Here is a 72,089-nt window from a genome sequence, read left to right as displayed (position 1 = left end):
TGAATTTGTAAGTATTTCGCCTGTATGATTTATTTTGCATATAAAATGTGGTAGTTATGTCATGATTATCTGTCTCAAGGATGTCAATTATTGTTGGGAGTATCATCTCTTCCAGGGGACGTTTTCTGGCTGCGATTTAGCTAACCTCAGTCAAATTCTTCTCTGACTATGATATCTCCAATCTCACTTCATTTGTTTTCTCTTGTGTCTCTATAGCATCATCTAGATGTGTGTCTCCTCTATATATTTCCAGAGTATTCTTTCCATCTGTCAGCCTCGCATTATTTGCTTAGTACAGATGTTACTGTTCGAAAAAGTAAGATAATACAAGTCAATGATCCCATGACCTGGATTTATTCTTTCATCTGTCAGCCCTTTCACCTCGTACCAAGTATTTGTTAATGAGAGAAATGTAAACAGCTGAGTAAGTAAGACACTTCAAAGACCGAAGGGATGCCATGGGAGAGCGCTTGTGAAGGACGCACCTAATAAAGCACTACGGGGCTCAAGTTGACTATGACGATGATCACAATTGTAATTTACTTAACTCACATATATTGTAATGGTCCGGACTATTCTGGGTGGCTGTGCGTCAGGATGGGTGAGGGAGCAGACAGAATCACATCAGGAAATGCAGTGGTAATACTGACAAATGTTAACTGAAGCAGCACTCTGGCCTACCTCAGGGCAGCACAGTGTGTGTGCCAACACAGCTGGTTGTGGAATGTGCTGACGCTCCGATATCGCTGGGTGGCACATGCTGTCCCAGGTTCCGGTGCCTGCTGTCACGGCGCCCATGGGCTGCCAGCCGCAAAGAGGAGCGCGGACCGTCCAGGCCCTTTGGAGTCGTGTTGGCTGAGCATCCTCAGGCGTACTCGTCCAAGATGCTACTCCAAGCAGGCGTACAAATGCATCCGCCCAACGGAAAATATTGAACGCTAGAATGATGATTTGGCCCTGTCTACTACCCCCTCAGACAGATCTTAGGATCTCTTAATGCTCTGTAACATATAAATTACAATCTGAACATAAATGAATGATTAAGGCAACTTATACTACTAAATGATAAACATTGTTTCTCACTATGCGTTTATTATAGATTAAAAAAACAGCCCTTTATATTACAATTGTCTATATTTCCTGACTAAAAAATTGCTGATCAAATGCCCAACTCTGTGCCTATTTAAGGCCACGCGATCTAACATAAGTGACATGAAATGACTGACACAATCTACATACCAAACACTAGAAGACACTACTTTCAAAGATGATCTACGGTGGTGTGGAACCTCAGTGGAAATAAACTAGCGTGATCACAGCTGTTTAGCTTTACAGCCCTAATAAGCCGAAGCAGTTAGCAATATCACCATATGTACTGCATCCGGTTCATTGGAGTGATGGTTCTCGTACACGCCTGCAAAGATGGAAAAACTCCAGACACAAAATAAATCTCTTTCAAACACTAGGACAGCAGAAGGCGGTCCTCTGACTAATATACTGTCTTTTCCCCCTGTGTTCTACACAAGAGCAAACGCGAACTACTAGCCACAAGGACGAAGTTCAAATAACGTCTCAACGTATGTATAGGCAGAAGAAATACTCTCCGTCACTGTACGCTGCGTACTCAATGACGGCTTCCAACCCGGAGACGAAGTCCAGAATCGTATAAGTTCGCAACAGTACAGTGCCTAAACGTTCTAACTATAAACTCTCCTAAGAGCAAAGAGAGCTAGTCCGCCTGTACCAACAAAGCTGATACTGAGCGACCGTCACACACGGGCTCTCAAAAACATAAGACCTCTTCCTTTCCAATGCTGGCTTCCCAGTAAGACTCGGCTCCCTCCCTCGTAACTGAAGAAGGCGAACCATATTATCGAAACCACGGTATATTCTCCCTCTATACAGATTCTTCTAAACGCTGACTAACCATATTTCAGTCTTTTGTCGTCCAGCGCTTGAAGTTTGCGAGGGAATACCTATACTCATATAATGGTACGCTTGTGAGTAAAAATCCTTGGAAATAACCCAACCTGCATGGTTTCCGAGGTGACACTTCCACGATCCTCCCAACTGCATTCAAGATTTGCAGAGTTCCCGGTTATCCTTCCAGTCCCGCTACAAACCGGACAGCCGCGACTGCATTGTGCTCCAGCGCTCAGGTGCCCCAACGTCTGCCTTGCTGCTTCCTCTGTTTAAGCAAGACCAACACACCTGTGCAGGCCTTCCAACCAGGGCTTGAGTTCCGCCTGCCATTTCATTTCCACTGGCCATCCAACCTCTACTAGAATAGGCAATCATTCATTACGCCGTTTTGATAATAAAGACACTCTGTCACCTTTCATGCAAAAAATGTCAACAGTTATTTACATGGCGCACGTGGAAATGTCAGTCTTCTTTAAATATTGATATATACGACGTACAACCTATCAAATGATACCTAATTGTGGTTGTAGATCACAGCAAAGTATGTACATGAGTGTTTGTAAGGTGCGAAATTATAGCCCGCTTACACTCGTAGCCCCTCGTCCACCCGACTGGGTGCATTAACCGCTGCGACACCTGGACACCGTGAAACGATGCCCCAATCTCCCCTCAGGGGTAGACAAGAACGTGGTTGAAGTCGTCCAGGTACATAGGAGGCCGCAAAGACGGGCCTTCCCCAGATGTATTTTAGATTGCTGTCCGTTGGCCGGTAGCTTAGAGCGCGGAGGCTGGCGGTCCCCCAGGTCCACGAATTGGCGAAACTTCCTGCTAGTCTCGTAGCCGCCACGCCATTGGAATGGCGCGCCTCGTCCTGGAAGTGGATGATGTAATAGGTGCCAGGTTACAAACCAATTTCCATCACAAAGGGCTGGTCGTAGTTTCTCCGAAACTCAAAAGCTCGCATTCTCTCCGATTCAAGACGCAGTCGGAACGGCGCCACGACTGAATGCTTTGATTTACTAAGCTCCATTAATTACATCCTTCTGCTGGAGAGACGGCTATGATTGCATCGTTGTACTTGTCCTATGAACCTTTCCTAGCTCGATCTTTTCCAAGCACTGGTTGATAATCCCGGTTAAATCTGCTACGTGTGAGTTTCTCTGCTGCATGCAAGTGCCCCAGTGAAAAAATATTACTTAAAATTTCGTCACACTATGTTAGTTGCTCCCTGCGCTCGATGACTGATCGGTGTCACAAACTTCTGTCTACCCAGAGGGTTTTCTCTAGATGTCAACAATACCATCCAGAGGTTTATTATATTAGCATATCGGCCAGTCTAGGTTCCTGCTGGCGTGCAGGACTGGAATAAAACGTCAAAAAAAATTAAAAATCCACGTGCTCATATTTTTCTGTGTGCAGCAGTATGTTACCCAGTGATTTGAATTTGCAAGCCCTTCCCACTTTGTATTAATCATCACCGCTTCACTCAACCTTATTTTTTTATTAGGTAGGTATTTCTTTATGAATTTTTCACTACAAGCACTTACTATTGTGTGTAGCGGCTCGGAAATCATCGATTTATTTTGTAACAGCTTTAAACTTATCCTTATGAGGCTTGAGTTCGTAGAGGTTAGTCACTGCCATGGTGTTCTCTTATGTATACAAATTATGCAAACATCTGGACGATTTTAGTTTGATTATATCATCTGTTTCTGAGAAGAGACCACGTAACCACATCTAATGTAACTAGCACATCCTCCGAGAGCACCGCACTTGTAAGTATTGATTACTACGGAAAATAATGTAGTTATAGCTCATGGAAACCTGAAAATATCTATGTGCAGTATATTTGCGTCGTGTCAAATTAATATAGTAATAGAAATGTGATGACTGTGGACACTATACGAAACCTTGAAAATATTTCGTTATTTTTCACAATGACACAACTTGGTCCGAAAGCCCCATTACCTAACGAAATCATTAATTCATTGTGAATTGTAAATATCTTCAAGAATATTTTTGGAATGACTGAATACGTAACCAAAGCGAATCATTAACTTACACAGCAGTAAGTAAGTATTCATTGCTGTGAAACTACTATAGAACACATGTGTACTGAAACTATATTTCGCAAAGAAAAACTTAGTAGTATGACATTACTTTGACAGTCGAAATGTAAATCATTAAATACTATTCCGGATAAATTTAGGAGGATTATAGTATATGTTAAAAATAACGTTCTTTCGAAATTTTATAGATAATTCAATACATCTAGTAACGAAAAGGCTGCTGCCCCATTCAGAACCATATTCTAAACTGGCCTCTCTCGTACAGTTATCGGTATCACAGGTGCACGCAAATCGCCCAAGTCCATAAGGGCCATGGTTTGGGAGGGTGAACATAAATTGGAATTTAAAAAGTAAATTGGGTCTAAATCGATTCCCAAAGAGTGTATGATTTCAGATTTAGTTCCGTGTTTTAACGCAGGTAACAAAATAATTCGTTATAATGAAACAAAGCGTTATGCAACATTACCGAGGTTGTTAATAGTTATGCACCTTTCCATTTTGAGATTCGATAGCAGCAAATCTTCAATGAAAACTCTGAAATATATGATACACATTTGGAAGTCTAAAGTGAATCAGATTTGCTTTTAATTAGAAAATGGAACTAGGAATCTGACTCGTATGCAGTAGACTTTCAAAAAATTGGGTCTTATGTTATCCACAATAGCTGCGCACCATTCGGATTACTGTTCAGGAACTTGCAAAGTAGAGTCAAATATACAAAATCAACTACATCGTTGAAAACGTTGATAATGGCATTTCTGCAGCTGTACTCCATACGAGAGAGGGAACCCTTCTCGTACCTTTTTATTTTTGTAGTATCTGTTGTTCTTCTGGTTTCATGCCCTATCTCAATCACTACCAATATTTCTGTTTATGTTTAATCTCTTCGAATCTACATATCGTATACGACAAACATTGTCTATAGCTGATTTTGGATTGTAGTCGGGTGTCTTTTACGACTACGTACTATGTTTCGTCCCTACCTCTGCCAGACGTCCTTCTGTGTACACACTAAATATCGTCGCGGTAGTACTTCAGGTGCAACGTATCCTGAGTTCTTCATCAAGTGCCCAGCGTACCTTACAATCAGGTAAAGATGTCCAAAGACTATTTTATGTCACAGCCTGATAAAGTACACAGGTCACTGTAACCACGCAGCATGGGGAAACCGAAGTCGACTGTAGTCGAAGGGCGCAAAACACATCTGAAAGTGAACTTGATGAATGCACGTAACAAGAAATCAAATCACTATCACGAACAGAGCCAGGATAAATCTAAACAGCAACAAACAATCACGCAGGATTCAAAGTCCAGACCAAGAATGCGAAGTAACATCTGTATTCCGTAACCATCGTGTGGGGATTCAGAAACGATATGCAAAATAGAGGATCAGATGTTTATCTGCTATAGACGACCAGCAGCCATCCCGACCTTTGGAATCGTGGGATTCAAGAGCGGAACTATGTCCTACAGAAATTCATCGGTGCCTCTCTCCGTGTCTATGTTGGTACAGTGGCGAGATGCTGTAGATTTAATTCCTCTTGCTTGATTTCCAGTTCATCCAAATTTTCTGTTCCTTCCTGTACATCACTACAGTTTTATGCCTTCGGTTTTTTCTCATTTCCAGTTCACCCATTTCGAGATAGGGTCGTATCTATAACGTACGCTTTCACCTTCCTTATTTTCGTATAAGGTTTTAATACAATGGATATAAGGCTCCTTCATCCAAGACTGCTATTCTCACCACGGAAATATATTGGCGATATCATTTGACATGTATGGTATCTTATCACATAAAGCCACATTAATACTAAGAATAAGTGGAGAAATTGTTCTCACTAAGCTAGATTATATAAGATTTGTAAGACAGGAAGATATGGCAAAATTATAAACTTAATTTCAGCTACACTTACCTTACTGCCATTAGAGTCATGCCGTCAAAGCGAGTAACTAAGGCAGAGTGATTTTAGAATTGCTAACCCACGTCAGAGAGATAGCGCTCAGAAAAAAGAAGCAGCAAGAAAGCTTTAAATGAAGATACAGGGGTTCTAGATATTCTGAAAAAATTTTTGTATCCCATGACAGGTTATTATTATACTTTCTGTGAAAACGTTCCTATGTACTTATTGTTTTCACAGTCCTTCAGAGAGTTGACTATCACTATACCCTATGGAGTAACATGTGGTTTAACCTCTTCCTCGTAATCAGACGAAACGTTTCCGTGTGAAAATTTTGTGGAGGTAGTTAGCGTGTAAAGAGTTTTCCACTGTGCGCGCACTGGTTAGTTAGAAGTGCAGATTGGAACGAGGTTTGTGAGCGCAGAACACCGCCTAGGCAGGGCGGAGATTGGTCGTCTGCACCTACTATAAAGTTGTCGCTTATGCTTTGTCGTTACGGCTTGGCGGTGTTTCGCAAGGCAGAGGAGCAGAGGCACTGCCTAGAATGACAACAACAGAAATAGTTGAAAGAAGCCAAATACAAATATAATTTTTCTAAGAGTCTCTACGGAGAGTGGTTATCCTGATGTAATGATTACTCAGATATCTGTTCACTAAACATTGTATTTGTTATTTAGGAGTTACGTCGGGCAACAAATTACAGAAGATTTACTGAAAGACGTTTACGCCATTCTGTAGCTTAAATACTTCAAAGCTCTCTACCAGTCTTCGAATGTCACCAACACAGAATAGCTCACATGGCGAGAGTTGGTGGCACTGCATAACGAAGATTCGAGGGTAGAAGAAAATAACTGAGGCAAAATGTGTCATCTATAGCAAGAGGGTGACACATCGTTTCCAACGTAACATGGCTTCAGGGCTCAGTCCAGATACAGGACCTAGCATCGTTACATTCCAACGCTTATACATTAAGACTGCATTGTAGTCCAGATAGAAGAAATTATTAGTGTGGTAGCCTTTTGTATCCAAGCTACTTAGTGGATGACGTAGGCTAAACTTTCCATAAACCACATTTAGCAAACGCAGGGTCTGTTTCTTCAAACTGCCAATATTTCCGTTCTTGTTCAACCAAGCAACTATCCTATTCCCATTGTCTTCTGTAGACCTTCTTGCACACGCACGCACGCACACACACACACACACACACACACACACACACACACACAAACTCCAGGAAAACTTTATCTAATTTATGGATTATGTAATCGAATGGTTAAATGTTTCTGCTGTAGCCTAGGCTGGCACCTGCAGCCCAGCTGCCGTCCATACAGGAGTGTAACGGAAGTTGCCGACAGTCCAAGGCGTTTGCAATATAACCACGGGACTTCAGTACTTCGCGGAACTACATTCGTCGGATATGGCACTGGCGTCTACTGCACAAACTCACGTCCGCGAATAACGTTCTATCACTATACTACCACGATTCTCGAGTATTATTCCGACAGACGGCTATACTTAACGCAGTGCGGCCACATTCCAGCAAGTCAAAGCGAAAGTTTACAGTTACAGTTCTATAGGCTCAACGCCGAGCGTGCTGCACTCATCGGTTTGAGCCTATGGTCTCGCATTGTGTGAAACACGACGAAGCATCACGAGTGCATTATCACGCCGGCCATTGTGGCCGAGCGGTTCTAGGCGCTTAAGTCCGGAACCGGGCTGCTGCTACGGTCTCAGGATCGAATCCTGCCTCGGGCATGGATGTATGTGATGTCCATAGGTTCGTTAGGTTATAGTAGTTCTGAGTCTAGGGGACTGAGGACTTCAGATGTTAAGCCTCATGGTGCTCAGAGCCATTTGAACCATTTTGAACCATTAACACGAATGCATGCACGCACAAGCATACGCGCGCATGCTCAAGTGCACCTAAGGTCACACAGAAACACAAACACACATTAGACTATTATTTTTTGTGAGGTGCGTTGTGCAAAAATTAAGTAGATATACCTTAAATGCTTCAGTTTTGAACGAGGTTTCATAGTTGTAAGGGAAATCTTTGTACCACTACCACTTTATCTGCTATTAGGCTGAAAAGAGCTGCCGATCTCCACAATGAGCCGGATCTCGAACAGCCAGCTTTACCCTCCGATGTACATGAAACACGCACAGTAATTTAAATCGAGTTCCGTTAGGGTGACACATGAAACATTGAATTATTTATACTGTACTGTAAAGCACTAACTGTTGGGTTTCAAGCTGAATGTACACTCCAGGAAAGACCCACCATACTTGCTCCGGACACTGCGAGAGGGCTGTACAAGCAATGATCACACGCACGGCACAGCGGACACACCAGCAACCGCGGTGTTGGCCGTCGAATGGCGCTAGCTGCGCAGCATTTGTGCACCGCCGCCGTCAGTGTCAGCCAGTTTGCCGTGGCATACGGATCTCCATCGCAGTCTTTAACACTGGTAGCATGCCCCGACAGCGTGGACGTGAACCGTATGTGCAGCTGACGGACTTTGAGCGAGGGCGTATAGTGGGCATGCGGGAGGCCGGGTGGACGTACCGCCGAATTGCTCAACACGTGAGGCGTGAGGTCTCCACAGTACATCGATGTTGTCGCCAGTGGTCGGCGGAAGGTGCACGTGCCCGTCGACCTGGGACCGGACCGCAGCGACGCACGGATGCACGCCAAGACCGTAGGATCCTACGCAGTGCCGTAGGGGACCGCACCGCCACTTCCCAGCAAATTAGGGACACTGTTGCTCCTGGGGTATCGGCGAGGACCATTCGCAACCGTCTCCATGAAGCTGGGCTACGGTCCCGCACACCGTTAGGCCGTCTTCCGCTCACGCCCCAACATCGTGCAGCCCGCCTCCGGTGGTGTCGCGACAGGCGTGAATGGAGGGACGAATGGAGACGTGTCGTCTTCAGCGATGAGAGTCGCTTCTGCCTTGGTGCCAATGATGGTCGTATGCGTGTTTGGCGCCGTGCAGGTGAGCGCCACAATCAGGACTGCATACGACCGAGGCACACAGGGCCAACACCCGGCATCATGGTGTGGGGAGCGATCTCCTACACTGGCCGTACACCACTGGTGATCGTCGAGGGGACACTGAATAGTGCACGGTACATCCAAACCGTCATCGAACCCATCGTTCTACCATTCCTAGACCGGCAAGGGAACTTGCTGTTCCAACAGGACAATGCACGTCCGCATGTATCCCGTGCCACCCAACGTGCTCTAGAAGGTGTAAGTCAACTACCCTGGCCAGCAAGATCTCCGGATCTGTCCCCCATTGAGCATGTTTGGGACTGGATGAAGCGTCGTCTCACGCGGTCTGCACGTCCAGCACGAACGCTGGTCCAACTGAGGCGCCAGGTGGAAATGGCATGGCAAGCCGTTCCACAGGACTACATCCAGCATCTCTACGATCGTTTCCATGGGAGAATAGCAGCCTGCATTGCTGCGAAAGGTGGATATACACTGTACTAGTGCCGACATTGTGCATGCTCTGTTGCCTGTGTCTCTGTGCCTGTGGTTCTGTCAGTGTGATCATGTGATGTATCTGACCCCAGGAATGTGTCAATAAAGTTTCCCCTTCCTGGGACAATGAATTCACGGTGTTCTTATTTCAATTTCCAGGAGTGTATGTCTTGGGTTACTGGTAGGTAATTGCCCACAGACCAATTATCTTGTAAGCCATGCCGTTAGAACGAATGCTTTGACATGTGTGCTGCCAGTTCCTTCAGTAGTTGACGATTGGTTTGTTGGAACAACCTTCAAATAGCTTGAGAGTCTCTGGAGATAATGAGAACTATTTCCCCCTGTATATTCTGTACTTTGTTACAGAGTACTAAACAATTATCACAGCAGTACAACAACTAACTGACCCTTGATGTCATGGTTCAACAGAAATTGCAAACTGTTAATGCATATAATGGTATCAAGGGAGCAGGATTCGTTAAGAATAAGGAGATAGGACAGAAAGTGTGCTTCTGCGAACACACCCGTGATAGTGTTGTTCTTATTAGAATCGACAGCAAACGAACCTCGACAACGATAGTTCAGGTAAACAAGTCGGCATCGCAAGCCGAAGATGAGGAGACAAAGAAAGTGTATGAGGAGCCTGTATATCGGAGAAGCAATGACGGAAATAAATGAAAGGCTCAACGGTGGAATTAAAATTCTAGGTGAAAGTATATCAATGGTACGATTCACTGATATCATAGCTAGCCTGAATTAAAGTGAAGAAGAATTGCATGCTGTCCTGAATGGAACGAACAGATTTATACATGCAGAGTATCGATTACTAGTAAATCGCAGAAAGACGAAAGGAATGAGAAGTATCAGGAGTGAGAATAGTGAGTAACTTAAAACATTCAGATTGATGGTCATGAAGTAGATGAACGCTAAGGAATTCTACTACCTAGGCAGCAAAATAACCAATGATGGACGGAGAAAGGAGGACATCAAAAGCAGACCAGCACTGGGAAAAGGGACATTCGTGGCCCAGAGAAGTCTACCAGTAACAAACATAGACATTAATTTGAGGAAGGAATTTCGGAAAACGTGTGTTTGGAACACAGCATTGTATGGTATGGAAACACGGGCTCTTGGAAAACCTAAACAGAAGGGAATTGAAGAATTGGAGCTGTGGTGCTACAGACCAATGTTAAAATCAGGTTGACTGATAAGGTAGGGAATGAGGAGGTTCTGTGCAGAATGGGAGAAGACAGGAATATTTGGAGATCACTGACAAGGAGAAGGGAGAGGATGATATGAAATCTATTGAGACACCAGGGAATGACTTCCACGGTCCTATCGAGTGCTGCAGAGGGCAAAAACAGTGGAGGAAGACAGTGATTGGAATACATCCAGCATATAATGGATGGCGTAGGTTGCAAGTGCTACTCTGAGATGTGAGATGAAGTAAATATATCTAAATATAAGTTTTGCCCTGTTCTTTATCGAAATTAAATCAGTTGGATATTTTGACATCTACTGCGTGTAAATGCAAAAAATCGTCATTCCCGTCACTGCTAACAGTACTTGTTATAAGCTGAATGTTAACATGTCCATTCCCAAGATGGAGCATATGAAACAGACAAGGTGCAACTGACAGAATAGGACAGTGAAACGTTCTCGAGAGGCAAAGATCCCACTTTCGAACTCATACTGATTAAGTTTGGGGAAAAAATAGCATACGACGGAACCGGTATTTAAAAGCACAAAGCTAGACGAAAATAGTTATGCCTCAGTCAGAAGAGGAGTGATACTTCACGGGGCTTCGAGCTACGGCATAATTCAATTTGTTACATATTTAATTACTGTGTTGCTCACATTCGCTTCATTTTCCTCATTCGTTTGATATGTGTTTATGTGACGTGGTTAACATTTTCAGATATTAAAAGCAGAAAGAAACATATCTCGTTATGTAAACTACCCTCATGACGAACTTTAAGACATATCCCTCTCCTTAAGATGGTTCAGTACCATTTTAGTCTATATATTTCAGTATTGCTGGTTTGCATAAATGAGCGTTTACATATTGCAACTCTTAATGGTTGTTCGATACATGAATAAAATACTTTCCTTGGGTCAGGGAACTTGTCTCTGTTAATGGTCAGTTTTTAAGGGAGCACCTTCTTCATGGAGTTCTCCATTGTTAACTCCATGTAAATGGTCTCCCGGGAAAACGCTAAGATGGATGGTATCGAACCAGACAAATGAAAAATTTTAAAATAACGCTACTCCTTTGAGATGAAAGGTCGGCCTCAGTAGGGTTGATAAAAAGCCACAGTTGTATAATTTCATGCACATCTGCTTCCTGGAAGTGTAAAGCTCCTATTAATACGTATTTTAGCACATACAAATTCCTCGTGAACACTTATCAAAGAGAAAATACTCTTTAGCTTCAGTTCACCATTATCTCACACAAATTTGCACAGCTTGGATACCTGATGTAGCACATAAATTATTTCTTCTTGGAAAAACGTAGAACACCATATTTCGAGTATAAAACACCGCATATAAGGGAAGATATTCAAATACATACTATTCCGTGATACAAATATTTCACTGATCTCAAAATCTCAAAGACTCTCTGAAGAAGGTAACTACACACATAGTTTCTACGCTGTGTGTTGCCGCTCGGATGGCCAGTTCGCCCCTTCGACCCCTCCTCTCCCTGCCCCCACCCCACCCCCCGTCCCACGCCCCCCGCCCGCTCCTCCCCTACTCGCAATTTCCAAGCAGTCAGCTAGCTACCCGGAAACCACAGAGGTTCAGACTACATGCCGTGAAACATGCGAATCGTCTAGAATTTACACAGCTGAAATTGATTCCCTCAGCCTTTGCTCCAAGACGTAACCCATTCACAGGATATGTAGGTGACAAACACTTTAATTTGCTAACCATTACGTCTAACGCTCTATAGAAATGCGCTATAGACGACTGTCGCTACTAACCCCATTCTTAACAAACGGTCTTGAACACTTTACTGCTCAGTTCGTAACTTCCACTCGTAGTGCACACTGCGTTCAGCGTTATTCAGCACAAGATATCATCATTTATTACGAGTGAACGTCCCGCCGATCGTAGGATTACGCTATAGTACATCGATAGACAGATGATGGTCAGTTTGGCCTAATGGAAGGTAAAGGCACCGGAGAAGCCGTTTGATAATGGAAGCTAGACTAAAGAAATACCAAGATACGTTACTTTTTGTCGACCTGGAAAAAGCTTTCAACAATATAAAATGGTGCACGATTTTCTAAATTCTGAGGAAAATGTAGGTAAGCTATATGGCCAGATGGGTAATATACAACATGTACAAGGGTGAAGGTTAAATAATAAGACTGGAAGACCAAGAATGAAGTGCTCGGATTAAACAGGGTGTAAGACAGGGATTTAACATTCGCCCCTACTGTTCGGTATATATATCGCAGAAGCAATGACAGATATAAAAGGACGGTTCAACAGCTGGTTAAAATTCAAGGTGACATGATATCACTGGTAAGATTTGCTGATAGTATTGCTACCCATAGTAGAAGGGAAGAAGAATTACGTGATCTGCTGAATGCAATGAACAGTGTAATGAGTATAAAATACGGACTGAGAGCAAAACGAAGAAGGACATAAGTAATAAGTAACAGTAATGCGAAGTGTGAGAAATGAAACATCAGGATTGTTCAATACGAAGTAGAAGAAGTTTAGTAATTCTGATTACTGGGAAGCAAAATAACCCATAACGGATGGAGCAAGGAGGAGAAAAGGGCATACCTGGGCAAGAGAAGTCTACTAGTATCAAACATAGGACTCAATTTGAGGAAGAAATTTTTCAGTTGGTAGGTCGTCCCCGCTGGTACTGTCCGTGCGGTCCTCACTGCGGCTCCGTCCCCGACCGCCCTCCTGGTCCTTCTCCAGCTGACTGCCAGACACACGACGACCCGGAAAGACTATCGGTCGCTCCAGAGATGGCAAGACAGTGCACGCATCGATACGCGCACCTGCTGCCGCTCACGGCAAACAAGGCAGGAAGTTAGTGATGCCAGTAAATGGAATAAGAAAACGAGGCGGCAGCACCGTATTAGAAGATGACAAGCAATAAATGGCATGAACACGAGCCGCGCACGGATCACTATGTTTTGGGCAAACGTCCGTTTTTCGAAATGGAATAATAGCTATTGGAATTAACAGAGTAAAGGTAGGGAACATTAGAACGTCAGTGACGTTTGTTCCAGGATTATAATGCTAGTAGTTTACGAGACTTTGTTTGTGCCATTCAACCTCTCTAGATGTTAGGCACAATTTTCATATGTTCGCTTATAGATTGCTTCTGTGTTCCTTCAGTGTACTGCGACTTTATAGTCAGTCAGAGTGTGACAGTCCAGGAATAAGGTCGTCAATGGACGGTGGGATTTACGAATGTAGGTAAAACTGACGTGCTCATAATATATTTAGTGTTTAGGATGCAGTTTGTTCATGTACAGTATATGCGGCAAAATATCCCAAAAGACGTCAACCATCTCCGCAGTTGTCAATCTCTTCAACCAGTTACGTGAAAGTAGATGTGCAACACATAGACGATGTAACAGAAGTAAACAAATGAAGACAGATAAGCGGGAAATTAAAGTACATGGTGCTGTTGGAATTAATCAGCACGCTAGCTCCACTGCAGTCGCAAGAGAAAGTGGCATGTGTCAGGCATGTGTCTAACACATTCTGCATAGTCATAGGCTTTATCCCCAGAACATCTGCCTCCATCAGTGACGCATAGAAACAAATATGTGAATGTTGTTAACATCTGTACATGGGCATTAAGACAGGTTACTCCAGATATATAACGTATCTTGTTTAGTGACGAAGCCACATTCACCAATCATCTCCAGGTAAACCGTAGAAAAATGCAGTGTTCCTCTATTGACAGTCCCTGTTTGCTTCATCAGGTGGAAAGTCAATGTCCATGCAGTGTAAACGTGTCGTGTAGGATAGGGAGCCATCAGCTCATAGAGCCATTTTTGATAAACGCAACACTGAAAGTGCACAAGTATTGCAGGCCTCTAACACACCATCTTCCAAGGATGTTTAAAGACGTGCGTCTGCAGACGAGGAGGAAACTGTTGTTCCAATATGATAATTGTCCATCCCATAGTCTACGAAGTCCTGCAGCATGTGTTCACGAATTGTTTCCAAATCGTTTGGGTGGATACATAGGACCTGTACCTTGGCTGGCACGTCACCCGGAGTTATGCCTGTAGACATTTATTCTGTGGGGAAAGCTGAAAGACGCTGCCTAGATGGACATACTAATTGGACAAATCAGATGAAAATATCACATTGACACCACCTTCACCCGGTGATATGCAACGACGTATTATTGCTGCCTGCACGGACATCTCCTGTGAAATGCTAGCAGTCGTTCTAAATCAGACTGGAAGCGTGTATCTGCGCTGCTGGTCCTCATTTCCAACGCAACCTGTGACGGACAATTGTCCCGTTCCTGGTCAGAGTTCACAAGCTGATATATGTATTTTCTTAAGTGTTGTTCCTTACTGTGTGCTACCACAGGTATTGCGCAACAGTGGTGTCGGAAATTTTAAAATACGATATCTTGTAAAGGACTCGCCCGAGAATGCTGCAACAGACACCACTGGCAACTTATCCAGTTTTCAGTTCTTAATGTAGCAGGAATTGTTCCGTTTGAAAAATGTATGTCTGCGCAAAAATATTCTTTATACTTATTGTTAAAATCTGTTGATTGACTAACAAGAAGAGCCCCAGACTACCAATACGTTCTGTGAAAAGCGATCGTCATGAGCACTTTCCATTTCCGCAGTATTTGCGGTGGAGATTTAGGTGATTTACCCTGTATTTGAAAACAAACATCAATAACATATAATCCAGAGCATAAAAAGTCCAGTGCATACTACTATATTTTAAAACACTGATTTTAAGTCTCTTCATATTATTAATAACATTACTCTTCACTTATAAACAGAAAGCTCAGCTAAAATTTCCTTCAACGTATTGGGGCGTGGCGGGTTAAAAGTCGCGTTGCGTTGCTTAATTGTTTGGCCACTGTCTTTCGTCGTGCTGTGCACTACAAAAAGTTCCACCTATCTCAGAGGGCGTCTGGTCACCAACCCGAATCTCTGCATACGTAGATACATTCAGAAATTGTTAAAAGCAGCGTTGAAGGAAAACATCGTCAATATTTACGTTTTTGCTAAGTCCGCCTAAACTCTGGTAGCAAATGGTTCAAGTGGCTCTGAGCACCATGGGACTTAACATCTCAGGTCATCTGTCCCCTAGAACTTAGAAATACTTAATACTAAATAAGCTAAGGACATCACACACATCCATGCCCGAGGCAGGATTCGAACCTGCGACCGCAGCAGTCGCGCGGTTCCGGGCTGAAGAGCCTAGGACCGCTCGGCCACGGCGGCCGGCTCTGGTAGCAAGCTGTCCTGTAATATTTGATAACGATTTTCGGGTGGAGGGCGATTGCTTCACTCGTTTAGAAAAAAATGTCAAAATTCCGCAAATTCCACAACAAGTTCTTTATTTCTTTAGGTTCAAAATTAAAGAATTGGCCATCAGCCCGTACTTATTTGAAAGACTAATATCAATGTCCCCATCTCACAGATCACACAACCCAGTACACCCCCAAGACAGCCAGAAATGTATTTAAGACCGACCCGAATTATTACGTGCTCTACAGTCGATGCTCATCTACAGCACATGAGTTTCACCTTTAGCCTTCTTTTTCAGTGGATTTCTAATAAAGAAACTGTCCGCCAACTGTTCCATAGATGAATTTGAAACATGCCACGCGGAATTCTACAAAGGCCAAAAGTTCACACGCGTTTATCTTTGCAACTTAACACTTCACACAGCTCAAATTCCCACAATCTGTCCGTAATCGCTACTGCTTACAAGGCAATACATCCGGACGCGAAATACCAGTAACTTCTTCACTTTACTCATAACTTAGACGGACATGTCCAACATGACCTGTACGTCCGATAGCTAGCCAACGACTGCCTCCCTGCCTTTTCTTCCAGGACCTATAACTGTTTGACAGAGTGCCGGAAATGCTTAACTCTCATTGCTTGTTCAAAATGACCAGCCAATCAAAACAATCGTTTGAGTTATTTCTCGCCCCAAAACTGTCCTACGCCAATCAATACTCACAGATGAATATACGTCACTTCATCATGCAAATCGTACTAGAATGTTTAACAAAACCAGACGTAAAGAAAACTAATCCTGAAATGACTTTAGAAAATCATTACTCTGCAAATTGCTATTCTGGCAGCTTTAATAGAAAAGCAAGTATCCTTGGACGTACGTCATCAGCAATGTAGGAAAATAAAAGCTTTCATTGCAACTGCTTGCTTCACACTTTCCCATGACATATTTACGCAATGTTTAACATCAGCTAATATGGAATCTTTACATATATCCCGCATATATACTCTCACTCACTCTCGTTTATTTAAACAACAAAACAAATAATTATTAATCCTTTCTGAATTCTGTGTTACGAAAATGAAAAATTGTGAACGTTTCTAGTTGTAAAAAATCTAAATAAAATTTTCTGCTTTTAGTGAACTTCAGTAATGATTCCAAATGATACTAAAAGACAAACTGCTATGAATCCTAACTGACTTTAATCGTATAAGTGTCGGTTCTTGGTGTTTTAGGTAATTGTCTCTAAATCTGAAAGTATCTCAGCTAGATCGCTGAGATTTTAAAACAACCTCCCTTTTAATAACAAAGGGCTGTATATTGACTTTTAACAAAATTGAACAATATTTAGTACTGTTTATTTAGATTCTTAGGGGCTAGAATTTTCCGTCGCTCGAACTAACACACTTCGCGTTTCCCACAGGTAGGCCAGCGACAAGTGCGAGTGAGTCACACTAACTTTCCAGCGGCTGTATATTGCCTCCGCCATCGGCTCCAAAGCTACAAGCCCACACAGCAAAGTAGCTTCCTGCAATAAAATGCTATTGCGTATTGACTCGCGAAGTTACAGTATTACCTAAGTATATACACTCCTGGAAATTGAAATAAGAACACCGTGAATTCATTGTCCCAGGAAGGGGAAACTTTATTGACACATTCCTGTGGTCAGATACATCACATGATCACACTGACAGAACCACAGGCACAGAGACACAGGCAACAGAGCATGCACAATGTCGGCACTAGTACAGTGTATATCCACCTTTCGCAGCAATGCAGGCTGCTATTCTCCCATGGAGACGATCGTAGAGATGCTGGATGAAGTCCTGTGGAACGGCTCGCCATGCCATTTCCACCTGGCGCCTCAGTTGGACCAGCGTTCGTGCTGGACGTGCAGACCGCGTGAGACGACGCTTCATCCAGTCCCAAACATGCTCAATGGGGGACAGATCCGGAGATCTTGCTGGCCAGGGTAGTTGACTTACACCTTCTAGAGCACGTTGGGTGGCACGGGATACATGCGGACGTGCATTGTCCTGTTGGAACAGCAAGTTCCCTTTCCGGTCTAGGAATGGTAGAACGATGGGTTCGATGACGGTTTGGATGTACCGTGCACTATTCAGTGTCCCCTCGACTATCACCAGTGGTGTACGGCCAGTGCAGGAGATCGCTCCCCACACCATGATGCCGGGTGTTGGCCCTGTGTGCCTCGGTTGTATGCAGTCCTGATTGTGGCGCTCACCTGCACGGCGCCAAACACGCATACGACCATCATTGGCACCAAGGCAGAAGCGACTCTCATCGCTGAAGACGACACGTCTCCATTCGTCCCTCCATTTACGCCTGTCGCGACACCACTGGAGGCGGGCTGCACGATGTTGGGGCGTGAGCGGAAGACGGCCTAACGGTGTGCGGGACCGTAGCCCAGCTTCATGGAGACGGTTGCGAATAATCCTCGCCGATACCCCAGGAGCAACAGTGTCCCTAATTTGCTGGGAAGTGGCGGTGCGGTCCCCTACGGCACTGCGTAGGATCCTACGGTCTTGGCGTGCATCCGTGCGTCGCTGCGGTCCGGTCCCAGGTCGACGGGCACGTGCACCTTCCGCCGACCACTGGCGACAACATCGATGTACTGTGGAGACCTCACGCCCCACGTGTTGAGCCATTCGGCGGTACGTCCACCCGGCCTCCCGCATGCCCACTATACGCCCTCGCTCAAAGTCCGTCAACCGCACATATGGTTCACATCCACGCTGTCGCGGCATGCTACCAGTGTTAAAGACTGCGATGGAGCTCCGTATGCCACGGCAAACTGGCTGACACTGACGGCGGCGGTGCACAAATGCTGCGCAGCTAGCGCCATTCGACGGCCAACACCGCGGTTCCTGGTGTGTCCGCTGTGCCGTGCGTGTGATCATTGCTTGTACAGCCCTCTCGCAGTGTCCGGAGCAAGTATGGTGGGTCTGACACACCGGTGTCAATGTGTTCTTTTTTCCATTTCCAGGAGTGTAGATAATCACAGGAATATTTCGCTTTTACGCTCATTGATATTTCCTTGCATAAATACACTTTATGTAACTTACGTTAGGACTTCGTAGTGCATACAACACAAATATAACATATATTCATACTTTCTCAACTACCTAATAAGCAAAAATACAAATAAATCTCACATGTATATCTATCACATTATTTCTTGCGACTGTTCTTCGTTCTAGTTCTGTCTCTGTCTACCCGTAAATGGTATTTAACTTTTAATAAGCATATAACTCATTCATCTGTCCTGTGGTTTGGTAATGTATCAGATATGCTCAATTTAAGTTCTACGAACAATTACATATGGTCAACTACATAACAGTTTCTATTTATTTGTATCTTTAGATACCAGGAGTAGATCTCCAACGTAGAAGTCTCGTTTGTGAGTTAGTTATCTGTCAAGATACTTCATTTAATGTTTTTCTCAGTGTGATAGTGCTATAACCAATTTTCTCCAATTATTTTCTGGTGGAATTTTAGTGTTGTCATGATGGGGTATTTGTTGTGACGACTAATTTCGTTCTGTGTTCCAAAACGTTAGTCCACGTAGCATAAAATCTACAGATGATTGTCACAGATTGTTCGTAATCTTTGAAACTGATTTAGATAGTCAAATGGTATTTTCCGTATTTTTGAACAATACAGTGTCATACGTCGATCAACTTCAAGAAAAACTCGTTGCTCTAGTTTGGTTTGTGGATGCAATTTTTGTATGAATATTTACCTGAAGCCAGAATCTGCTAAAAAGTGCGTCTTCTATCACAAGTAAACGGTCTTCCGTTAACCAGTAATAATGTGAACGATTTTCTGGCCATCACAAAATAATCACTTTGAACTGTTTAATAATAACAGTGCTAACTGCATTTTTAAACACATACAGTTTCAGATACCTTGTAACACATCACAGAAGCGAAGCATCTGTTTCTAATGGCTGAATGGTTAAATGAAGTGAAGCTCTCCTTTTCTGTTTTTATTACTTGCTTTCTGCTTTTGACACAATAAACAACAGCTTAAAATATCCTGTATTTTCTTATTATTTCGTTGAAGTAACAGACTCAATTCACTTTTTAACACTTTTCTGAGACTATGTGCCTTCACAAATCGTGGTTCTGTAAAATCAAGTTGTTTTCAGTTTCCAAAGGAATATACACTAATCAATGATCGACGCCAGGCCTGCTCCAATAAAATAAAATTTCTGGCTTCAGAATTCAGTGAATTATGAGCTTGTTGTTTCGGTTTGCCTTCAGAATTTCTGTCACTTCCGACCAAGTAGAATCTACGTCTTGCTCTGACTCATTTTTTACGTAACTAGGGGCATTTACAGGATGTTACAGGTTTCGTCAACACAACTGTTAAACTTTCACTCTCTTCTTCCACTAAGATGATACTTCTCATACGGTAGTATTAGTCTTAGTTGTAGAAAAGTGGAAATTTTTTTTAAATTTAGTAAAGACGCTGTTGGGCTATGAAGTCTGGAGCAGCTGGCAGTTTGTGGTAATAGTCGGCAGCCACTAGGCCAGCCAGAGTAAACATCGTGTGGAGCTGCAGCGGCGTATTGCATGTACGAGTTCAAAGGGTTCAAATGGCTCTGAGCACTATGGGACTTAACTTCTACGGTTATCAGTCCCCTAGAACTTAGAAATACTTAATACTAACTAAGCTAAGGACATCACACACATCCATGCCCGAGGCAGGATTCGAACCTGCGACCGTAGCGGTCGGGCGGCTCCGTACTGTAACGCCTAGAACCGCTCGGTCACCCCAGCTGGCCATGTACGAGTTGTTTGGAGTGGAGCAACAGCGAGGCAGGGAACTACAGTATTGCTGTTAAGTTATTGCGATGTATAAGGCGAGGCAGTAGGCCACAGCCGGAACTGGCGATGGGTAAGCGGCTGACTTATGGGAATTTAATCCTGTAATAGTTTCTGTCTCTCACTGACACTACTCAGAAGCAAGGGGAAAAGTAGTACAAATTGTCAGTCACTTTAAACTTGAGAGGATGTGCCAGGTCACTTATAGGGGCCAGTCTGGCAGCGATGTTGTAAATATTCTGTGTAAACAAGTACTTTGTTTCTATGTACTTGTTCGGGCTGTATTACGCCTTTGGGTACACAACACTGGTGTGGGATGGAGCGGCAGCCGGATACTTGGAGATTGCACCGTCTGCCTGAAGGAGGGCAGTGACAGCAGTCTGCAGTGGGTCCAGGACGGGCCACGTTCACTTCCCACCTGGCGTACCAGTGTCTGGGCGAAGCGTACCTTACGGGAGGCGAAGCAGCAATGGAGCAGCATCAGGGACAGTGACGGGTGTTGTCATCTGACAAGCACCGCTAGCAGCTAGTTTCGGCACCGCATCCAGAAGGGCGTGGTTCCGAGTCCAGTGCTATCCTGGGAGCAGTAGCGGCCGAGGACCATGGGTGATCAGTACATCCACCTTCGTCCCATGGTCGGAAAGAACAGGCCAAATGGGGTGAAGGGTGGCAGGGACCAGGGCCTTTAAGTCTCCGGAATCGCTGGGAGCTACCTCGTCGGACGGCGACTGGGGAGAGCACGACCGGCTTCCAGCTGAGCGGCCTTTATGACGGAGCAGCGGCGTCGGCATACCAGAAGTTGCTGAGCTGGCTGCACTCATGGAACAGCGCTGCAGGGGGCACACCGACACTACCCTGCACCCATCGTAGTACTGTAAATTATGTGAATAAAGGAATACTTCCGAATACCACGTTATCACTCTGCACTGCCCGTTGACGCTAATGAACTTGCTCGGCCTCCTGATGAGAAACAGCGCAGTGGGCCCCAGCTTCAGCTCTGCTGTCAGGAGTCCCGTAGTCGACCATCGACAGCCTGCAACAGTGGCGTCAGAAGTGGTGCCGGTTACAACGCTGGCACCCGATTTCCACTCCCACGTCTTATGTCCAGCAACTAGCGTTGAAGTGTGCCTGTGTAGAGGGGCAGCTGTGGCTTTTGGTTGTGTTTGTGATGGGTGGTCGTACACTTCTTGTTACGTCTTGTCGTTCGGGAAGTGTTCGTCCATACCAGTATAGAGAGGAAAGCAGGACTGTCACCAGTGCATGAGCACGGTGGGGATGGGTGAGGGACGTTTGATTTATTGTTTATGTGCTTTTTTGTGTTTTAAGGGGTTAATTGTCAGTTAGGATGCACATTTTGAAGATGTCCTTTGTAAGGCCAGAGGAGTCTGAAGATTTATCTGAATTCGGGGGAAATTGGGGACATGACGACGTAGCGTCTAAGCGATGTAGTTTTTGTAACGTGTCACTTCACGGCTTACCTAGTACAAAGTGGCTGCCAGAGACTTCTTTTATTTGTAACAGATTTGGACGTTTTGCACGCAATATTTTAGAATGTAGATGAGCCAAGATTCGCCACAAGAACTACGTTTTTGGAATAGCAGAGTGGAATTAATATTAACACTAGAGCTATAAACAAGAATGTTGGAAACATGGCAAGCAGCAGAGGCTGTGGCAGTGACTACAGCGGAAGCCGTAGCCGCTCTAACTGAGGAAATTCGGGTATTGCCGGAGGCAGGGTTAAGGGACAAAGAAAAGTATGAAGAATTAGCAGGGAGATTTGAGGCACTGCAAGTAGGGGGAAGGACGTCGGGCGGAAGTAAATTGCAGGTCGTGGAGTGTCATAGACCATTTGATCCGGCAAACACGGCATTGATTAACCAATTTTCGGGTAAAAGAACAGAGAACGTGTCCGTATTCCTTAATTACATTATCACAATGGCTGAGGCCAATGGGTGGTCGGATGTTGTGATGTTGAGAGTGACGAAGTTACGCTTGATAGGGGATGCCAAGTCGTACGTACTTTATGATGAAACGTTGAACAAGGTGGGGACGTTTACAGAGCTAGAGGTTGGGTTACGCCAGAGGCACCAAACACAGAATAATACAAAGATTTTTTAGAAACATTAATTGCGCTAGTTACGAGAGAAATGAGACTGTGGAGGTTTTCCCAGACAGGATTCGAAAGCTGAATGCACAAGCGTTCGAACTGTCACCGAATGGGGAGACGAATAGAGTGATATTACAGGAGGCTGAGAACAGGCCGTTAGATGTGTTTTGGCAGGGAGTACCGCCGGAGATGTCACTTCGGATGAGAATCCCAGTGATCTTGCGGCGACTGCCACATTCTTAGAGGAGGTAGATTATGCAACGAAGCGAAGGGTGAAGCACAAAGTTCTGGCCAGGTAGGGCGTATTAGGAGGCAGTGACAGCGTCAGTTGCAGTGTTACTCATGTGGCAAAATGGGTCACCGGACAGTGAACTGCAGGAGTAAAAGTAGGGGTAAGCCTCGGCGACAGCAGCCGTTAAACGAGAACGGGACTGCTTCAGCCATCGGAGGACGGTCCCAGTGAAATTAGGTAATGCACTTGTAGGAGCACAGATGGAATGCTGCTTATTAGACTTGGTGAACGGAAGGGAATAGAAGTTTCTGGTTGACACGGGGGCACACGTGTCTGTTATTAGTCTCGACCTAGTTAGCAGGAGAAGGCTTGACTCTCCACGTTATAGGTTAAGTGGGGTGGGGTATAATAAAGTGGAGTCATTGGGCACCACCAGTTTAGTGAGGAGGTATAGGCGCTACCATGTGTGGGTGAGTGATATTTAGTGATTCAGGGACTGGGCTTCCGTGACAAACATCGTGCGAAGATAGATCTTTGGCCACTGTGGAACTCAGTGGAACAATGTTTTGCATTGGGGAAACGGTTGCAAATGGACGGATGTTGCAAGGCGCACTGAACGTGAAGGTGACGCCAGCTAAACTGCGAACAGATTCATTAAAGATCGATCACCAGGATAACATACCGGCAGGTAGTGGGAAGGTAGTCTGGGTTTCGATATATATGGACGTTGTACATGGTGGAGCCACTCTCGAGTAATGAGGAGTTGGATAATGCGCACTGTTTTGTGCAAGGAGTTTAGCTAACGCAACTTTTGTGGAAGGAGATTATAGGGTTCCTGTAAGTATAGATAACTTGATCAGAGCGGATTTTAGCTTGTCAAAAGGGTTGTTATTTGCCACATCGGGTTTTTTTTTAAAATGAAGATGTCCTCGATAGGCAGGATTTAGAGGTGGGCCATAAGCAAAACGTCGATGCAGCGCAGTTCACGGGAAAATTGCAGCATTTGCATGGAGACGACAGGGTCGGGTTGGAGAAATTGTTATTGAAATTTAACGATTTATTCTGAACGGAGGGTAGGTTACCGGAAACACCGATTATGAAGCATCACATACCAACGGAGGATAACACACCAGTGTTTAGGTAACCATATAGGGTAGCACGTCATATGGAATCGCTACTAGAGGAGTTTATAGAACAACAACTACAGGATGCAGTGACCTAAGAAGTCGGTGGATGGTACAAGGAAATAGAGGTTTTGTTTTGATTATAGGTTTCTGAATGCGAAAACCATTTCGGACGCATACGCGATTCCGAATATCACGGACACATTGGGTAACCAGGGACAGTGTAAGTATTTTACGATGATGGATTTACGAAGTGGATACCACCAGTAGGAAGTAGCGCCAGAGGATAGGGCAAAGACAGCTTTTACTGTTTCTGGGGGACACTGTCAGTATATACGTATGATGTTCGGTTTGAAGAATGGACCGGCAGCTTTTCTTCGAATATTAAATGAGGTTTTAAGGGGATTAAAACCAAACACATGTATGCTTCACCTAGATGACGCAGTATTTTATAAGGATATACCAGAACATGTATCGCATTTAAGAGAAGTCCTTAGAAGATTGCGGTCGGCACGGTTAACATTAACTTTAGAAAAATGTAATTTTGCGCAGACCCAAGTCAAATATTTAGGTCATATAACCAGTGAACAAGGGGTTCAAACCGATCCTCGGTTAACAGAGGCAGTTCAAAGTTTTCCGACACCACGTACAACGAAGCAATTACAATCGTGATTGGGTTATGTTCATATTATCGTAAATTTGTAAAGGATTTTGCTAAAATAGACTGGCTGTTAACAAAGCTTTTGAAGATATGGGTTAAATTTCAGTGGATGGAGCAATGGCAGCAAGCTTTTGATGAATTAAAGATGAGGTTAGTTTCTAGTCCGGTGTTCGTGTTTCTGAATTTGGAAGAAGACTTCATCTTATCATGTGACACTTCAAATGATGCAGTAGGATGTGTTCTGGGGCAAATCGTAAAGGGACAGGAACATCCATTGGCATATGATACCTGACAATTAAACAGGGCAGAGAGGAATCATTCCACAACGGAAAAGGGGATGTTGGCTGTAATATATGGAGTAACGTATCTTCGTTGTTACCTTTATGGTAGGAAGTTTAAGGTCGTGACAGATCATGCAGCGTTGAGATGGTTAGTGGGACTCAAGGATCCTTCTAGTTGGTTAACATAGTGGGTTCAAAAATTAAGTGAGTTTGACTTTGAAGTAATTCATAAGCCAGGAAGAAACACAGGAATGCAGACGCATTAAGTCGCAAGTTAGACGTATTAGAAGTAAGAGTCGTGGAATGACAAAGGGCACAAGCAGTAGATGAGGAGTGCCAGAGTTATAGAACTCAACCACATTTCATTGTGGAGGGAACTTTGTTGTGTAGAGTTACCAGGTGTGGACAACAGGTTGTGGTACCAAAGAGTTTGTGAGGGGAAGTCTTAAAGTATGCACATGATAGTGTGGTTTCAGGGCATGGGGATCGTCGAGCAGCGGGAAGACGAGCAGCAGAACGATTTAGGTGGCGCACTCAGAGGAGGGATGTGGAACAATATGTAGCAAATTGTGTAGCGCGTGCGCAGCGAGCAGATGTGATGGGTGAATGAATTCCATTGCAGTGGTTACCAGAGGTATCGAAACCTTTCAAGTTTAGCGGGCTAGATATCTGCGGGCCATATAACAAAACCCAGGCCGAGAATAGTTACGTTTCAATTATAACTGATTACTTTCCGTAGTATCTAGCCATGGTCGTAATACCAGACCAACAGGCAAGTACAGTAGCACAAGCTTTGGTCAGTAACTGGTTATTGAAGTTTGGGGTGCCTGATAACATAATTACGGTTCAGGGAACAAACTTCATGCCCGAATTTTTGACACAGTTGTGTCGTTTTATTGAGAATTAAAAAATTACAGGCGAATGGGAGAACGGAGCGAGTAAATAAAACAATTTTAAAAATGCTAAGTCTTTACGTGAATGCAAATCATGATAACTGGGACGTTTATCTTCTATATGTGGTTTCGAGTTATAACACCAAAATACATATGGGGTCGGAATGTAACCGTTCGAGGTGGTCTATGGAAGAAAGATGCCATCACCGTTTGACGTTCTATGTCCGAAATCGGGAGCTAAAGGGGACACAGTGAGGAAATTTGCACTTACAATACGGGAAGTCTGGAAGAGGATACAGAAGGACTATACGAAAGCATTTGAAAGGCAGGAAGAAGAGAATAAGCGTTTGGGACCTTTACCACAGTACAGGGTAGGTCAACGGGGAATTAATCACGAATCCATATACACCTAAGGAAAGGACAAAAAAAGTTGAGAAGTACCACGGACCATACCAGGTCGTGGAGATGACTTTACCTGTGAATGTTAAAGTGCAGCTGCCAACAAAACCATCCATTATCCACGTAAGTAGAGTAAAGTCTTTTAAAGGAGTGGTGGACAGATTACCTCAGTTACAAGGAAGTGACCCAATTTCAGAGGCTAGGCAAAGCTAACGGAAGAAGATGGTCGCGGCGGAGGGACAAAAGTGGACGCATAACGTTCCTTATGTGTTACGGTCACAGACGGAGTAAATTATTATATCTGTTATACTATATGGCATGTTTACATTTCGTGTTTTCGTATCTAGGGGCAATTTGTGTTTCTATTCTGTTTTGGTGGGTCAGATGATAGTTGCGTTTCTCTTGTTAGTTGTTTTAGTTTTTTTTTGTCATTGTATGGGGGAGACTATTTTCAGAGAGTTCGGTAGGAGGGGCACAGTGTGCTATCGGGAAGTTTTGAGGATGTCGTACGGTGTTGTAGTAACACATAGTGGGAAAGGGTTCTGGAGATATTACCAATGCAGAATCTGACATATGTAAACTCCACGTTAAATCCAGACTTTTTGGAAACATTGCATTCCTTTATTAATGCAGAGGATGGGTCTATCATGGTTAATAACGTATTGGAACACGTTCGACCTTTACAACAGCATTGGAGCAACAGGACAATGACAGTGAGCATTTCAGGCACAGGTTTTGCCGTTTTTCTATTTTTCTTCAGTATAGCTTTGTAGAGTGTGAAAACATGCACCAGTAGGTGCCAACACATCTGGTGCCTACAGCATGGGTAACCAGTGTAAATAGTGTATAGGGGTAGTGTTAGTGTTTTCATGATCTCGTTAATTTTAGTCTGTAGCATGTAAGTTTTGTGAACAAGGTATGTTTCCACAGCCACAGGCCACTGCTGCTATATTTCGATTCAGGACCTATCTTGTTGAAAGGTCTTGGTCGTAGAAAAGGGGAATTTTGTAAAAATTCAGTAAAAGCGTATGGGAATTTACCCCTGCCATATTTTCTGTCTCTTTATGAAACTATGTCAGAAGCGAGGAGAAAAGCAGCATAAATAGTCAGGCACTTTTGGCTTGACAGGGTGTGCCAGGTCAGTCGAGAGTTGGGTCTGACCTGTGCTGGTCTACGCTTATAGGGACCAGTCTGGCAGCGATGTTGTAAACATTCTGTGTAAACGTGTACTTTATTTCTATGTAATTGTTCAGGCTGTATTCCGCCTCCGAGGACACAACACCGTGGCAGGATGGAATGGCAGCCGGATACTTGGAGACTGCACGGTCTGCCTGAAGGAGGGCAGTGACAGTGGTCTGCAGCGGGTCCAGAACGGGTCATGTTCGCTTCCCACCTGGTGTACCAGGGTCGGGCCAGGCGTATGCTGCGGGAGGTGCAGCAGTGCTGGAGCTGCACCAGAGATGGTGGCGGGTGTTACCATTTGGCATGCACCACTAGTGGCAAGTTGCCTCACCACATCCAGGAGGGCGCTCGTTCGAGTCCGGTCCTGTTCCGGGAGCTGAAGCAGCTGAGGGCCACGGGTGATCAGTGCATCCACCTTCATCCCATGGTCGGACAGATCAGGCGAAATGGGGCGGAGGGCCGCAGGAACCAGGGACTGTAACAGTTTGCGGAATCGCGTCCAGTTACACGACGCAAGACTCGATACTGTGGTGTCACCGCCAGACACCACACTTGCTAGGTGGTAGCTTAAATCGGCCGCGGTCCATTAGTACATGTCGGACCCGCGTGTCGCCACTGTCAGGATCGCAGCGCCACCACAAGGCAGGTCTCGAGAGACGTACGAGCACTCGCCCCAGTTGTACGGACGACATTGCTAGCGACTACACGTACGAAGCCTTTCTCTCATTTGCCGAGAGACAGTTAGAATAGCCTTCAGCTAAGTTAATGGCTACGACCTAGCAAGGCGCCATTAACCATTTGTAACGTTGCATGTACCTCAAGATAGAGTCTCACTTGTATCATCCAGAATGCTGTATACCAAAGGACAATATAAAAGTTAAGTGTTCCAGTAACTACGTTCTTTTCTTTATCACATTCATTACGAATCCTGTTCCAGACTTAACGCCAGACGGCGTGAGTTGACGCGTGCCCTTTCGGCTACTTCACTGTGGACTGGCTGCCTTAACAGTCCACTACAGATACCTTAGCAAGTGGCGACCAGGGAGAACGCGGCCAGCTTCCAGCCATGGTGCAGTGGGGCCAGGCTTCAGCTCTGCCATCTGGAGCCCCGGGTTCGACCGCCGATGGGCTGCAACACTTCTAATCCTTCTGGTAAACTTGTTAATGCTTATGTTCCGGTTTAAAGTAAATTATTTCTTAACTGTTTGCCTGTATGGATAAAACCTAATATGCTGGAATGGCATGTAGTAGTTTACAACTGATTAAGAAACATAGTGCTTTATGGTATCCGTATATTTTGGTGTACTGACCCGCTAAATAAACATGACATCTTCTTAATGCCCATACTGCGCCTAAAGATTAAACTTCAGTGGTGGAATACCACTCTTCACAATCTGTTAACACTTTCGTGGCAGATCCTATAGTGCAAAACTTCGATTCTCCCTTAAAAGTAGGAATCTGAGATAAACAAGCTGCCAATCCAACACAAGAACCATAATTTCTTAACAAAGAATCAGGCTTATGTCTGTCCAAACATTTATTGTGGTATCTTGTAAAAATATGAAATAAATAGGTAATGAACGTTTCAAGATCCTCGGTAATAAGGCTAAACTATGATTTGTCTCTCTACTGAAGTGTACATTTATGTACTCATACACCGTATATATTAAAATGAGTATGTAGTTCATGTCTGTCCGAACTTTCATCAGAATATTGTGTAAAAATTCGAAGTAAATTGGCCAAGAGCTTGTCGATTTTTGATAAGAATGTTAAACTGCAATTTGGATTTATATAGTAGTATAGGTTCACTTGTACAACTTGCAGTTTCGTCCTATGCGGGTTGTCTTTTTCTGTTTGATTGTCATGGATTCGTTCTTTCTTTATTGGTTCCTAAGTATTCTTGTAACTTAAGTAGGAACAGTTTTCACATAAATAACTACGGTTATGTGACTCTTGAAATTTTCCCGGCGTATCGAATATTCCATAAGATTTCGGGATTGCAGCCGGATCTCATCGACTTCTTTCCACGATATTTCGGCTGCCAACCTTACAGCCATCTTCAGGCGAGTGTTTGACACTGGAGATTGCTAGTGCAAGTCGCTCTATTTGTACTTAAAATTGACGCGTCAAATAGAGCGACTTGCACTAGCAATCTCCAGTGTCAAACACTCGCCTGAAGATGGCTGTAAGGTTGGCAGCCAGAATATCGTGAAAAGAAGTCGATGAGATCCGGCTGCAATCCCGAAATCTTATGGAACTACGGTTATCATTATTACTTAAATTTTTAGCATACGATTCAGTATTCTGTCCTGGAGTACGTCACCTTATGTCATAACTCCCTTACTGCAGTTGTAGAGATTGGTGAGTGAAAAAGTGTGGCTGCATTACTTGTTAAATTTTCTCTTTCGTCCTCTAGTTACAATATGAAATGATTACGTAGTTTGACGAAATCATGTAGCCCAAAACAACATATTTTAAATCCTACCTACCGATTTACTTGCATTTGTGGTACAAAGAACCGAGTGCACTTTTGTCTATGTCCGCTCCATCCCACAGCTACTAGCAGGAGAAAAATAGTTAAAGCTTCCTAACTTCTTCTGGCGTAACCACAAACGCCAGAAAGAAGAGGCGGAACGCAAGAGCAGAGAAGGCTGTGAGAAAACGGCGGCCAGTGGTGCTCGGAATCCGACCGCGCCGCGCCAGGCGTGTCTCCTGCAACAAGAGCGTATAAATAAACGCAAATCCCGACCGCCTCGGCCACTGAGATCGGCCAGAGTCTGTAACGTGGTTAGTGCTACGTATCAAATGTTTCCTTGGACTCGATGTATATCAAGAAATGTACTGTTTTCGCGTCGCCTCTCGCTAGCAACATTTACTATAAAGAAAGTTAGGTATTGCCAGTTTGCTTTCTGGAAATAAAGCTGCTAATCTTATTTTCTTAAAACAGCTTTTCCAGAATGCTGCATCCCGCAGGCGCTCTATTGGTGACGAGAGGGCAAGACCCCAGATAATTTATTAGGAATCAAGTGAAAATTGGACAGTGTTAGAATTAAAATTGGTCAACTGAGCGCATAGTCGGTAATAAAGAATATCTTACGCAAAAATACGCCGATACGATCATTAAAACCACGTAGCTAAGTAGAAAGAGTTATGTCGCAGATACGAAATGCCTGATATGTTACATTTTCAGATACGGTAGAATAAAAGTAGAACGCGGTTCTATGACATTGGGAAATGAGACTTCAAAATCACAACTAATTCGATTGACTGAAAATGCCATTTACGATATTTCTAAGCCACTTTAATCTAGTATGAATGCAAATAATGTCATTATTGTAGTACATCTACATGCACTGACACGCTGATTGAACCGCGGGTAAGGTATTTAGCATCTCTCTTTGTAGTGTCCACTGTGAATGATGTCATTTAGTGACCCAGAAACAAAAGACAGCATAAAGCCTTATCCTCACTTCAAAAATTTGTTTCCAAGATATTGTGAAACATAGCGCTCTTCCGTGGTTGCAGCTGATAGGTTAACTCATTTACTCCGTTTATGCCCTTATAATGTCCACACAACACTAAATTTCCGTCCATTTTGTAGACAATATCTTCTCCTGCAAGGTCTACAGCATCGTTTTCGTGCCACAGGAGTTTGCGCAGCAGGAATTGCGGAATTGAACATTTTATCTTTAACGCAAGCGTAGAAAAAAGTTAAGAGAAGTAATCTCTAGTAAATCAGATGGTCATGATGTAATATCTTTTCTACTGATCCATCTTTTCGCATCCAAGAATTAGAAAACGAAAGTCCACAGGTTAGTTGTGTACCATCTTACTGATGGTTGATAAAAAAAATAAAAAATAAAAAAAAACGAATCAGGTGTTCTCAGAGCACATGTACATATGTATGAAAAAAGACTTTGTGAATGAAGGTAGCATTTACAATAATCCGTATATACATTTAAATATAACGCTTTATGAGTTAAAGTACGATTTGCATCACACCGCACAACTGTATCTGTGCATAGTTCCTTAGAGATAAATTTTACAAATTAGGTAATCAGTTTGTGCACGCGCTGTACTTCCATCCGTTAAAGCTTCTAATACTTACACATGCAATATCTGTTGTAAACAGACCCTGAATCCAGTTAGGGATGACTGTTATGAAGCTTGTTATCTGTTATTACTTCACACCGTCTCTGTAAACCTATCTGGCCAATTCCGCTTTCCAGTTGCTGGCGTGTCTTCTGACAGTGAGAGTCCATCACCGCAGTAATCGAAATAGACCTCAGCTTTCCACTATTTCGTAGCAGTACGGGGCCATAAAGAGGGTCTCGCTCTGACTGGCTATCAAACACCAGAAAAGGAGCATAAATTGGGAGTATTATTTGAAGCACTCAGGCGCACGTCATTGCCATTACAGACACGCCAGAGAATTTCAACTTTCCGTCTGCAGTGAATTCCCTGTTCTCCGTTGTTGTTACGATTTCCTAGTGCTTCGTTGACTGAAACAATTAACTCAGTACTTTGGTGAGTTTTATGGTCTTCCTATTCTCAGTAACTGTTAATATCGTCTGTCAGATAACCTCACGGAATTTATTGATTTCCTTGTCTATTTAGGCTCTACTATGTACGTCCTACGCCTCGTTTCTAGGGCGATTCCTGTTTCGACCAAAGGTATGGTCCACGAGACACGTCCACTTCAAAATCCGTTTAATTTCCATAGTGCTCAAATTACATTACACTGATAACACTCCCAAGTGACAGGGAAACTACTAGAAGATATTTACGTGAAATTAACTCCAAATTTAGGTGTCCAGAGAGGCAGTTCTCTCTAAAAATTATGAACGATTAGAGGAACTTTCCCCGGCTAGGAAACTGCCTTTCTAGAGGTCTGTACAGAATTTGTCATACAGTACTATCGAAACTACGCCTCAGCCACCGAGGTCGCTTACGGTTCTGCTCACTTTTCCAGGGCCCAAATGTTGCCACTCCGAACCGAGCTCTTAAAGTCACTGTGCCGGTATTTCAATGATACTATGTCCGCATGGTAGACCGCATTCTTCCTTTCGCGAAGGTAGTACTGATGACTAGTGGCTAAAGTCGCTTTCAATTGGAGGGGTAAAGTCTTTCATACAGTAATTTTCCGAGAACAGTTTCAATTTTATGCGTGGCGCTGCCACTGCACTTCACCACTGAGAGACGTAATGACTTCCGACAAGGAGACAAGAATTTTTCATTACGCGCTACTCAATTTCTTGTCACAAGTTCCCTGTAAATAAAATATAACATATGCATGGTTACTTGAGCTGGAGATAGCTGCTGTCTTCCATGAAAAGCGACTATGTAAATACGGTGAATGGAATTGTCCGACTAGTCTTGCGTGTGATATGCCGTCAAATCTACTACTGGTGATCCGTGTGACTGTCAAATGCGATAGGAGTTTATCTGATCGTTTCCGTACCGCGAATTTCCGATGAAAATTATTCCTCAAATTCGGCATCGAGATGTGCTTACTACATACCATCATCACGCCTGGAATACACAGATCTCCACCATCAAACTATCTTGTGGGGCAACGATTGACGATAATGCTCGCCAATGAGAGTTGTGAATTACAGCAGCCGACAGTTACGACAAAGTTCAGCAGGTACCTCTAAAATTCTGTGTTGTGTGACTACTACTGATTAGCAGTAGTGGCACAGAGATCATCGATTGAGAATCGTTACAGATGCCACCGTCCCATACGTGTACCTTTGCTTATCCTACATAAGAACTTCGAACATTAGCATGGGTAGAGTAACATCACAAAAAGCAACACAGAGCATGAAAAAGTCTACTAGACTGATGGGCAGAGATATATTTCTAGTACGAGTCAGTTGTAGGATACGAAATGAAAGAATACCGTATGTATCCCGTTTCCCTACACTACGTCGTTCCGCTAGGTGATGGTTTTGGGAGACGTCTACGGTAAACTAAATTTGATATCAGGTATATGCACCGTCATGTCTCACAAGAGAGCAGTTACATGTATCGGTTGTCCCGCCTGCAGCACAGTCAAGGAAAGGGACAACAGCACCACACCACTCCTGGTGAGAGCCGTAGTGGCTTTCGTAACGTTGCTCAGTCATGAGCGTACTTGTGAGGATACCTGGGATACCTGTAATTAATTCTGTTGAGTAGAAGTGAGATGCCAAAAGTCCTAACATTTATCCGGTTAACTGAGTTCTGCGCTGGACCTGTCATAGATCGAGATGCATTCCCAAAGCTTTTGGTGTCTTGCCAAGTCAATAACGCGATTATTTGCAATGATGTTACCAGTCTACAGCTAGCGACGTACTGGCTCATACAGATACAGGTTACCCACAATTGTTTGTGGCAGTTATCCTTAACTAGTGCGGTCGTGTCCCACCAAAGTGTGTGACTTGCCCCCCGGGGAGATTTTACGAGGCTTACAGTGCAGTCACACATCCATACCTTTCAGAAGTTGAGACTGGAATAGACTATTGCATGGCGGGGTCTTCGACGTGGCAAGGGCCGTGAGGTGTGCAGATTAGAACGTGGAAGGTCATACGCTGGTCGAACTGTATTCTACGAGAACCTGTAACAGCCATAGAGTACGGGCTAGTGTCAAGCAGACTAAGGAAATTGCAGCTGGCAATTTCTTCTCATGTGTCGACTGCCATCACCAAGGAATTAAAATCGGTGAGAACTTTCCTGAACATTCCGCAAATAGTGCCTGGTGCTATCGTGTGATTAATTTAGGCAAGTGTTGTTTGCTTCCCAAATTTCACCAGCCTCTGTAATGGCGGGTCACTGCGACCTAGACTTAGTATTATCTCTGACACCGTATCAGACGTAGGCCACGGCCTTTCTATAGTCTTAGAGTCATAACACAGACATGGGATTGATTGAGATCTGTTCTGGGTTTTCGGATCTCAACAAACTTATTAATTTCACCTTGTGTTTTCTAAAGTTCATAGTTCCAATGTCATTGGTTTCTTTCTGTATTTTCAGTAGTTTAATCACTTAATGGATTTTATAGGTTATGACTGATTGTTTTATTAATCATTTAAGATATTGGGAACACTGATTCTTTTGACATTTAAATATTCACAGTAGTGGGTCAGTGGACATATGGGCGGGAATAAAAATCGAACGAAAAGTCATTTTTGCTGGCGTCAGCATCAGCGATTTCTCATCAGTAAGGCCATTCTCAGCATTCTGCCATCATCGCATCTGGCCCAGTGCACCAAGGCCATTCCGAGAATACTGGTATCAGCATCAGTCTTTCTTATCACCAAGGGCCAGTTCCACTCTGCAGACTTCGAGTCCTGCCCTCCCGTGCCCTTGTAAGCCAAGCTATCCACAGCTCCTCCAACCAGCAGCGCCGCCGGGCCCCCACAGCCTAGCTCTCCCGCACCCTTGCGCTCCCGACAGGCTCCCCCGCCCTCTCCCCTCCCGCTCTCTCCACCGTGCCAACATTCGTCGATGTCGTCATGCTCCCAGCTAATTTTATGCAGGTACAGCTCTTCAGTATTCAAGCAATTTCAGTTCGATTGCGAGAGAGACATGACACGCTCGATTATTTCGAGGATGGAGAGGCTCCCTTCTTTCGAACACTGTAGTCATTCTACCTCAGCTCGTGAATGTGTGCTATAATAAATTAACTTTTTCACCACAAGTACACGAATGGTCTGACGACGGTCACACATGTGCTACGTACACGCGTCACATCAGCGTATTGTCGGCATCTGGCATGCGACCCACACATCTGTATCATTCAGCGCAATAAGTATGGCAGGGGTAAGATACTTTGTCAGTATAAAATCATTCATTATTAGCGTGATCACCAAAATGATAGTCTACTGGAACTAAATCCGGAAAACCGAAGTACTGACTGTACGGCATACTAATTGGGGAAAAATGATATCTTGATGGGATATAACATCCAGAAATTGCGGAATGCGCTGTTTTATTTCAGTTATCAACCTTCTGACTGGTTTGATGCAGCCTGCCACGAAGTACTCTCGTGTGTCAACCTTCCCGTTTCAGAAAAGCAACTGCAACGTACGTCCTCAATTATTTTCCATATTATTGCCGTCTCTATCTACATTTTTAATCCTCCATAGCTCTCTCTAGGACCATGGAAATTATTCTCTGATGTCTTAACTGATGTCCTACTGCCTTGTCCCTTCTTCTTGTTAGTATTTTCCGTGTATTTGTTTCCTCTTCTATTATCTGGAGAATCTCCTCATTTCTTACCTTATCAGTCCACCTAATTTTCAACATCCGTCAGTAGCACAACATCTGAAATGCTTCAGTTATCTTCTGTTCCGGTTTCCCCACAGTCCTTGTGTAACTACCCTGATTTCTGTGCTCCAATCGTACATTCTCAGAATTTTCTTCCTCATATTATGGCCTAGACTTCTCTTCCCCTCGAATGCCCTTCTTCCAGTGCTAGCCTGCTTTTTATGTCATCCTTGCTCCTTCTGTTGTGGGTCATTTAGCTGAAAATGTTGCAGAATTCCTTGACTGTATTTATTTTGTGATCGGCAATTCTAGTGTTAAGTTTCCCGCTGTTTCCATTTCTACTATTCTCATTACTTTCTACGATTTACCCTCCTTCAGTACTCATTACTAATTAGACTGTTCACTCCCTTGAGGACCCTGTAATTCTTCTCCGTTTTCAATTAGGATAGCACTGTCATCAGTGAATCTTATCATTGATATCCTTCCACCGCTAATTTTAATCCGGCTCTTGAACCTTTCTCTTATTCCCGTCATTGCTTCTTCGATGTATACATTTAGCAATTGGGGCGATGAACCACACCCTTTTTAATCCGAACACTTCGTTTTTGCTCTTGAAGTCTGATTGTTCCCTCATGGTTCTTGTACATATTGTGTGTCACACATCTTTTCCTACACCATACCCTTATTTTTCTCAGAATTTCGAACATCTTCCACCTACTTACGTTATCGAATGGTTTTTGCAGCTCGACAAATTAAATGAACGAGCCTTAATTTTTCGTTCTTACTGCCACTATGAACCGGAACGTCAGAACTGCCTCTAGTGCCTTTACATTTCATGAACCGAAAATGAACATCATCTTACAGATGCTCAAATTTCTTTTCCATTCTTCTTGATAGTATCCTTGTCTGCAGCCTGGATGCATTACCTGTTAAGTGATTGTGCGATTACTCTCGCAGGTTTAGGATCTATGTTCGGATTCGTGTGTATGATGTATTTTCCGAAATGTACGTCGGCAGTCTCATACATTGAACACGCCAACGTAAGTAGTCGTTTTCTTGCCACTTCTCCTCCATGATTTAAGAAATTCCGATGTAATTTTATCTATTCCTTCTGCCTTATTTTATATCAGGTCATCAAAAGAGCTTTTGAATTCTGATTCTAATACTGGATACCATATGGCAACACCACTTTCTACTTCTATCACACCACCTGGGAAGCCATCTCCCTCCTAGATATATTCAATGTACTCTTTTCACCTAACCACCCTCTCCTCAGCGTTTAAGGGTGGATTCTCATTCCACTATTAATGTTATCGGCCTTGCTTTTAATTTCACCTAAGGTTGTTTTGAATTTTCTTTACACTGAGTCCGTGCTCCTCCTCCGATTTCCTCACATTTCTGTTTCAGCCACTTTGCTTCCCATAACTGGAGTAATTCCTCTGTTATCCGTCGTTTCTTCGCATTTACCTTCCATGTTTCTGAGATTTTCTCTCCAACTTATGTCAGTGTCCTTGTTAGAGATAACCAATCCTCTTCAACTGCCCACCGAGCTATTAATTATTGCAGTATCTGCAGCCTCACGTATGTTCCGGAATGTCTATTTATTCCTTAGTCCTTTCATATTCTACTTCCTTGGCCACTGATTCTTCCCGACTAGTCTCTCAAAGTTCATCCTGTTCTTCATTGAAAATTTCTCGGGTATTCAGCCGCATGGCGTCGCCCAACAGGAGCGACAATTCGGCAAGCCACCTTCTTGCAATCTTCAGGTGTTCCTGGAGTCTGATCTCTGATGGATGCCGAGTTTATGCAATATTTACACCCTCCCGCTTCCGTGGGGGCCGTGGCCGTTGGGGGAAGCGTGGGGACCAGGTGCTGGGGGAAACACGGCGACCCGCGACAGGTCATGGACCGCAGTCCTCCTGCGGCCACGGCCGCGTGCGGAACTCTGCCGCCGTGGTTACAACCTACACATGTCCTGACCGGAGCAGATTTCCATGTGTTTTAACAATTCTCAAGGCAAGATGCCCGGCCTTGTTTAACTGGAAACCGCTGTCTTTATTTATTAGCCCGTCATGTAGCCGCATCTCCACTGCTTCTTTGAGGCACAGACCCAGAAGGTGTTTGATTACTGTCATGTTGAATATAAAGACTTCTACGTTTTTCAAAGAGCAGCAAATGTAACCGATCTTCAGTTTACTGAGATTGAAAGGGTCTATGAAATAAAGGACTTGAGTACTCCTGGTAACTCGTAAAAAAAGTTAATAACGATTTGTAAGGATATACTAGATGTAGCACAATAAACAATTTTCGAGCAGAATGAGCTCACAGGCAAAGCCTCGAAATTGACAAAAGGACAGATAAAGCATAAGGATAAACTATCAACTGTAAATTGGAAAGACTATGATACGATATGGAAGACTAATATGAAACTTAAGGAGAAAGGTGCCATTGCCATTACGTCAGACAAGGGTAAAACGTTTCTCTCCATTCACAAAGAGTAGTATGAAATGCAGGGCTATGAATATTTTGCAAGCAACAACATTACTAAAGGTGGTAAGGACCTACTTATTAAATTAAATGCTTTAATGAAGGAAACACTTAAATCTGTGGCTATTTCTTCTCAGACAAAGTAACGGTATTATTAGTGATTCTCTGGACAGGAATGCTTAGAGCACACGCAAAGACCCATCAGAAAGATATGCCCATTAATCCAGTAATTAACTGAACAGGCTGCCCTGTGCATTAGTCAAACAAGAAGCTTAAACCATGAATAAATTAATGTGTATGAAAACTCATTTTGTCGTTAGAAACTCTCGAGGCTTAGCAAATGAGATAACCAGCACTAGAATTACCACTCATAGGATGATTGCAATAATGGAAACGCTTAACGTTATTAAGAACTATTTATTAAAATATAGCAAAGAAAGTGTGATCGAAACATAGGAGTTGATTTAAATACTACAGTTGGTGTTACTGTACAATTACTTTTCATTTGAAGGTGAGGTACTCTCGCAGGAAAGGTGACCTAACAACAAAAAACACCTTCGTTAACAATGTAGAGAGAATTTTTTTTAATAAATAAAAGCAGAGTTATAGTTAAACCTTATATTAAAGACAATACATAGACGATTTTTTGATCATTCGTAACAGTAACATTATAGAGATAAACTTAATAAATAAACAGTTGAATAGTATGCGTCAAAATTTGAAATTTACCGGACCCTGAAAAGAGTATCAACTTCTTTGATCAAGAAATTGTAAATAACAATTTGAAATAAATATTTTTAGTGTACAGAAAGCTATCAATAACAGAAACAGATGTTAATAGCAGCTCCTGACGCCCAGTTACCTTTAGAAAATTTGTTTTTCCATTCCATGTTGCCTCACATTATGGCCTTCCGTTAGAAATAGACGAAATTAGAAAGGAACTCACAATATATGAAGCTGTAGCTGGGAAGTTAGAAAATAAATAAACTGTCAGGCCTTACATTGGAACGATTTCAGATGAAAATAGAACATATGTTTCATAAGAGGTACTTTGATGTTGATTTCCATATTGCCAAAAAATGAATGTAATTGTTTGCCAGAGAATGCACAGAAGCCGCCTTGCAATACATTCGGAATTTACAAACTTAACTGTGGAGATAGTGACTAATAGACGTAAACAAACCATTAAAAATCTTACATGCAGCAGGTGAGAGAAATAGCTTGAAGAATTTAGAAGAGATTGAGATACATGAATACCTCATAAAGCAGCCTAACCAAATGTTAAATGAGGACGCAGAATTCGAAACAGAAGTTTTTTAGAAAATTCTAATCGTATTTAGTGTTTTATGTGAATTAGGTAACATGAGTGACTGTTCTAATCTGAAGGAAATAGACTCGGTGATTGCACTGTGCGACTTGGTTTTTTATGTAATGAATCGAGCGTAGAGACTTTTCAGCAGTGGGATACGAGAATCGAACCACTTTTTAAAAAGAAATACTAAGACCTTTTGGCATGCTTGCAATAATAACAACTGTATTATGTCTGTAAGAGGTGCAAATACTGTCGTTCAATTAGAAGTAACGGCATATACAGAAGACTGGGTCGCATGACTGCTGTGCCTTCTGGTGGTAACTTTTTCTCCGCAAGAAGGAAAGTCTTATCACAGTCTTTGGTTGAGCGTATTTTCAGTAGTTTATAACATCTATGTTGGTTTATAACTGCGTAAAAATACACGGCACGCTGTCAAACTAATATTCAGGAGCTTCACTGACGTCCAAAATTCAAGCAAAAAACAGATATATTGTAATGCTGCGTTTGTTTTGCCACGAGGCAGTATAAGCAAGTGATAGTAAAGCAGAAAATATGTAAAGAATGCGAAACGTCAACAACAGCATCATGCATAACGGTAGACAAAAATGTTCTTCCTTTTTGTTTTATCTAAACAGATTTGCACACATATACCCAACACGGCTTAATTTTCTCAGTGTGGGGCGTGATCACTTATGGCAAAAATACAGGCCTGACAAAGATAGGACAGGCTGTGGATGATGTCATCAATCTTATTATGTTGCGCCAAAAGCGTCCATCTTCCCAGCAGTGCCGATCACTGCTCTTGTGGAGTGATTGGCAGATGCTGATGTGAGGCAATCCGTCTCCCTAGTTCATCCCAGACATGCTGTGTGGGATCCAAATCGGAAGAGAGAGTACGCCATATCATGCGAGTAATATTTCCCCTTTTCCAAGAAAACATCACCCAGGCGCTATGAGGTCGAGCATTATCGTCCATCACTACGAAGTCTGGGACTACAGCACCTAGCAACGACCACACTTGATGTTCCAAGATATCACCACGGTACATGACTGCAGTTAAACCTTGCCGATTAACTCCTACATTTTCATCAAGAGGTGTTCAAGTGGTCAACATAATTTGTACCCCTCCTCCTTGAGAGCACTCTGTTTCCACAATGTCTGGGTCCCGAAATCGTGTTCCAAGTTCACTCCAGAGGTGAGTCCACCGATAATCACTCTCCAGACCATATCGGGACTCATCTGCGAAAAGAGCGTCGGCCCAATGTTCGAATGTCCAGGTGACATGTTCACGACTCCACCCAAAACGTTCCCTTCTGTACACCGTACGCCGTACACCGGCTGCTTCGATAGAACAGGCCCAGAGGACGATGCCAGGCCAGATGCCAGTTGCCGTGCAGTTCCAAGGCGGTATTGTCGCGCCCCGTACAGCCAAATAACCAAACTCTCTTTCTGACGTGACACATGGTCGTCCCTACGCTGATGATCGGGTTACTGTTTGAGTCTCTATTAACTGTCGCCACATCTGAGAAACAACAGAACGATTCACACTAAGCCATCGGTCCACATCAACTTCAGACTGTTTTGCTTCCGTTCTTCCGACGACCCTCCACAGTAGAGATTCTGGTTGGCGTCTTCTGTGTGCCACACTGCACCGTCTGTGACTGTGTACACAGCGATCGTGAACGTGGGTCTATCCGGCCAACACTACCCCTTTGACTGGTGTCATGATATCGTTAGCGTGCTTGCCCGCCGACCGGAGTGCTCTCTTCCGTCCAGAATCCGATCGTACGGACGTCCGTTTACAGTTTGTGTGACTGTATCGTGTATTAGACGCAGGACGGGGAAACAGTGGTCTGTGGCTTTATTTTTGGACACCAGTGTAGTAAACTAGGTGTCAATAAGATTATTACCTACGTGACGTGTTTTGAAAGTTGTGCTTGTAAGCTGATTGATAAGTGCAGCACCATACGTTGTAATTTTTGAAGAGCGTGTGTGTGTGTGTGTGTGTGTGTGTGTGTATGTGTATGTGTATGTGTATGTGTGTGTGTGTGTGTGTGTGTGCGTGTGTACACACACACATTAAAAGTGTCATATAAGGAATTTGAACAACAATTGTGCCGGCCGAAGTGGCCGTGCGGTTAAAGGCGCTTCAGTCTGGAACCGCGAGACCGCTACGGTCGCAGGTTCGAATCCTGCCTCGGGCATGGATGTGTGTGATGTCCTTAGGTTAGTTAGGTTTAACTAGTTCTAAGTTCTAGGGGACTAATGACCTCAGCAGTTGAGTCCCATAGTGCTCAGAGCCATTTGAACAACAATTGTAATAAGCAATACTAAAATTATAGAGTACAGTGCTTTTAGCTATTTACTGTCATATACTTTGGTATTACACTGCTGGCATTTGAAGAAGCCCAATCCCGCAACTGAAATGACCAGTATTGTAATTTGAACGAATGGTGCGGTAAAGGGATTAAACCGACAGCCCACGGTTGGTAAAATGTTACATCATTTAGACGATACACTGAGAGTGCTTATCAGTGCATGAAGAAATTATTGAAACCCTTGAATAGTATTTACAGTATTATAAGAAGAGAGAAGTCAATCAAATTATGACATCCAAACCTTTTGCGAGTCTATGTACAGGTATCGTACATACGAATTACATCATGACAGGAAATCCTCCACAGTAGATTTCATATAATGACTTCACATCAGTTCACACGCTGCATCATTGTTTAGTAGTGTAGAGTTGCACAATTTCCGCACTCTCTTATTGTAGCGTACCTTCTTTGACAACATATATCATCATACCTTTTTTTGTAGATAAGAAGATATTTATGATTAACGAAATTGGTTGCTATGGAGAGAAAGTTTCCCTACAAATACAGAAGACGCGTTTTTATGGAGTGAAGATCAGAGGTCACCACAATAAATTTCTGGCGTCCACCAATAGAAAAAGGAATTTCATTTGAATGTTCCTCTTTACCAACTTATCGACACGAACACTTCAAGCCAAATCGCTTAAAAATCTCCAGCATTCACAAGAATGACTTCCAGGTCAGTAACCCACTAAAAGGTATTCGACAGTCTACGTCACTTGGAGTATGTGCTATCATCCAAAGAAGCATTCTGTTACTTGCAACAAATGTTTTCTCTTTAAGGAAACGGAATTAAGGGATTGCTGCAATGAGGTACTCCCCTAATTGGGATTGAAATACAACTCATACTTACTGTCCGTTTTCAAACGCATAAGCTAGTTCAACTAATTGTTATACACTGAATCGTCAAAGAAACTGGTATAGGCATGCGTATTCAGATACAGAGATGTGTAAATAGGTAGAATACGACGTTGCGGTTGGCAACCCCTATGTAAGACAACAAGTTTTCTGCCGCAGTTGTTAGATCGGTTACTGCTGCTACAATAACACGTTATTAAAATTTAAGCTAGTTTGAACATTGGGTTATATTCGGCGCACGAGCGATGGGACACACTCTCCGAAGTAACGATCAAGTGGGAATTTCCCAGTACCATCACTTCACACGTGTACCGTGAATATCGGGAATCCGGTAAACATCAAATCTCCGAAATCACTGCGTCCGGAAAGAGATCCTGCAACGACGACTGAAGAGAATCGTTCAACGTGACAGAAGTGCAAAACTTCCACGAATTGCTGCAGATTTAAATGCTGGGCCATCAACAAGTGTCAGCCTGCGTACCATTCAACAACACATCATCGATATGGGTTTCGGAGCTGAGGGCCCACTCGTGTACCCTTGATGACGGCATAATACAAAGCTTTGCGCCACTCCTGGGGTCGTTAACACGCGCACGTGGACGTGTACGGGTGTGGAGACGACCTCATGAATCCATGAACCCTGCATATCAGCAGGTACTGTTCAAGCTGGTGGAGGCTCTGTAATGGTGTGGGGTGTGTGTAGTTGGAGTGATATGGGACCTTTGGTACGTCTAGAAACGGAACTGACAAGTAACATGTACGTGAGCATCCTTTCTGCACACCTGCACCCATTCACGTCCGTTGTGCATTCTGACGGACTTGGTAAATTCCAGCAGGACGAAGCGACACACCACATGTCCACAGCTGCTACAGAATGGCTCCAGGAACACACTTCTGAGTTTAAACACTTCCGCTGACCACCAAACTCCTCAGATATGAACTTTACTGAGATTATCTGGAATGCCTTGCAAGTGCTGTTCAAAAGAGATCTCATCCCTCTTATTCTTACGCGTTTGTGGACAGCCCTGAAGGATTCATGGTGTAATTTCCCCCTAGCATTATTTCAGACATTAGTCGAGTCCATTCCATGTTTTGTTGAAGCACTTCTGGGTGCTCGCGGCGCCCATACACGATATTATTCATGTGTACTAGTTTCCTTAGCTCTTCGGTGTACTTATAGCCATAACATTTCCTGTTATCTTAAATAGAGAGAAAACCACTAAACAAAAATCTTAATTATATTTTAAGGAATCACTGACGGGGCAGAAAATAATAAATGACTGCTGCTTGTGAACTTTGACAGCGTAGCCCGGCGCGACTCGTGTATTCCAGCACGGCTGGAAAGGCAGTACAGTAGTAGTAAAATGTCTGCAGCTGTGGATGTTCATAACTATTGGAAGTGGACTGCGGCTGTTTGGATATGCAGTGTGGCGTGTTTTCTGCGCGATGGTGGGAGCTCCACCTCCGCTGCCTGTATTTCGCATCCCTTCCTGTACATCTTATATCTCTGTGGCGTATCTGAGAAATCTTCGCCACCTCTGCATCTAGTCAGCTGCCGTTGTCGTCTCCCTTCCCTTGGATGTAACAGCGATGACGTGGCAATCCTACCTGGAAGGAGGTGAGCGTAAGGAAATGTAATATATATGAGCCATTATTCTGTTCCATTTTCGAATAAAAGTGTTCAAATAAAAGTAAAGTATACTGTGAATAAATATTGATCCACACTGACGTCCAAAATTGAAGCAACAAATCGCCATTACCCAGTCCAGTGTGTAATTCACAATACAATCATACAAACCGTCAGCCATATGTCCGTACGATCATGCCCTTTACGGAAGATGGGATTACTTTCAACGAGCAGTCATGTCATCGATGACTCCAGGACACCTACGAAATGCGGTAATGTTGGCCGAGTAGCCCCACAATCCGTGTGTACGCAGTCACCGACGGTGCAGTATGGCACAGAGAAGATGCCTCCCAGACTCTCTTCGGTGAAGAGCCATAGAAAGAAAGGAAGCAGGACAGTTTCCAAATGACGTGGCCCGATGGCTTAATGTGAATCGTTCTGTTGTTTTTCCGATGTAGTTACAGTTATAGGGGCTGAAACTGCATCCCGAAGGCCAGAGCGGGACAGACACGTGTGACTTATTTGCCTTTAAGGGCACGATATTACCGCCTTAATACTGCAGACAACTGAATGTAAGCTCGTAGCTTCCACTGGATGTGTTTTGTCAAAACAACCGGTGTGCAGAATGCTTCGGCAGAGTGGCCTTTGTTGTCGGAGAGATTCTATATGTGTACCTCTGACGCGACTTCACAGAAGGGAACGTCAGGAGTTCAGGAATGATCAATACGCCCGACGGACGGTCGAAAAGTTGGCCAATATTGTTTTCACGGATGAATTCCGAATTAATCTGGAGAGTGATTCTCGATGGAATAGCATATGTAGGGAACTTGGAACACGATTTCGGGACCCATACATTCTGTAAACAGATCAATTATCGAGAAGGATCAACAATGTTTACCACTCGAACCTCCCTTCATAAAGTTTTACGGGCGAATCGGCAAGGTTTAACAGCTATCAGATACCGAGACAAGATCTTGGGACATCATATGCGGTTGTTGGGTGGTGCTGTGGGCCCAGACGTCGTACTCATGGACGATAATGATCTACCTCAGAGCATGGATGGCTGATGATTTCTTGGAACGGAAGATATTGTACGCATTTCGTGGCTTGCTCGCTCTCCCGATTTGAACCCTGTACGGCATGCCTGAGGCGCACAAGGTAGACGGCTTGCATCACGTCGGCATCCACCAGGCACTCACCAAGACTGCGAGCAGTTCTGCAGGAGGAATGGGCGTTATTGCCTTAACGTGAGACTGACGACTTCATTCACTGCACGCCCCGTCGTTGTCATGCCTGTATTTCTGCCAGAGCTTATAACACCCCAGACTGAGCAAGTTAACCACTTGTAGGAATGTGTATGAAATTCCGTTTCGTTGGGAAAACAACGCAGTAATTTTTTTCTACAGTTATGCATGTTGCAGTCGTTTGCTTTCTGTGTTTTCTACATTGTTTTTACTTTACTATCACCCACTTATATTGTTTTGTAGCAAAATAAACGGAACGTTGCAAAATTTCCTTTTTTTACTTGAATTTTGGACATCAGTGTAGATCTTGCCCAACTCGCGTTAACAGAACTCATGAAATGAACATTCACAGTGTAATGGGCCCGCATCTCGTGGTCGTGCGGTAGCGTTCTCGCTTCCCACGCCCGGGTTCCCGGGTTCGATTCCCGGCGGGGTCAGGGATTTTCTCTGCCTCGTGATGGCTGGGTGTTGTGTGATGTCCTTAGGTTAGTTAGGTTTAAGTAGTTCTAAGTTCTAGGGGACTGATGACCATAGATGTTAAGTCCCATAGTGCTCGGAGCCATTTGAACCATTTTTTTGTAAAGAAAACAACAGCATTTTTTAAATTGGTGTTGTTCATATTGCTTCTTTTAAATTCTTGAAAGTGTGCACTAAAACATACCGTCAAACACTGAACTACATTTAGAGACAACCTTTTTGTTCATGTGAACACGTCAAAATTTACATTTCACCCTCTCTTAAATATCTGAACGGCATGATGTGAAAGCCCAAAACTTTCGTCTGCGTTTAGTTAAAGACCAAAATTACATCAAATTGCCTGCTTGGCATTTTGATTCATGCAGTATACACATTGCAACATTATTATGTAAAAATACTGTCAGACTGGAATTTACTCATTAGGTAACCAGTTTCGGATTAATACCCATTTTCGAACAACCAAGGCCTGCAAAGTCAAATGTACGTCCAAAATAACAGTTGATGGGCTTATATTTAACTCTGCAGGTCTGGTTGGTTTGAAAATGATTATTAACGCGAAACCGGTCACCGAATGAATAAATATCTACTTTATTCGCAAGTTTTGCTGTTTTTTTGCATAGTGATTAGATGAGAGATATTGTCCACTATGCTGTAAGTATGCAACTACAATATTATCAGAGTACCACATGAATTAATTGTGAGTCTGAATGTATGTAAATGAATGTGCATACTTAATTTTTCCTATTAAATATGTATATATCACATTGTAAGACTGTTTTTTGGTCACGGAATGGTTCTTTTTGAACGCATGTAATTGAAATGGAATACTGTAAGATGCTTGCCAACACTGGCGTGTTCATAGTCTGCTCAAAATAAAGAGCAATTAAAAAAATATTGCACATAACAGCGATTACTGAAGGAGGCCCCCTGGTCGCTGTCTTTACAACTAGTGTATCAAAATAAAACTATCACGCAGAGCATTGATGCACACTAATATCAGCCCTACCGTTTTAAAAGCCCGCTACTTCTAATAATGAAATCGGATTGGTTGTGGGATGGAGTATCCAAATCAGACAGTAGCAGTATCAGCTAAAGGCATAAACGGACTTATAAATTTAGTCACCCCAATGAAATAGCAACAAAACACGAGGAACAATTAAATCATTCACAGGTGACGATCAAGGATACACTGACTTTAAATGTGAACTGTTGCCCGACAATATATTCCAGCAGCGCTTTCGAAAACACTTAAATTTAAGATATATTTTCAAGAAATGTAGCTGACAAGAAGACCCATTCACGCAATAGTAGTGGTCGCACAACTGCTCGTAGTTTGTGATAACAGATATATAAGAATTACAAACCTTAATAATTTAGGTATATTTATTGCAAAAATGTTAATTATCAGTGATAGTATAATGTTGCAGTACTTTCCTCACCTATCTGGCTATTTTATGCAATATAGCACAAAATATCCTTAGCAATTCTGTCAGTGTTATTAACGACTTCAACTACCAGGTACGCCGGCCGCGGTGGCCGTGCGGTTCTGGCGCTGCAGTCCGGAACCGCGGGGCTGCTACGGTCGCAGGTTCGTATCCTGCCTCGGGCATGGGTATGTGTGATGTCCTTAGGTTAGTTAGGTTTAAGTAGTTCTAAGTTCTAGGGGACTTATGACCTAAGATGTTGAGTCCCATAGTGCTCCCAGCGAACCAGGTACGGTTTTCTAACATTCCTGTTTTGCAATAATTATTTACGGCAGACGAACTATTTGTTTCATTTGTTAAAACACTGTATTATAACGAATGACGTGAATTGTCACTTCTGATATAATCCACGTCGGTAGTCTGCGATGATAGTCATCCTCGTTAAAAGTGTTTCGTACAGTATTGTTTGTGACTGCTTAAATAAGAGTGTCCAAAGAAAATCCGCAGTCAGTTTTCAGCTAGATCATCAGATTTGAATATTTAAGGAGGTTTATCGAAGACGTCTTTGAACCGCTCTCGTATGTGGCTAGTACGGCGTTAGTACAGCTAGAATGACTGATCCTTGACTCAGGATTCTGCTAGTCGTCACTGGTTCCTATTATTAAGGTGTCGCTTCAAACCACATATTATGTAAGACCTTCAGACTAATTTAGCAAACCATTCTGCATTAATACATTCTGTAACATGTAATCCTAATAATCCCTCCCTCTTTGTGTTACATTTCCAGAGCATTTACGAAAAAATCTGAAATTCTGACTGACAACTTTGATTTCAGTGCTGGCCAGAAGAAAGAAATCTGTTTTATCAGAACAATGTCGAAGGTTTAACTAATGCCCCAGGACACCACTAGCACACACTTCCACTCTACTCTGAATATTAATCACCTATATTGGGGTGATGTGTACCATGCACTTGCTGTTTGTCATCTCTGATCCATTATATTAAATTACATACAAAAGGGAAAACTTATCGTCATTTTTCAGATATACTGAACGTAGGATACAGATTATAAAAATATATGGGCAATAATCGCAAGCTTGTCACTATAACGCCACGTGTCGAGACGAGCGCATGTGCACCCGCCCTACCCTCCACACAGAGAAAGTAGTCTCAAAAATCCTCTAATCTGATTACAGTATCAGGAATCTTTTTGCCGTTTAACGCTATAAAAAATTTCCGAAATAGAAGATACACTGTTTTAATTACTTCTAAATTACTGAAGAACCGAAACCAGGGAACAGGTTCTGGCTGCGATCGTTTCGAGAGAAGTTATAAATTTACTAAAAATGGCACCAACCGTTAAAAACTCTTCAGATTTTAAACGATATCCTCTTTCTCCGTGCTTAGGCGTAGAAACACACTATGGACGGCTTTTCCCACAGCTGGGCCTAAGACAAAACGCGAAATTTCTTTCTGATCTCCTGATGGCCACTACCCACAAGGGAACCTCCCCATCGCACTCCCCTCAGATTTAGTTATAAGTTGGCACAGTGGATAGGCCTTGAAAAACTAAACACAGATCAATCGAGAAAACAGGAAGAAGTTGTGTGGAACTATGAAAAAAATTACTAAAATATACAAACTGAGTAGTCCATGCGAAGATAAGCAACATCAAGGAGACTGGGAGTGAAGGTGCGCCGTGGTCCCGTGGTTAGCGAGAGCAGCTACGGAACAAGAGGTCCTAGGTTCATGTCTTACCTCGAGTGAAAAGTTTAATTTTTTATTTTCCGTTTATGTGACAAACTCTTATGTTTTCATCACTTTTTTGGGAGTGATTATCACATCCACAAGAAAACCTAAATCGGGCAAGGTAGAAGAATCTTTTTACCCATTCGCTAAGTGTACAAGTTAGGTGGGTCGACAACATATTCCTGTCATGTGACGCACATGCCGTCACCAGTGTCGTATAGAATATATCAGACGTGTTTTCCTGTGGAGGAATCGGTTGACCTATGACCTTGCGATCAAATGTTCTCGGTTCCCATTGGAGAGGCACGTCCTTTCGTCTACTAATCGCACGGTTTTGCGGTGCGGTCGCAAAACACAGACACTAAACTTATTGCAGTGAACAAAGACGTCAATGAACGAACGGACAGATCATAACTTTGGGAAAATAAAGAAAGTAAAATTTTCAGCAGCTATTCACGCTAACCACGCGACCACGGTGCTCCTAAGCTAACGTTCTCCTTGATGTTGCCTATATTGGACATGGACTACGCAGTTTGTATATTTTACTAATTTTTTTCATAGTTCCACACAACTTCTTCCTGTTTTCTGGATTGATCTGTGTTCAGTTTTTCAAGACCTATCCACTGTGCCAACTTATAACTAAATCTGAGGGGGTTGCGATGGGGATGTTCCCTTGCCAGAACGATGTCTTCATCTAGAAAAACTAAATGGTAATCCAACGGATCGCAGCTCGGGATGGTAGATGCATTGATCGGGTAGGTGTGTTAGAGAAAACCGAAACGCAAGTGCAAAGTTTAAAATAGTACACAGTGAGAATTAGTGAAGTACGATGGAGAAACAGAATGACTTCCCGTGAAGTGACTACAAGGCTGTCAACAGAGAAGTCAATAGGGGAATGGAGAAGGACTAATAATGAATTACAAATTGGGGATGGGGATAAGCTTGCGCTGCAGCCACTGTGACATTCTCGTGGCCAGGAGAGGTACAGGGCGAGCCCCCACAGCAGTGGTACTACTTTATATGCCTACTGGCTTGACAGGTGACAAAAAGATGTCAGAAAAGAGCAATGAGACGAAAGGAAGTATTCGGTTCTCATGAAAGACTAGAATCCGATAGTAGGAAAAGGAAGAGAATGAAATATCATAGAAGAAAAACCGATTTGAAGGAAATGAGTGAAAATAGAGATCGCCGGTAAGAGCGTTGCACACAGCAGAACTAAATCTGTGGCAATGTCATGGAGTTATGAATGGGTTTGGTATACGTGGAAGAAGTAGGGAGGCACAGAAAGATTTCAGATAGGTTTAGTAAGGTAACGGCTAAGATATGCAGACAAACAAACACCCTCAGAACTGGCCGTGAAGTCCCAACGGTACCGACCGGCCGCCGTGTCCTTCTTATCCCTTAGGCGTCACCGAGTTCAGTGACCGATGCCGCTACTTCTTAATCAAGTAGCTTCTGAACTGGCCTAACAAGGTCTGAGTGCAGCCTGCTTGCCAACAGCACTTAACAGTGCCCGACAGCGCTTAACTTCGGTGATCTGACGGGAACCGGTGTTACCACTGCGGCAAGACCGTTGGCAACGACAAACATATGGCAATCACAATTTAATGCACAAACATTTTCTCGGAGAGATGTGGTCTCTGGTCATAATCTATTGGGCACGAACAGAAGCCTGAAACTAAAGTGGGTACAATATGCTGTTCTATGTCCTCAAGCTGAAATCGAAACGCGACAGTGACCCGGACTATAGAGGCAAGTTAATGAGACATCTCTGAGATTTATGATTCGGTAGTTATTTATGATAGGTACCACTTAACATACACTCGCTCTTAAGTATGAGTACTGATTTGACTTTTAAGTTTACAGGTACACAGTGGTATTTCCTTTGACAAAACGTTCCGATGGAGTTTCTCAGTGAACACAGAAGCCCCAAAAATGCAAATAATATGCTTAGTTCGCTTATTAGATGGTCGGACTTACGTAATGCTTTAGTACTGCAACATTTTCATTATTATCCATTACTTCAGCTTCTATTTGAAATTCAAGATTCCCTTGAAGACGTACCAGTGTTTACTTTATTACCTTGGCGTCTAGGAAACGAATGTCCCTGTTTTACTTCTATGTAAATCGTGTAGATCTCAACGCAAAATTTAGCTAAACAAAATGTAGCTCAATGGCGCTACGTTCTAAATGACTCTTCAGTTTTTATGGGCAATTGTTTTACCAAATAATATTGCTTGAACGGACTCTAAAGCTGCCTCATGTCGGAGGCTGCAAGTAAAAGGCCTAATATCAGAAAGAAAAGGAAATCAGAATCTACTTATGCGGCTACCGTTACACCGTGTTTCCACCGGAAGCCTCGTTGGACTTCATTCATACGGACGGGAGCACTTTCAGCATCCTAGCTAAGGAAACAGATTTCATTCATACATAAGGGAACCTCACTGTGTACAACCGGAGGCGCTATTACGACCTTTATGCCAAAAACCGAGAAAGATTTGTGCTTTTACTGTTAATAATAAAGAGTTGAGAGCCAATAGGCCTTCTAATACCGTTAACAACAATAAAAGAATCAATTTTGATATTATCGTATCACAGATCAGTAATATCTCTCCCAGAGCATTTTTATGGTGTTGAAGTTCTCACCACGTAGCGTATATTATACGAAAACTGCAAACATTATTCAAAAACCCTTAGCTCGGCATCCTGTTCTAGATAAGTGTACATTATGGTGTGGAGAGAAACTAAACCATAAATAGTTTTTGTTACGTAAGCAACTCATAATGATAAGATTTTAATTATGGATTTCCACATTCCACACACATACTCCGCAAGCCACCGTGCTGTAGTTAGCGTTGGGTAAGTCGTACCGTTACTGGTTATTTTTCTTTCTGTTCCATTCGCAAATAGAGCGAGGGAAAAATGACTATCCATATGCATCGCTATGAGCCCTAATTTCTCTTACGTTCGTGCTCCTTAAGTGAAATGAACGTTGAGAGGTGCAGGATCGCCCTACAGTCACCTACAAATTGTGGTCCTCTAAATTTTGTCGGTATCGTTCCGTGAAATGAATGTCGCCTTCCCTCTAGGGGTTCTCATTTGAACTTCCGAAGCCCGGAAAGAGACGTTTAAAATGGTAGCCTTTCTTACTGGTGTAAGAATTATATGAAAACAACTGAAACGTCTCATAAGTCTTCTCGCGCTTACGATCCGAGCACTATTGTTTCAATAAGCACATTATCAACCGGTCTAGATGCGACCACTTATTTCGTGTTTTTCAAGCTACTTCACAGACAAAGCGATTTGAATTTCACTGAAAATATCATCTTGTAGCTCACTACTTAGGGACGTTTTCCTGCTATTTTCTGTTTATTAACGTCCACACTCAATGACGAAATACGTTTTAAGCGCAAACCGACTTAAGCCAGTACTCGTTGTTAAGTCTATGACCGTATCAAAGCTACACATAAATGAACATTCCTACACATTGCAACTGATATCAGTGTCCGCTGTGGATTACTGCGTTATTCATTTGTATGTCATTATTTATTACTCTTTTAAAAAGGATTTTAGGATCGAAAATCAGGACTTTAATACATTTTGTTAAGTGCGTACTGGAAATTTACAGCAAATTTTAAAACTCCCCTTTTATCATAGAAACGGGAGCACTTAGTATTCTTTCTATTCGATCTATTGACAAGATTCACATCCTGTGCCTCTTGATGTTTGAACCAGAATCCGCCACAGTTTCTAATTAAATGAACTTAAAGTGATTCTGCGGTTCCTCAGTGTGAACGAATGCAATAGCTCTTTTTTTTTTTTAGTTGGAAACTTCACTAAAAGTCCATTCCTAATTTAGACTCATCCATTGTTACCGTCCTCTTCAATCCGTTCATTACTATTAGTGGAATCCTGGGACGTTGACTGTCTTCTTTTCGTGTTCATTTTCGTGACGTCTCTTTTACTTTATTTCCTAAACGACACAGGATGAGGGATTTATTTATTTGGCTGAAATGTTCTGTCATTAGCCCTGGTACTATGAACTCTTTTTCTAGCCAATATTTTATTTTTATATCGGTTTATTTGGCAGTTGGTCATTTTTCGCATCTCATGCCCTGTAGACCTTCTATCACTGCTTCTCCCTTCAGTGCTGGTGTGTACAGAAGTTCTGGAGACTCTGCCAAACTATCTTGATAATGGTATTTCATAAAGGAGTTTTTGTTCGTCGAATGGAGAAATTCCGCAGGCCGAGAATCCACACTTTTAGATATCTATCAACACAGCAGTAAGAGCGAAGAAAGTGTCCTTTTGGAACTTAAATCGGTCTTCTGCCTGCTTTCTGGGGCTATTTTGTCGATACGGATTTCCATGCAATTTTAAGACGTCTATAAAAGTCCACGGCTAGAGGTTGTAGCAAATGTGTGGCATTAGGAGGGAGACAGATGAGTTCAATTTCATGCACCTAACACTATTTCACCACCCACCACCTCTGATAATAATAAATTGGAAGACAGATTGTCACCCAGCACTGCTGTAACTCTTTCTCGTTCTTTTTTTTTTTTTTTCTCTTAAAGTGCTCGAACCAATCTTTGAATGTGACTTCACCGTACCATCCAGACCTCACTATGTTTTATTATGTTCCTTGACGCACTATTTTGTGCCCACGTGTCCAATATGTGCTCGGATTTATTAACTACATGTGCAGGTAGGCCACGGCACCAACGGCAGAGTCTGTGGTTCATGGGTAGGTGACACCACATCGGTGGAGTATCTGTTAAGAGGCCAGACGAACGTATGGTTCCTCAAGAGGGGAGGCAGCCTTTTCAGTAGATACAGGGACAATGGTCAGGATGACTGACTAATGTGTCTTCGTAACATCAACCAAAAACAATTTTGCTGTACTGGTACTGTGTATGTCTGAAAGCTGATCCAAACTACAGCATTAATTTTTTCCCAGGGAAGCAACTCTACTCTAGGGTTAAACGTTGAATGCGTCCTGTTGGATAAAATATTCCGAAGGTAAAATAGGCGTCCAATCCAATGTTCGGGTGAGGACTAATCAGGAGGATGTGGTCACCAGACAGAAGCGTGGAATGTTAGATCCCCTAATCGGGCCAGTAGGGTAGAAAATTTAAAACCAGAAATGGAGAGGCTGTAGTTAGATATAGTGGGAATAAGTGAAGTTCGCTGGTGGGACTAATAGAACTGCCGGCCGGATGAATACAGGGTCATAAGTATTACAGGAAATGGGGGTAATGTTGGAGTAGGTTTAATAATGAATAAGAAAATAGGAATGGGGTAAGAAACTAAGAACACTGTAGTGAAAGCCTTATCGTAGCCAAGGTACACACGAAACCCACACCCACCATACTAGTACAAGTCTTTATGATTGGTAGCTCCTCAGATGATGAAGCGACTGAATAGATGTTGACGAGATAAAATAAATTATTCATATAGTTAAGAGAGACGAAAATTTAATTGTAATCGGGGATGGGAATTCGAAGGAAAGGAATGAAGTAGGAAGCCGAATTTGGCGCAGACCATAAATTAATCATCGCTAAAGCGTGGCTTAAAAACCTAAGGGACGGTTGTACACGTGAAAAAGGTCTGGAGACACCAGAACTTTTCAGACTGATTACACAATGGTAAGACACATATTTCGGAACCAGATTTTAAGCTGTAAGACTTTCCCTGGGCAGAAATGGATTCTGACCACAATTTATTGGTTATGGACTGTATATTAAAATTAAATAAATTGCTAAATGTTAGAAAAGTAAGGAGTTGGCAAGAAGCGGAGGCTGTTGAGAGCCATTTGGACAACGACTGACAAGAACAGGAGATAGGAATACCGTAGAAAGCGAGTTGGTCGCTTTAAGAGATGAAATAGTGAAGGCAGCAGAGGATAAAGTAGGTAAGGAAACAATACCTTGTAGAAATACTTGGATAACACAAGAAATGTTGAATATAACTGACGTAAAGAATAAATACACTATATGATCAAAACTATCCGGACACCCCCAACAACATAAGTTTTTCATATTAAGTGTATTGTGCTGCCACCTACTACCAGGCACTCCATATCAGAGACCTCAGTAGTCATTAGACATCGTGAGAGAGCAAAATGAGAGGCTCCTCAGATCTCACGGCCTTCGAACGTGGTCAGGTGATTGGGTGTCACCTGTGACATACGTCTGTACGCAAGATTTCCACTCTCCTAAATATGCAGAGGTCCACTGTTTCCGATGTGAGAGTGAAGTGGAAACGCGAAGGGACGCTCACAGCACAAAAACGTACAGGCCGATCTCGTCTGTTGACTGACAGAGATCGCCGACAGTTGAAGAGAATAGTAAGGTGTCATAGGCAGACATCTATGCAGACCGCCAAACAGGATTTTCGGACTGCATAGTGGGTAAGCACGAATTGATAGAGAACATATGTACGGGTATAGGAGCATATACCACGAGGGGAAGAATTTCATACCGCTTACAGGAAAATTGAACGAGGTTCTGGGGAAAAGTGAAGCAGCTGTATGAATATCAAGAGCCCAAATGCAAAACCGGTCCCAATCAAAGAAGGGAAAACGGAATACTGGAAGGAGTGTATAGAGAATCTGTACAAGGGACATATATTTGCAGGCAGTATTATATAAACTGAAGAGGATGTAAAAAAGAAGAGACAAAACATGATTCAGCTAGAAGAATTAGACAGAGCACCGAAAGACCTAACTCGAATCAAGGCCCCAGGACTAGACGATATTCCATCCGACCTTCTGATAGTCTTGAACAGCCAGCCATGAGGAAACCCTTGTATCTGGTGCTTAAGGTGTATTATACAGATGAAATACCTTCAAACTTCAAGAAGAATGTAGTAATTATAATTCCAAAGAACGAAGGTGGCGTTAGGAGCGAATATTATCGAACAATAAGTTTAAGGGGTCATGGTTGCAAAATACTAACATGAATTCCTTATCTAGGAATAGAAAAAATTGTGAAGCCGACCTCCAGGATGATCAGTTTGGATTTCGGAAAAATACTGACATTACTAGTTATCTTAGGTTAAAGATAGGTTAACGAAGACAGAAAAATCTACGGCTATAGTATTTGTTGACTTAGAGAATGCTTTTGACAATGTTGACTGGAAGACTCTCCTTGGAATTCTGAGAGCAACAGGGACAAATTCCAGAGAGCGGAAGACTATTTACAACTTCTTCATGAACCAGATGGCAGTTGTTAGAGTCGCGGGGCATGAAAGGTAAACAGTGGCTGAGAAGGGAGTGAGATGGTGTTGTAGCCTACCCAGATGTTATTCGGTTTGTACACTGAGCAAGCAGTAAACGAAAACAAGGAAAAATTTGGAGGAAGGCTTAAAGTTCAGAGAGAAGAAACAAAAACTTTGAACTTTGCCGCTGACATTGTAATTCTGTCAGAGACAGAAAACTACTTCGAAGATCAGTTGAACAGAAGGGACAGTGTCTTGAAAGGTGGTTATAGGATGAACTGCAACAAAACTGAAACGAGGATAATGGAGCGTAGTCGAATTAAATGAGGTGATGCTGAGAGTATTATATTACGAAACGAGAGACTTAAAATAGTAGATGAGTTTTGCTGTTTGGGGAAGCAAAACAACTGATAATGATAGAAGTAGAATAGCGCAAGCTGCCAATGGCAGCAAAAGCGTTTCAGAAGAAAACACATTTGGTAACTTTGAATACAGATTTGATAGTTTCTGAAAGCATTTGTATGGTGTGTAGCCATGTATGGAAGTGAAACATGGACGATAAACAGTTTAGACACGAAGAGAACAGAAACTTATGAAATATGCTGCTACAGAAGAATTCGGAAGATTGTGTGGGTAAACCACATAACTAATGAGAAGGTACTGAACAGAATCAGGTAGGACAAATTAGATGCTCAACCTTACTGAAAGAAGTGTTCAGTTGATAGGACTCATTCTCAGGTATGAAAGGAGTACCGGTTTAGTATTAGGGGAGAAGTGTGGGGATAAAAATCGTAGAGGGAGAGCAAGAGATGAATATAGTAAGCAGATTCAGGATGTAGGTGGCTGTAGTTGCTCAGAGATGAAGAAGCTTGCACAGAATAGAGTAGCATGTAGAGCTGGATCAAACCATTCTTCTTACTGATGGCCACAACAAGAACAACATGCAAGTAGGAGTCCGCCGTTGGCAGTATCGAGAAGCATCACACTGGTTGCTGATTTAGGAGAGTTTATTGTTCGAGATCACATCCAATTCTCTGACGTCAGCCGCTTGGCCGTACTATCCAACATAAGAAAATGTGGTTTCTGTGAGAGACACCATATATATTAGAGTTGCGCACATGCTTCAAGGACAATAAAGTGTTGAATAATGGCAAATACGGCTCGGAATCTACAATTCGCCATGATATGTTGCTCCTGCTTTCATTACCTAATTTCTCTTCTGAGTCAGCAGTTTTTGACGTCTGCGAAAACACATTGCTGCGATCTCCAGGCGTGTCATACTTAGCCACCTCAAAAATAAGTATGTTTCCTCTGAGAAAGGCCCTGTCAAGTTGTACCTTCTTCCAACAAGCAGAGCTCTTAGGCAGGAATTTCAGACTTGACAATGGTTTCCAAGGAATCGGCATGTACGTCATATATCTATGAGACAAGTCACATAAACTAGCGGTAAGCGTGAGCTATATAACACGCGAAATTCCCAAAATGGATATAAAAACATCAAGCATAGTTTTGTCGAGCATCAGTAGTATCATAGGCATTCTAATAGCAAATACGTTTTACGATGAATAAAGTAGCATTATTAAAACGTCCAACGGCATGGATCGTAATTGTCAGACGAAAAATTACTTTAAATCTTAGATTTTGTGTAATCTTTGTTAATGAAGCATAAGTATTCCACAGTTGTCTGATACCACTCCTGGTGTCCGGAATAACAGATAGAGAAAGCACAAAATGTGCATTATGTAATCTCATCTATGGCGACCACATCACGGAATACATGGCATACCTTTGATTTTACGACCACGATTTACAGAAGTATGTATGAGATGATTTCTGAAGCGCAGTGCAGTTCGTTTAGGGAGAGGGTCATCGACTTATTTGTTTCGTTTGAAGCTGCAAAAGACTAGAAATGAAACGGAATAAAATGTATTGTGAAGTCTGAATGCGGCAACATGACACGCTAAGTGAAACAAGTGAGATGCATGTGTATGAGATTGGGCAATATCTGTTTCTTTGTGCTACATACAAATGACATGATAAAATTTCAGATACTTTACTGGTTTTATACAGATATCATTTTTATGTATGTAGACTGAAGTGGAGAGTGAATATAAGTACCAAGGCTGGGAATCGAACCTGGGTCCCCTGCTTGCTAGGAAGGTGCTTTAGGCACTAAATCACGTTGGCACAGCAGTTCACACAACTGCATGAATTATCCTGGCACGTCCCCTCCTCGATCCAAATTCTCAGTGCCACCACAACCCGCTTTTAAAGTGAGAATTTGGATCAAGGAGGGAGATGTGCAGGGTAATCTGTGCAGTTGTGTGAACCGCTGTGGCAAGGTCGCATAGTCTCTAACACACCTAACTAGTAAGCAGTAGCCCTGGCTTGACTCCCGGCCTATGTGCAAAATTTCACCCACGACTTCAGTTTACATACATAAAAAAATATTTGTGCTGTGTTCCATTCATCAACTGGTATTGCCGCTAAATGAATCTTTACGGTGCGAGATGTGCATGACATTTCAGAAATATTGTAATGATCGATGTCACACTGTAAAAGCAACTGGAAGTTGTCAAGCTCCATTTATGGGTTGACGACTGCACTAAACATCTACATGTTTTACAGTGTCAGAGATGTTCAATCACATTGTTTTGCACTATCGAATTGTCCGACACTGTAGTGGGAATGGCGAAAATCACTTGAACACTATACATTTATAAATATGTTCGGGAATGAGGTGTTGTTGCATACGTTAACATCATGGTTTTAGCTTTGCTTATGACAAATCTTCTTATCATTATCAGCAGGAGATGACAAAAGTTTTCTACTACAGTAAAAGATTGAGGGGTGGCAGCTGGTAACCAATCGATATGTCAGCTGACCATTACTGCCCTTTACTCTTACTGCAGACCCAACTGAAGTGTCCAGCGTTATGCAGATTCCAGTGCCGGTACAGGAGACTCTGATCGTCTGATATTCTGATCATGATGATTGGCAGAGGCTGGATCACATTAAGCCACCTACTCCTACTTTTAGCCGCTTTTTGACAATTAATTTTACTATCTTTGCTCGAATTTGTTCTAACTACGTGTATCTTGAAGATGTATAGAAAAATTTGTTACTGAACCTCTGTAGCTAGTTGCTGAAAGTTTCTCACTTACGAAGGCTGCTGAAAATTTTAAAATGGCATTTAGCTAACTTCAGATCAAATTTAAGAGTCGGACTCAAGCTTGGGAAAGAATTATGTCTCTCTTCCTTCCCACAAAAAGAATCTGTACCGGTCCACGTTAAAATACTCATATGCTGTCTAGAAAAGCACCACCGGCATTCTTTTGGCAGCAGAAGCGTCTACACTCTTTATAGCGCAGAATCCGTTAAATGTGTTACAAAATAATACAGGTAATACCTAGGACAACTTCTATATGTCTCTGACAAGAATGATGGGTATATATCAATATATAAAAATCCATCTTCCATACATATACCAGACAGATAGTTTAAGCAGTAAAATGAGTGAATCTTGTTAAGTTCACGTGAACATTGTATGAGGGTGATTGCTGTGAGTGATACCTGTACGTACATCTTTCCTACATCTACACGGTTCATGCTTAGTACACTCAAATTAAGGTCATGATTAAAATACATCTCATTATTTTAGTGTTTCTTATTTAACAACAACTAATTGTGTATCTGCATCCAGACAATCTAAGTGCACCGGGCTGTGAGTGATAACTGTACGTGTATTTTTTTCTGTATGTGACTACATACAATGCTCATTTGCATTTTCTCATGATTTTTGTACTTTTTTCTTTAACATTTATAATAGATCTCAAAAACGATGATTATAATTAGACAAATACATGAGACGTCAATAACAATTCCATTTATATGTACAAGTACACTTCTTACAGTCTACGATCATTTCATTTCGTTGAAGATCATGATACAATAGACTTTATCTCATGAATTCTGACTTTCTTTTAACGGTGACAATACGTATATCAAAAAATAATTATGATGAAGATGCAGGTGTGGAAGATGCACCGAAAGAAGCTATAGAGTGCTGGCAAGAGTATTTGTGGAAACACAGTTGTTCTTGATGAACAATCTTCAGTGCATCATAATAAGTAAAATATCAGGCTGTATAGATTATTAACATAGTTCGGAGTTTTATTAAAGAACATGACACACATTACGTTTTTGCACAAGTTACAAGTGATACACTCTCTTCTTTGTGACAGTGGTATAGAATCCTATATTAATCAGATTTTATGCGCTTCATACACCTGATAATCTTTGTATCTGACTCCATTCCAGAATTTGAGACAGCATTAGCAAAGCTGTTGTGATGGGTACATAGTGCCGTTCATCGACAGGGAGAACCTCAATATCTATCACAAGCCAAGGCTTCAATCTCGGGCATTGCCAGTATGCATTTTAAACATGTCTTGTTGGCTGAAGAGAGAGTCTGTAATTACAAGATCACATTCTGAGCGTTTAGATAGCAACAGATTTCTCTGTTGCCATGTTGTTTACTCTACCTCGATGAAACACGCACACGACACCACGTAAATCAATGTACCGGAACGGCTCTGTTCCATTACTGCAGATGACTCTGAAACTGGTAACTAACAGTGTATTTTTCAAGAAGTGTATTGTTGATTGTCTTACATTAAGAATAACTGTTCTTAAAGCTTAACAGCTTATAGACTAACTGAATTACAGTACGTCGGAATGATCGCTTTTCATGTATTCCGCAACCTAGTTTAATAACTTGGTGCAGTATATGCAGAACTAGCTGCAGTGGAAAGAGGTCCAGGTAAGAGTCACGTAACACCCAAAAGAGGTCGTAGTACATGGAGCAACGACGGCACAGAAACTCACATATAAGGTTGTACGCGAGTGCAGGCTTTCTCGGCGAATTTCATATATGAGGTCTTCACGGGTTGTCAGCCGATACGACGATGCTACTCGGCTGACAACCCGTAAAGACTTCATATATCACATATAAGGTAATAAATTCTGTATCCATAGGAAGAGGGAAATAACGTAAAAAAAGGAAATAACAAATGAAATACTGTAAACTGATTGAAGAAAGCACGTGTAGAATATTACATTAGTGGCAAAGAGAAATAATAAATTGCTACAGAAAATCACCGGCCTCGACTGAAAATGGAAACGTGGAGGGAAGGAAATGAAGTGTCGGTACAGTGGCGTATGCCATGCGAGAGAACGTCTTCGTAGCAAATGCGAAATTGATTGTTAAGAATGATCCAAACGGAGCGTCTGTCCTATTGCGCCACTTCACACGACCATAATATAAAGCAAAACCTTCCAGCGTGCGAAACGGTACATATGTCGAAGTCCTAGTTGCGCCCTGCACAACATGTCTATATGACTCACATCGGTCAAGGAAAGTGTGCCCGTATACTCTGTAAGTTGACTACACCTGTTGGTATATACTAGCCGTTTGCGTCGACGTGTCCACACTTCAACACCTGACCTGCTGTCCAGTGGAAAATAACCATAAGTGGTTTGTTGTTACGACATATACTTGGAGGTACCAACCAATCTAGAAACATATTACTCCTAATAGTTTGCAAAAGACGTAAAAGCTAAAGTAAAGTTTCTCAGAAAGTTATCCTCAATCACCAACACTATATCCACACAGTCTCCAACACAATCAACTGAAGAAAAGAAAGATTTGTGCAGTGCAGTGCAATGCAATGCCGTGCAGCTGTGCTAAGCACATCATGCTTCGGTCTCAGCCTTTGTGTTCCGCAAAGTTTAATTCGACAACACGCGAAATCAGAAAATAAAATTCGTGAAGTGGCGTTGACGGATTTACTATACGATACAAAAAAGATAAACATTTAGAATGCTTCAACAATTGCAATTATCCTTACACAAATCACATATATAAAGAGTACATTAATCTGGTGTGGATTAGTTACTGAAATGATAAAGTAGTAGTGAACTTTCAACAATGCCTTCAAGCTATGTGAACACGTATTTTTGCTTGATCATGTCTCGGCAAAGGAACTAGCCAATCGGAACCAATAAAGGAAAATCCCACTAAATCTTCCCCCGTTTAAAGCACATATTAAATCCTGATCAAGTAAGGAATGCAGTGACAACATAAGCTGAAAATCTTCATACTTCACAAATCAGTCTTCACAAACCCATAATTCCTGAAATTATCATTCTCTTCATCTTCATTTCTGCGTTATGGTAGAAATTTCCAGATCTCATAGTTGTTGTTGTTGTGGTCTTCAGTTCAGAGACTGGTTTGATGCAGCTCTCCATGCTACTCTATCCTGTGCAAGCGTCTTCATCTCCCAGTACCTACTGCAACCTACATCCTTCTGAATCTGCTTAGTGTATTCATATCTTGGTCTCCCTCTACGATTTTTACCCTCCGTGCTGCATGTATACTCTGTAATTTGACAACACCTGTTGGTATTTACTAGCCGTTTGCGTCAACGTGTCCACACTTCAACACCTGACCTGCTGTCCAGTACTAAATTGGTGATCCGTTGATGTCCTACCAACCGATCCCTTCCTGTAGTCAAGTTGTGTCACAAACTCCTCTTCTCCTCAATTCTATTCAATACCTCCTCATTAGTTATGTGATCTACCCAACTAATCTTCAGCATTCTTCCGTAGGACCACATTTCGAAAGCTTCTATTCTCTTCTTGTCCAAACTATTTATCGTCCATGTTTCACTTCCATACATGGCTACACTCCATACAAATACTTTCAGAAACGACTTCCTGACACTTAAATCGATACTCTATGTTAACAAATTTCTCTTCTTCACAAACACTTTCTTTGCCATTGATATTCTACATTTTATAGCCTCTCGACTTCGACCATCATCAGTTATTCTGCTCCCCAAATAGCAAACCTCCTTTACTACTTTAAGTGACTCATTTCCTAGTCTAATTCCCTCAGCATCACCCGACTTAATTCGATTACATTCCATTATCCTCGTTTTGCTTTTCTTGGTCTTCATCTTATACACTCCTTTCAAAACACTGTCCATTCCGTTCAACTGCTCTTCCAAGTCCTTTGCTGTCTCTGATAGAATTACAATGTCAACGGCGAACCTCAAAGTTTTTATTCATTCACCATGGATTTTAATACCTACTCCGAACTTTTATTTCGTTTCCTTTACTACTTGCTCAATATACAGATTGAATAGCATCGGGGAGAGGCTACAACCCTGTCTCATCCCCTTCCCAACCATTGCTTCCCTTTCATGTTCATCGACTCTTATAACTGCCATCTGGTTTCTGTAAAAATTGTAAATAGCCTTTCGCTCCCTGTATTTTAGCCCTGCCACCATCAGAATTTGAAAGAGAGTATTCCAATCAATATTGTCAAAAGCTTTCTCTAAGTCTACAAATGCTACAAACGTAGGTTTGCCTTTCCTTAATCTTTCTTCTAACATAAGTCATAGGGTCAGTATTGCCTCACGTGTTCCAAAATTTCTACATAATCCAAACTGATCTTCCCTGAGGTCGGCTTCTACCAGTTTTTCCATTTGTCTGTAAAGCATTCGCGTTAGTATTATGCAGGTGTGACTTATTAAACTTATAGTTTGGTAATTTTCACATCTGTCAACACCTGCTTTTTTTGGGATTGGAATTATTATATTCTTCTTGAAGTCTGAGGGAGTTTCGCCGGTCTCATACATCACGCTCAACAGATGGTAGAATTTTGTCAGGACTAGCTCTACCAAAGCTGTCAGTAGTTCTGATGGAATGTTAGCTACTCCTGGGGCCTTGTTTCGACTTAGGTCTTTCAGTGCTCTGTAAAATCTTCACGCAGTATCATATCTCCCATTTCATCTTCATCTACCTCCTCTTCCATTTCCATAAAATTGTCCTCAAAAACATCACCCCTGTATAGACCCTCTATATACTCCTTCCACCTTTCTGCTTTGCCTTCTTTGCTTACAACTGGGTTTCCATCTGAGAACTTGATATTCATGCAACTGGTTCTCTTTTCTCCGAAAGTCTCTTTAATTTTCCTGTAGGCAATATCTATCTTACCCCTAGTGAGATAAGCCTCTACATTTGTCCTCTAGCCATACCTGCTTAGCCATTTTGCACTACCTGTCGATATTATTTTTGAGACGTTTGCGTTCCTTTTTGCCTGCTTCACTTGCTGCATTTTTGTATTTTCTCCTTTCATAAATTAAATTCAGTATCTCTTCTGATACCCAAGGATTTCTACTAGCCCTCGTCTTTTTACCTACTTGATCCTCTGCTGCCTTCACTATTTCATTCCTCAAAGCTACCCATTCTTCTTCTACTGTATTTCATTCACCCATTCCTGTCAATTGTTACCTTATGCTCTCCCTGAAACTCTGTTCAACTTCTGGTCCTTTCAGTTTATCCAGGTCCCATTTCCTTAAATCCACAATTTTTTGCAGTTTCTTCAGTTTTAATCTACAGTTCATAACCAATAGATTGTGGTCACAATCCACATCTGCCCCTGGAAATGTCTTACAATTTAGAACCTGGTTTCTAAATCACTCTCTTACCAATATATAATCTATCTGAAACCTTTTAGTATCTCCAGGGTTCTTCCACGTATATAACCTTCTTTCATGAATCTTGAACCAAGTGTTAGCTGCGATTGAGTTATGCTCTGTGCAAGATTCTACCAGGCGGCTTCCTCTTTCATTTCTTAGCCCCAATCCATATTCACCTACTACGTTTCCTTCTCTTCCTTTTCCTACTGTCGAATTCCAGTCACCTATGACTATTAAATTTTCATCTCCCTTCACTACCTGAATAATTTCTTTTATCTCATCATACATTTCATCAACTTCTTCATCATCTGCAGAGCTAGTTGGCATATAAACTTGTACTACTGTAGTAGGTGTGGGCTTCGTATCTATCTTGGCCACAATAATGCGTCCACTATGCTGTTTGTAGTAGCTTACCTGCATTCCTATTTTCCTATTCATTATTAAACCTACTCCTGCATTACCCCTATTTGACTTTGTGTTGATAACCCTGTAGTCACCTGACCAGAAGTCTTGTTCCTCCTGCCACCGAACTTCACTAATTCCCACTATATCTAACTTTAACCTATCCATTTCCCTTTTTAAATTTTCTAACCTACCTGCCCGATTAAGGGATCTGACATTCCACGCTCCGATCCGTAAAACGGCAGTTTTCTTTCTCCTGACAACGATGTCCTCTTGAATAGTCCCCACCCGGAGATCCGAATGGGGGACTATTTTACCTCCGGAATATTTTACCCAACAGGACGCCATCACCATTTAATCATACACTAAAGCTGCATGCCCTCGGGAAAAATTACGGCTGTAGTTTCCCCTTGCTTTCCGGCGTTCACAGTACCAAAACAGCGAGGCCGTTTTGGTTAGTGTTACCGGGCCAGATCAGTCAATCATCCAGACTGTTGCCCCTGAAACTACGGAAAACGCTGCTGCTCCTCTTCAGGAGCCACAAGTTTGTCTGGCCTCTCAAGAGATACCCCTCCCCTGTGGTTGCACCTACTGTACGGATATCTGTATCGTTGAGGCACGCAAGCCTCCCCACCAACGGCAAGGTTCGTGGTTCATGTGGGAGGGGAACTTCACCAATACTCGACACTCATTTCTCACTAAGTGATACTGGCATGGACAATGCTACTAACAAACAAAGATAACTTCGCTTGTAGTCAGAACTGTAATACCATTGCTTAGACACTACATACCTTTTGTTGATTCAATTAGCCTTCAATTTTGTTCAAGATCCCATCGTTGAACTTCTGTAATTAGTCTAGGATTTATTTAATACTGTAATGAAGTATAATATCTCTAATTACCTTATGACTTCCTCATATAATCTCTTTAGCTATCTTTAAAATTAAATAATTTTATTTAAATAATTTCTATAGAAGAACCAATACATGCAAATGTTCTGTTTTATTTAATATGTTTGGTTGCTATTATGTAAACTGCTGGTCTTTTCTTAGGGTTCTTAATTAATTTGTATGTAAAAGATGGTGTGGTTCCCCCCCAGAATGGAACTTAATAGCACCCACAAATTGGGGTTGGCCTAGGTAGAAAATGTGGAACAAAGAGTCAGACGGGGGACGAGCCACCAAATTGTCAGTTGCTCATGTAAAGGCTGCATATTGTGCTGGTGCCGAGAGAGACTTTCTGTGCCACTTTCCAATGCCTCAGATGGATGGATAAAGAACTGTAGCTATTCTGGAATTGATGTCTATCATCCCCACCAAGAAATGACAGATTCCTGCAATTCTACCTGCAAATCCACCTACCAATATGCAATTACCACAACATTGCGCAATCACAGTAATGGAATGCTACAGTAATGTACCATGAAGGATCAGCTCATTGGATGTTTAGTGTACTCAGATACAAGGTAAATTTTAACTGAAGTTTTGTGCCTACCGTGATTTATCCTCAGTCACATATCCACTTAGGGTCCCTCCCACGCTGAAGTGCTTACCGAATGCCCTTTAGTGAAAGAAAGTTAATGTGGCAAGAGTGTGAGCTAAAGTACGTGACGCTTGCTAAAAATAAATTTTCTATTAAATCTACTTATTATTATATTGTTGCCAATTTCAAAATTAAAAGTTCTTAAAACTGAGGATAGTAAAGTTTAGCTTAGTAAATGATAACATTGCTGCTTGTTGCAAATCGCAAAAGGTGAATCAGTTTCTTCCAGATGTGTCAAGTTGTGTTCTACTGCAGTAAGATTTGAGAACTAATTCCTTGTTTCTTTTGTGTATTGAGAGTGTGTTTAGTATGCTCTGCTACAGTGGTCAACATTAAGGGCCCCCTTCACTGAAAGTAGTTCAAATGTACAAATTTACTTATATATAGCAAATTTCAATTACTCTTACTACTCTATTCAAATTCTGTACAATATGGGCTTCCTGTTGTGTATTAAAAGTGCATATTAATATTGTGAGAGGATTCACAGTTTGCCTATTGTGCTCATGCTACATAATGGTTAATGGAAAACATTAATTTCTTTATTCAAAAGACAGTGAGAAGTAACCTGTTAGTTAATTCCAATTAACTTTCATTCTATATAGAATAATATTTAGTTGAGAGAGACTTAACCCATGATCAGTTCATAATTTTGCAGTGAACTACATTTACAATTTTATGTCAGCTAGGAAAATGTATGGAAAGTAATTCTGAAGCCTATGTCCAATTTGGGATTCTACAGTGTGTATTAATAATAATGTTATAAAAGCCATTCAGTTTGAATAAGCCCTGAAAGTAATATTGTGTATTGTTATCTGCTGTATTTATGCAAATAATCAACTCTGTCAGCTCCAGACTTAACGTTACATATGCAGGTGTCAGAGTTCATTGCACTCGCGTGTGGCAAAATATAGGTTGTGTTTATCCGTTAAAGCTACTCATACCTACTTTCTGAAACAAGAATGTTAATCATTCTCTTGCCTAATTAGGCTGGCAACTGTTTCCTTTATTCTTTAAACAGTGTAGTAAGCTAAAATATTATTTGTTACTGTTTGAATGTTAACGTAATTCTGACTTTCACTTCCGATAAGCCACCTCCGTTAGGTACAACACGGTCAACATAACAAAATTCGTCTGAAAGGGTAACACTGCTTTGCCTCTTCATACTATAATTACTTGAATAAGAATAATTGCACTATACGAACTGCCTTCTGCTGTGAGGTTATGGCTAGTAATAGCAGACAATATTGTTACGGAAACAAAAAAAAATGGTTCAAATGGCTCTGAGCACTATGCAACTTAACTTCTGAGGTCATCGGTCGCCTAGAACTTGGAACTAGTTAAAGCTAACTAACCTAAGGACATCACACACATCCATGCCCGAGGCAGGATTCTAGCCTGCGACCGTAGCGGTCGCTTGAGTCCAGACTGTAGCGCCTATAACCGCACGGCCACTCTGGCCAGCCTAAACATCCAATGAGCTGATCCTTCACTGTACATTACTATAGCGTTCCATTACAGTGATTGCGCAATGTGGTGGCAATTGCATGTTGGTAGGTGGATTTGCAGGTAGAACTGCTGGAATCTGTCATTTCTTGGTGGCGATGATAGACATCAATTCCAGAATAGCTCCAGTTCTTTATCCATCCATCCGAGGCATTGGAAAGTGGCACAGAAAGCCTCTCTTGGCACCAGCACAATATGCAGCCTTTACATGAGCAACTGACAGTTTGATAGCTCGTCCCCGACTGTCTCTTTGTTCCACCTTTTCTACCTAGGCCAACCACAATTTGCGGGCGCTACTAAGTTCCATTCTGGAGGGGAACCGCACCATCTTTTACAAATAAAATAACTAAGAAAGTGAAGATCAGCAGTTTACATAATAGCAACAAAACATATTAAATAAAACAAATCATTTGCACATATTGGTAGTTCTACACAAAATTATTTAATTTTAAAGATATCTAAAGAGATTATATGAGGAAGACATAAGATCATGAAACACGTCTGTATTCAGTAGCAGCGATGGCGAGGCATGACAGAATCTCTGACCAGAGAGTTATTTATCGTTGCTAGTCTGCCCTTGACCGCGCGAGAGTTCAGTTCTGTTGCGAGGCAGTTGTACGTAGCGAGTCACGAGAGCATGTAGTGCAGTTGGCAGAAAGTTGATTATTGCACAGGGCCAAAGGTCAGCGCTGATGACATAAAATTTATCACGTTGATCTTAACGTTAATTTTGTGGGGACTTAACATTTTGCACATTTTTATTATCATTCACTTTTATTACTGTTGAAAGCTAACATTTGGCACTAATTGCATTTTCATTCAATTCGTATATTTAATAATAATTGCGGGGAGATTACACTTAGCAGAATGAATATTCACATTTAAAAATTATCTTTGATTTTGCGGGAAGGTTACACTTAGCTCTATGTCCATTTACATTTGAATCTTTCATTTTCAAAATTCTCCGGGGAAGTTACACTTGGCGACACCCGGTCCAGGATCGTATTTCGTTGAGAATCTTCTGAGAAGCAGTCAGATATTTGTTCTTATTTACTTAATATAATTAGCATTTGGCGCAACGCTTCTACTAATTTTATGACTTTCTTTCCTCAGATCATCGGCAATTCGTTGCTCTGTTGTATTTTTGTTTGTTGCTTTTTGCATTGTGCTTATTTCATTTGTGAATAATTGTGATTACTGTAAAAATGCCGCGAAAGACTGTGAATAGTGTATCGCGAGGTATTATGAATGAAATTACCGACTTAAACAACTTCACCGATAGTACTTGTGACACGCAGTGTAATGATGACAGTCCTGCGTTTACTGACAATCAGTGCGTTGCAACCACCCATGATGATTTTTATCTTACTGATGTACAAACGAACTCAATTGTCTCCTCTGTTAATGTGACGACAATTGATGACGCGGGAAGCCCTATTGTAATGAGCGCTGCCCAGCTTAACAACCCGGTTTGGAAAATTCAAGTAACGCACAGAGAAATTTTTCTAATGAAAATGGACAACCTTAACGAACAGAACAAACAAGTTAGTGAACAGATTACAGCGGTTACCGTGCAGTGTAACGACACCAAAGTACAATTACGTGAGGATACTAAGGCTTGTGCTAATAACAGTAATGAAGAAGTTGGCACTGTTGCACAAGAATTAAGTATTACACGTGTAGGCACAACAGAATCAAATAAAGACGAAATTAATGCAGTCACTGAACAATGCCCTAAAAACGCAGTAGAGATACGCGACGAGTTTAATTTAGAGTCATCGGAAGTTTCACACACTCTGAATACGGATGTCGGTAATAAAAGTGAACGACACAACAACCAAATTGACGAAAGTATTAAAGTAACAGAATTGAAAACTATTTCAGTCACCAATACGTCACAGAATCCGCCACGTTGCGAGCATTTGTCAGAGTCACGCAGCGCGTATAATTTGAGCAATTTACAGAGACTACGCGACTTAAAATCCGAAAAGTCACGCGACTTAAAATCCGAAAAGTCACGCGACTTAAAATCCGAAAAGTCACGCGACTTAAAATCTGAAAAGCTGCGCAACTTCAAATCCGAAATGACACAGACAATCAGATTCTCACACAAACCTGAACGTGTTCTCAAATTCAGTGACGAGAACGTTGATTATAAGCAATTTGCATTTGTAAGAAAATCTAAGGAATTTAATAATGACAGAGCACAGATACACGATTTGCACCGTATACGACAATTTATTTTTGTACTTTCACTGCTATTACCTGTAATGCAGAAATTAGGTTTGAACCGTATACGACAATTTGCTTTTGTATTTTCAACAGCATTACCTGTAATGCAGAAACTACAATTAGCATGGATACAGAAATTTATTTTTGAATTTTCATCGCCATTGCCTATAACACAAAAGCTAAAATGTATTCGCAACGCGTAATAGACCTCAGGGGATTCATTACGCTTTAATGAATATGTGCCGTAGCGTGCATAGGGCCCCCAGCTGTAGTAGTGCTGTTTCATCTTTAGTTTCTGCACTGCTGCCTTATCTTCTACTATCCTTTATATCTATCAAAACAGCTCTTTAACTATTGCTCTACCTAGTATTAAGAATGTATAATAAAAAACCCGATAAGACAAGTTATACCGAAAGTCACACTATTTCATTAGACGCTCCAGAAATGACTACTACAAGAACTTTAATCATCGGTATGTACAAAATTTTCAGCAACAGCGAACGCATTTTAGTAACAATAGACGTTTTTCACCACAACAGCATGAAAGTCAGCCGCATAGCATACGTAACTAACAATGCAGTCTACAAGGTCAACCAAACTTTAATGTTTCGCCTCGTGAACGTATAGTCGCAGGTACAACAAATAGTAACGCACGGCAGCAAAGAAATAACTACGTACAGAAAACACAGTATTTCAATTCCTATCGCAAATGCGCCGTGTAGAAGTGACTGTCATGACAGACATAAGATTAATGAGCATAATTTTCGGCGTACATTTAATAACAGTCGATCTTTTCAGCAGCAAGAACTTCAGCAACAACATATTATCATGAATGAACCAGACAATAGGTGTCATTCATAGCGTAAGACGTCAGAAAGAAAGAACAGTTCAAATAGTCGAAATGCCACAGCATCCTCCCGAAAATAATAACACGTACGATAGAATTTAACCAGATACAGCACAGATTGCATATTCCAGTAACGTAAGCCATAATTTTGACACGCAGAATCTTGTTCACGAAAATGTTATTAATTTTGACGCCATCCGACACACGTTTGCATGAAAGACATTATTACGACGTACGTAAACGACATTCTTATCGCAGAAGCTAACTGGACTGAACACAATCTGATTCTAGAACAACTGTTGCAAACTTTTCATGCACAAGGACTCACAGTTAATCTCAGTAAATCGCATTTTGGTAAAACTTCTATAAAATTTCTTGGACACGTAATTTCAGAAGAAGGCATT

The sequence above is a fragment of the Schistocerca nitens genome, chromosome 4 (assembly GCF_023898315.1).
Source record: "Schistocerca nitens isolate TAMUIC-IGC-003100 chromosome 4, iqSchNite1.1, whole genome shotgun sequence".
NCBI classification, from domain to species: Eukaryota; Metazoa; Arthropoda; class Insecta; order Orthoptera; family Acrididae; genus Schistocerca; species Schistocerca nitens.
Note: the sequence above shows the minus strand (reverse complement) of the source record.